We start from the raw sequence: 66,092 nt of genomic DNA on the forward strand, positions 1-66,092 counted from the left end.
TCTTTAATCCATGTTGAATTTGTTTTTGTATATGGTGTGCGATAATGGGTCTACAAATGGATTTCCAGTTTTGCCAGCACCATTTGTTGAAGAGACTATGTAATGTGTTTTGTCCCTTTGTCAAAGATCAGCTGATTGTATGTGGATGGATTTACTTCTGGGCTCTCAATTCTGTTCCATTGATCTGTGTATCTTTTGCTGTACCTGTACCAGGCTGTTTTGACCACTGTGACTGCGTAGTATATTTTGAGATCAGGGAATGAGAGATCTCCAACTTTGTTCTTCTTAAGCAATGCTTTGCTTATCTGAGGTCTCCTTTCATTTAAAGTAAGTGATAATTTTATCCATCTTTTTAAAGAATTATTTTATATATTTGTATGTATGCTCTTAATTCTCTTGAGGAATTCTCCTTTTATTTCTACTTTGTTGTGCATTTAAATCAAGAATGCATGTTGGATTTTATCAAATGCCTTTTCTGCATAAATCTATGTGATCATGCGGTTCATTTCATTTGTTTTATTCAAATGGTGGATTATGTTGATTATTTTTCTAATACTGAACCATCCTTGCATCCCTGGTATGAGTCCCACTTGGGCATGATGTATTATTTTTTGTGATATGTTGCTGAATTCTATTGGCTAGGATTATGTTGAGAATTTTTGCATCTAGGTTCATGAGGGATATTGGCCATTAATTTTTTTCTTAGTGATGTCTTTGCCAGGTTTTGGTATGAGGATTATACTTGCTTCATAAAATGTATTCAGGAGTTTTCCATCTTTTTCTTTGCTCTCAAATAGTTTGAGTACAATTGGTGTCGGCTCTTCTCTGAATGTTTAGTGTAATTCACCAATAAAGCCATCTGGTCTTGGCCTTTTTGTTGTTGTTGGGAGTTTTTAATTACCTGGTCAATTTCTTCTTTTGTCATGTTGTTGTTGTTAAGTGCCATTGAGTCGGTTCCGACCCATAGTGATCCTGTATAGGGTTTCCAAGGAGTGACTGGTGAGCTTGAACCACCGACCTTGTAGTTCAAAAGACTTTGCAGCCTGGCGCATTCACCCACAGCGCCACACAGGACATTTTTGTTATAGGTTTGTTCAAATTTTCTACTTCACTCTGTTACTTTAGGCTGTTCATGTTTTTCAAAAACTTTATCCATTTCTTCTAGATTTTCAGATTTATTGGAGTACAATTCTTCATAGCATTCTGTTATTATCCTTTATATTTCCATTGGTTCTGTTGTGATGTCACCATTTAGTTTTTTGTGCGTGTTATTTGCATCTTCTTTTCTTTTATTAGATTTGTCAATGGTCTGTCAATTTTATTGATCCTTTCAGAAAACGAACTTCTTGTCTTGTTGGTTCTTTCTATTGCTTTTCTGTTTTCTAATTCATTTCGTTCTGCTCCAATCTTACTATTTCTTTTCTTCTGGTGACTGTAAGCTTATTTGCCGGTGTTTTTCTAATTGTTGGAGATGCTGTGCTGATGTGTTGGTTTGGGTTCTTCTTTATTTTGGGATATGCGCATTTATTGCTTTAAATCGCCCTGTAAGCACTGCTTTTGCTTTGTCCTGTGTTATGTTTTTGTTCTCATTTGATTCAAGGAATTTTTAATTTTTGGTTTTTTATTTGTTCTATTACCTAGTAGCTTGTAAACAGGGCATTATTCAATTTCCGTGTATTTGATTTTGTCTCCTTGATCTTCTTATAGCAACAACAATTATTGAATTGTTGTTGATCAGAGGATTACCTGATCCTGTATTTTTGTGGTTCTTGTGGGAGCATTTGGGTCTCTTTGTAGAACTTTACATTTTGTTAAATACTTGATTGAAGTAGAAGATACACTTTTTTTGGATTTTTTCCTGCTGTTCTAGCCTCTTATCAGAAAAGAAATGAGGTAAACAGCACCAGAGTTATTCTCATTGTTGTTGTTAGGTGTCGTGGAGTAAGTTCTAACTCATAGTGACGTTATGCACGATAGACCAGAACACTGCCCAGTCCTGTGCCATCCTCACAATTATTGTTGTGTTGAAGCCCATTGCGGCTGCCATTGTGTCAATACAACTTGTTGAGGGTCTTCGTCCTTTTCGTTGACACTCAACTTTAACATGATGTCCTTCTCCAGGAACGGGTCCCTCCTGTAACATATCCATAGTGTGAAAGACTAAATCTCACCATCCTAGTGAATCCCTGGTGGACCATAGAAAGTGGCAGACACACTGTAAAACAAAATCCTCCATTTTGTATTTAGTCAGATGTCAACATCAAACTCTGCACTCTTCAGTTTATACATTCCATTCCTTCTAATCGTTTTGAAAATTAGAACTGTTTTCCTGCACCTCCCATCTTCTCCTTTCTTCTGGCTTTCCATTCTTACTCAAAGACAACTTGTTCCTTTATGTGGATGATTTTTCTGGATCCCATCCCATATCTCCATAGATTCTTTTCCTTCTCAGAATGTGCTCAAAGAGATCAACATCTTTTCAGTGGAAAGTAAACAAAAATTGCAATAATTCAGACTATTCTTGCAGTTGGCAATCATGAACTGGGTTTTCTACTGAAATACTGTAGATAATTCTGCTCTTTTCACTCCTTACAGCTTCTTGGCTGCTGGCATTTTTTGGCCTCTCTCTTATCGCAGGCTCCTTGCCCATCTGTTTGTAGCTTTCAGATTTCACATCTTGCTTTCTCCATTTCAATTTGATCATGTTAATCTTATTTTCTGCCTCAATGAATTGAATTTGAACCACTCCCATTTTTCTTTTTTTCCCCTGAAACCCAAACACTTCACTCAGGAAGTGGCCTGTGTAGAGTTTTGTTTCAGCTTTTCTTTTCCTTTTTTTTTTGCTTTTGTGGGAGGTTGGGGGGTTGGGGATCCTTGTATTTATGATTATTTTTTGAAACAAAAAATTAGAAAACATAGATCTTAATTCATATGAAAACAACAAGAAGCTAGGTTTACAGATTAATATAAATAATGTGTTTTTGAAAATGAATTATTTCCGATGAAAAATAAATTTCAGTGAGAAATACGACTTAGCTTTTTGTTTGCATTTTTCTTCTTTTGTTTCAACTTTTCTTAAAGTACCATGCCAACTCTTTGCTCAGTGTCTGCCCCTCCCCCTCTTACCTGCTATCTCTGCTAATGCACATTTAGCAGCACACTGATCTCAGCGTCCTTGAGCCTGGCTTGGACAGACCTTTCTACTCTGATTTTTTTTCCCACCTCACATTCAGGCTCCGTTCTCTATCATTATGTCTTAAATTTGTCAATACCTTTTTTTTTTTTTTCTTAAAAGACTCATGTATTTTGATCCATGTCAATGCTCTATCTCTCTTTATGTGGCGAAACCAATTTCATCATTATCACTGATGGTAGGTGTCCCTTTGTGGGTCTTTATCTACTTGCAGTATTGCTTTTAGACTGCATGGATTCAGATCCTAGCTCCAGGACATGACCAAAATTTGGTAGCAGTGATGGGCTTGGGTGTATCAACAATTGTGAGGTTGGCACAGGATGGGGCAGTGTTTCGTTCCGTTGTGCATAGGGTCGCTGTGAGTGGTGTCGACACGATGGCACCTAACAACAACAAAACTCTTGGAGTCTTAGTTGTATAGTATGTAAAATCTTGTTGTTGTTGTTGTTAGAGTGAGTTCTGACCCTATATAGAGTTTTTGAGGAGTGCCTGCTGGATTTGAACCATTGACCTTGTGGCTAGCAATTCAGTGCTTATTGTACAGTGCCACACCAGGACTCCAGTATGTAAAACGGCGATGGTTATTTACTTGCTGTGAAGGTTTGTTGTGATGTTTAAATGAGATGCTACAATATTAATCACTGCAAACAGTGTTGCTTGTAATTGATCCCCCTTGCCACTCTACAATGATTTAGGCAATTCTGTAATAAGGGGTGTGGCACTACAGGATAAGCACTGGACTTCAAGGTCATTTGAATTGCAAGGTCGGCAATTCAAACTCACCAGTCACTCCTTGGAAACCCTATACAGGGTTGCTATGAGTCAGAACCAACTCGACGACACTTAACAACAATAAGTGGAAGCTTTGATTATTAATACTTGGATACTGGCACTGTGGGCTAATGTGTTGAGCTGCAGGGTCGGTTTGAACCACAAGGTTGGTGCATCAAACTCACCAGCTGCAACTTGGAAACACTATAAAGGGTCATTATGAGTCAGAACTGACTTGGTGGCACTTAACAGCAACAACTGCCATTACATTGGGTTCGCCGTGGCTTTGTAGGATAAGCACTGAACTCCAAGCCACAGGTCAGTGGTTGGGGCCCACCAGTGACTCCGAGGGAGAAAGATGAGACTTTCTGCTCCTGCAAATAGTTATGGCCTCGGCAACCTTATCAGACTCATTATGATGTCACTTAACGACAACAATTGCCATTTCACGGAACCCCTGGGTGGTGCAAGGGTTAAGCTCTTGACTCTTTGGCAGTTCAACCCCACCCAGAAGTTCCTCAGAAGAAAGACCTGGAGTTCTGTTTCTGAAAGGTCACAACTTTGAAAACCCTAGGGAACACAGCTCTCCTCTGCAAGCATGGGGCTCACCATGAGTCAGAATTAACTCAATGGCAAGTAATCGCTATCATTTCACCAGACCTTGGAAGACTTGTTTTTCTGGGTGAAGAAATGTTTTCTTGTGTGAAAGGTTTCCTAGTCACAGTCAAACCGGCCCATGAGCCCTACCAGGTCGAGTGGCTCCTCTCTTCTATCTGTGACATTCAGGCCTCCACTCCAGGAAGGAAGACATCAAGTCAGCTCCTGAAAGTCAACAGAATAACTACGGAAACCTCTCCAGATCCCACGATGCCATGATCACATGGCTACTGATGGTGAGAACATCATCTAGACACTCTTTGGATTTGATTCCAAATGGTGGCATTATCCTTCCTTCTTTGTGACCTCGACTGAGTTTTGAACAGATGAGTAAAAGGGAAGGTGGCTCAGTCAGTCTTAGATCCAGTGTTCAATATGTGAGCATGAGAAGACGCACCTTCTGAAACTTTCCCGAAGCCGGACCAGAAGTGTTAGCCTGGAAAGTGGCCATGGAAATGAAAGCCTACCAGCTGCTCCTCGGAAATTCTATACAGGGTCTCTATGAATCGGAACTGACTTAATGGCACTTAACGACAACAACAACAGCCATTTCATTGGGTGCACGGTGGCTCTGTAGGATAAGCACTGAAATCCAAGCCACAAGGTCAGTGGTTGGAGCCCACCAGTCACTCCGAGGAAGAAAGATGAGGCTTTCTCAAATAAAATCTGATAAATTCCGTGAAAACAAAGCCTGAGCCATTTACTTAGGAAGGAAATAGAAAGGGAGAAATGGGATAATTGACTAAAGATGGAATTGTCTGAAAACATATAAGCAACAAGATTTTCCCCACGATCCCTAATTATAGGACTCTTTTGTCACTAAAATTATAGCACGTTCAGAGTATCTTTAACAGCTTTTTTAGTAACATATTAACCATATGTAAAAATTTTGATTTGGCCATAAAGTGCTAGGAGAGCTATGGTTCGCTAGGATTAATGAATAACATTTGTTTATTTAGTTTACTTGAAAAAAAATCGTTCTAAAATCTGTTTATATATCTGTTCTCTCTAGGATGAACTCTATATAAGTTCAGCAGATTGTGGACTGTGCTTTATTTTTCCCCTCCCTTTTTTTTTTTTTCTTTTTTTTTGTCTTCCCTGCTCAGTGCCCAACCCAAGTTCAAAGGCTGATGAGAGAGAAAAACTCATGAGGAGTTTTGAACAAGACTCCAGGGAGACTTGGTCAGTGTATGGGAGCGTGGAGCTTGAGGAAAGATGTCAGGCTCTTTCTGGCTCCTTCTCAGCTTTGTTGCTGTTACTACTGCTCAGTCCACCAATGATCTGGCGGAGGCCTTTATGAACAACTTCAACCAAGAAGCTGAAAACCTATATCATCAAAGTTCACTTGCTTCTTGGGATTATAACACCAATATTACCGACGAGAATGCCCAAAAGATGGTGAGTTCTTACGATGCCATAGAGATATTGGTTGTTTCTTAAAGAGTGGGTTATTGCTCATAAAACTGAAAAGAGCAATCAAACAAATGCTCTTAGCTATGGATTGGATGTTTGCTTCTGTATCTTTGATTCTTGAGTGCCAGGTGACTAAACTTAGATGACTTGGGGGGTTATTTGGAATATTTTAACAAAATAAATCACTGGTCTCAGTCCAGATTCTTGGAAACCAGTGACCATGCTTTATAGAGTTACTACTATAATTCTCATCATAGTCAGGGTTTCAAAACATTTCCTGGGAATGCTATTAGTTATTGAGTTAATAATATTCCCCAAGCTTCCAATACCAACAGGAATATCTAAAATGATATTCAAATGATACATTAACTGAGCAATGAAGCTGGAGGCTTAACAGAAAGGTTAGCTAGTAATTAAGCTAACTGCAGGTTGGGAAGCTGGACTCGTGACTACTGCCCCTCATTGTCACGGAGCTCTGTGGGACTTCCAAAGGTTACAGAATCCGTCCAGAGTATTCCAAGCTGTAATTAAACTAATTTTGACAAACATACCCCACAGCAGTTCCCTTACATGTTAAGTGACAGAGAATGGGGCTACATTTTTGTGGCATTTGGGCAGCAATACTTGCGTTCAAAAGTATTGTTCAGGATTTCTTTCTTTCTTTCTCTCTCTCTCTCTCTCTCTCTCTCTCTCTCTCTCTCTTTCTTTCACCAAATCATGAGTGCATGCTTAAACAAAATGACTACAATTCACTAGACAGATCAGATCAGAGACCTAATATCTCATTTGAAATCTGCCAAGGGGGTGTTTCTGTTTTTCTAAAGCTTAGAGAAACCCAGATTTTGACAGCCTAGAGCTGCTGTGGGTGATGTTTTTTCGTGTCTCGTAGTTTGGTCTTTCCTCTGGTCACCTCTTCACCGTTGCCCTTCCTTACTTTAAATTTGTTCTTTGTTGGAAATGGTAGTAGCTGTCATTAGCTGATAGACTGTTTTGTTAACTGAATTGTCCTGGGTGGTAGTGAAGATAGATGTACTAGTGTCATGCCTAAGAGTGTTGGAGCTAAATTGTCTAGGTTCAAATCCTGACTCCACCACGTAGCGGTATGAACTTGAGATAGTTAATGAATCTCTTTGCACCTTATTTTTTCCATCTGTGAAAAAGAAAACAATACTCATATCTGCCTGTTAGGGTAGCTGCAAAGACTGAATTGATCCCCAAAGCTGAGAGAATAGTGCTTAAGTGACCACAGACCAACAGGAGGCAAGGAGCAGTTCTATGGAGCTCCTAGACACTGAGAATGCATGTTATGGAATGAGACGTAATGATGTGTGCAGAAACCATCTTTGGCTCATTAAGTACTGCCACCTTTGAATTGTACTGGTTGATTAGAGCAAAGGCCAGGAATAAAAGGGCAGAAATCACACAGTACGGCTAAACTGCAGGAAAGCATGGGCCCTTGAAAGGGAAAGTAAAAATATTTCAGTGCAAGAAGCAGATAAGCTGGTCTCGCTTTCCTCAAGCAGTGGTGAAGGGTGAATTAGTACTCTTTGGTGCACCTGTGTGAGTTTACCTGGGGAGGGAGACAATTGGGGAGGTGCAGGTGACTCTTCCTTTTGTTCTCTGATCATGTCTGTTGAGACCACCCCATCTTGATGCACTGGGCATTCTGGGAGGTGATACAAGGGGTCTCAAAATGAACAGGCAGCTGAGATATGGTATCCTGTAAGGGCAACAAGCACACGCTAGTGCTGCCAAGTGTAAATATCTGGTGCTTCGTCCAGGTGTGGACTCTGGAGCCAGACACCCTGTGTTCAAATCCCAACTCTGACTCTTAGAAGTTGCAAGATCTTGGACATGTTTCTTAATATTCTGGAATCTCAGTTTTCACATTGGTAAAATCAAGAAGGTAGTGATCATAATTGTTGCTGGTAGCTGCCATCGAGTTGCCCCTAATTCCTGGTGATACCATGTACAATGGGATAGGACTGTTGTGGATCCATAGGGTTTTCACTGGCTGATTTTTGGAAATAGATTGCTTGCCTTTCTTCTTCTTCTTCTTTTTTAAAATGTTTTATTGTGAATTATGTGATAGTTTACATGGAGGAACATTAGCTTTACATTCATCCTATCACATATCATTTCATTGCCATGGTTGCAATCCCCTCCATGCATCATCAACCAACTAAAGGGTATACCCCACAAGTATGTCCCTAGGTCATTAGCACACAGCTCCTCTCCCTCTCTGGGTCTAGAGTCCTGAGCCTCTCCATCTCTGCCTCCATCTCTGGCATCACTGTTTCTCTGGGTAGGGTCCCGCCCTCCACTCTTCTCCCTTGATGGTCCCAGGGGTCTCTGCTCCTGGACTGCAAAGTCAATAACCCCCCTCTTTTTGCTACAAAACGTCTACCTTTACATTTACAACCCTCACAGTCAGTCCTGATAGCAATTATTCACTAATGCACCACCTGAGTGCTATCCCAATCTCCTTTCATCAGCCCAGCCCAGATAGATTGGGTACAATTCAGTGGAGATTCTACCTTCCTCTGTGCCCTCTTGAAAGCTTGTAAGCCAGTCACTTCTTGCCTTTGTAGACCCCCCTCCCCACTTTGGGTAGGCAATGTCCAAGTTGCCCATCCCTGTCTGCTCTGTGTATGGAGGGGGTGGGAATGATCCTTGCTGTAAAGATTTGTTACCTCTTTTGAGCTACTGCATCCATAGGTGTAGGTCAAGTTCATCAAATTGTATCAGATTACTCTTTTTTCCTCTTCTTTCTTCTTCTAGTTGAGCTCTGATCATCCAGTCATTGAAGCTAGGATAAGTGGGTATTATTTGCAAGTGCGGGTGTTCTTGTGCATATGCCATCTCTTCTTATCAACTGGATGCTTCACTCTCCACTCTAGTCCTCTGTGGCTATGACACTGACTCTGGGCCCAAGAGTCCCCAGGTCTTGCCACACTGCTTGACAAACAGGTCTCCACCCAGGTTCACAGGAGTCTATTGAACGTTGTAGGGCTTAGCTCGCAGCTTCATTGTTGTTTTTCCCTCACTTCCCATTATCGGTGACCAATGTGGTCACCAGTCAGAGCACATGTCTGCTCGTGTATTCCCTTTGGAAGGGGGTTTGCTGTGAGGGGACCCGACCACTTGCCTTGATGGCTCCCAGGTGAACAGCATACTTGTTCTTGTAGTAATCAATCAGACTGCTGTTATTGTTTTCGGGCTTTTCCTGCTGGTCTTTCTTTCATGAAGTATCTTCTGTTGTTCTAGCCGCTCCAGGCTGGTCTGTTTGTCCTTTCAAGTGGAAAGTTCCCACCTCAGAAGATTCTGGATGGGGTTCAGGATTCCACCTATGGTCTTATGTAATCCAGAGGCCTCGCAGGAAGCCTCCTTCACTGGGCACGTTGTAGCCCCATTGTAGGTGTTCCGATCAGTTATACTGCCTTTCTTCTTAATCCATGTTCATCTTGAAGCTCTGCCAAAACCTGTTCAGCCTCATAGAAACATGCAAGTTTCCACTGACAGACAGGTGGTGGCTGTGCATTAGGTACATTGCACAGGATCTCCCACGTGGAAGGAGAGACTTCTTTCATTGAACCACCATAGCCCCGAATGATTACAATGTGATCAGAATCATATTAATATAGTCTATACCCACCTTCAGTATCCTTGTGGGATTGGTTCTGGGACCCCTGCGATTACCACTATATAAAATGGCATAGTGTTTGCTTATAACTTATACACATCCTCCCATATACTTAAAATCATCTCTAGATTACTTTTAAAAAGTAATAAAACATGAATGTTATGTAAATAGCACTTTGAGAGATTGCTTTTTAGGAGTCATTCCTTCCCCAAATATTTTCAATTGTGGTTGGCTGAATTTGTGTTTAGTGGAATTCAGATCCTGAGGATGCACAGCCCGCAGGTGTGGAAAGCTGACTACACAGGTGTTTTACAAAGATATTAAACCTGTCAACTATGGGTGACCCTGCTGCTATTTGAAATGCCCGTGGCATAGCTTCCAGTAGTATTACAACAATATGCCAGCCACCACAACATGACTAAATGATTAATCATGCAGTCAGCTGCAAACATCCATTAGTAATCATAACATGAAATATATGAACTATTTATTTAGGAAAACTGGAAGTTGTCAAAAATGAACTTGAACCCTTAAATATCAATATCCTTGTTGAAAAGGACTGGTATTAGCCATTTTGAATAGACAAGCATATGGTCGACTATGCCAGAATGATGAACTGAAGAAGAATGGCATAGTATTCATTACCTAAAAGAACATTTCAAGATCTATCCTGAAGTACAATGCTGTGAGTGATAGGATAATAGCTATAGATCTATCTAGGAAATATGACCAGGTAATATGACCACTATTCAAATTTATGCACTAATCCCTAATGCCAAAGATGAAGAAATTGAACATCTTTACCAACTTTGCAGTCTGAAATTGACCAAACATGCAATCAAGGTGCACTGATAATTTCTGGTAGTTAGAATGCAAAAGTAGAAAGCAAAAAAAAAAAAAAAGAAGTTGGAAGCAAAGAAGAAGGATTGTTGTTGTTATTAAGTGCTGTCGAGTCAGTTTATAGGATTTCTGAGGAGTAGCTGGTGAGCTTGAACTGACTACCTTGTACAAGTTGGAAAATATGACCTTGGTGAAAGAAATGATATTGGAGATCCCATGATAGAATTTGCAAGACCAATGACTTATTCACAGAAAATTCTTTCTATCAACAACGTAAAACCTACTATTATTCATGTGTACCTTGCAGGATGGAATGCACAGGAATCAAATTGACTCCTCTGTGGAAAGAGATGATGTAGAAGCTCAATATCATCAGTTAGAACAAGGCCAGGGGCTGTCTGTGGAACAAATCATCAATTGCTCATATTCAAGGTCAAATTGAAGCTGAAGAAAATTAAAATCAAGCCCATGAAAGCCAAAGTGCAACTTTAAGTATGTCACATTTGCATTTAGAGATGATCTCAAGAATAGATTTGACATACTGAACACTGATAACAGACCAGAAGAGTTGTGGGATGACAGCAATGATACCACATATAAAGAGATCAAAGTTCATTAAAAAGATGGGAAGGAAAACAAAAAAGACCAGAATGAATGTCAGAAGACACTCTGAAACTTGCTCTTAAACATAAAGTAGCTAAAGCAAATGGAAGAAATAATGGAGTCAAAAACTGAACAGAAGATTTCAATGGGGGCTTGAGAAGACCAAATAACATATTATAATGAAATGTGCAAAGATCTGGAGTTAGAAACCCTAAGGGAAGAACACACTTGATGTCTCTCAAACAGAAAGAACTGAAGAAAAAAAAAAAAAATTCAAGCTTCAAGTTGCAATATTGAAAGAAGTCCTGGTGATGCAGTGGTTAAGTGCTTGGCTGCTAACAGAAAGGTAGCAGTTCTAACTCACCAGCCCTCTGAAGGAAGAAAATGTGACAGTCTTCTACTGTAAAAATTGACAGCCTTGGAAACCCTATGGGATAGTTCTACTCTGAGTCCGAATCAAATCAACAACAGTGAATTTATGAGCAAAATATTGAACACTGCAGGAATCATCAAAGAATATGGGGAAAATACACAGAATCGCCGTACTGAAAAGGAATTGGTCTAAATTTAATCATTTCAAGAGGTAGCGTATGAACAACGATACTGAAGGAAGAAGTCCAAGTTTCACTGAAGAGATTGGTGAAATATAAGGGCCCAGGAATCGACAGACTATCAACTGAGCTGATTCAACTAACTGACACAAGACATTTGGAAGACAACTACCTGGCCAACTGACTAGAAGAAAACTATATTTGTGCCCATTCCAAAGAAAGATGATCCAAGGAATTGGGAAATTATTGAGCAACATCATTAATAACTTTGCTGCAGATAATTCAAAACTGGTTGTGAGCAGTAAGGGGAGCTGTCAGAAAGTCGAGCCAGATTCAGAAGAGAATGTGGAACAAGAGATATCACTGCTGACATCAGATGGATCTTAGCTGAAAGCAGAGAGTATCAGAAAGATGTTTACCTGTGTTTTATTGACTATTCCGAAGCATTCAACTGGGTGGATCATAACAAACTATGGATAGTATCCCAAAGAATGGGAATTCCAGAACACTTAATTGTGCTCATGTTGAACTTGCACATAGGCAAAGAGGCAGTCATTTAAACAGGACAAGGGGACATTGCATGGTTAAAATCAGGAAAGGGGTACATCAGGGTTGTACTCTTTCACCATACTTTTTTTGGGGTCACCCAAGTTAACACGTGTCTACCTACCATCTAGCCAGTGAATTACTCTCCCTTCCCTTTTACCATACGTACTCAATCTGTAAGGTGAGAAGCTGAACTATATGAAAAAGAACACCACACCAATACTGGAGGAAGACTCCTAACAACCTGCAAATGCACATAACACAACCTTGCTTGCTTAAAGTGAAGAGGACTTGAAGCACTTACTGATGAAGATCACAGACCGCAGCCATCAGTATGGATTACACCTTAACATTAAAAGAACAACAACAACAACAACAAAATCCTCACAACGGGACCAATAAACAACATCATAATAAATGGAGAAATTGTTGAAGTTTTCAAGGATTTTATTTTACTTGGATCTACACTCAACACCCATGTCAGAGCAGTCAAGAAATCCAACCACATATAGCATTGGGCAAAAGACCTCTTTAAAGTGTTAAAAAGCAAAGATGATACTTTGAGGACTACGGTGCACCTGAGCCAAGCTTTTTAACACTTTAAAGAGGTCTTTTTCCCAATACAATATGTGGTTGGATTTTTAATTGCCTCATATAAGTGTGAAAACTGGACAATACATAAGGACGACTGGAGAGGAATTGATGCATTTGAACGATGGTGTTGGTGAAGAATATTGAATATACCATGGACTGCCAGAAGAATAAGCAAATCTGTCTTGGAAGAAGTATAGTCAAAATGTTCCCTAGAAGGAGGGATGGTGTGACTTCCTGTCAAGTACTTTGGACATGTCATCAAGAGGTACCAGTGCCTGTATGCAGACAGTATGCTTCATAAAGTAAAGGGTCATCGAAAAAGAGGAAGGCCCTCAGCAAGATGGACTGACAAACATTGGCTGCAACAATGAGCCCAAACACACCAAGGATTGTGAGAATAACACAGGACTGGGCAGTGTTTTGTTTTGCTGTAAATAGGGTCACTATGGGTTGGAACCAACTCAACAAAACCGAATAACATGACTTGTGCATGTTCGTACTCAATCAGGATGACATTATTGAGGACAATCTCATTCCCAAATTGCCCCGTGGTGTAACTTTCAAAGTCAAAATATTGGGCTTGTCAGTCTATGGGCCTGACCTGGAAGGGAAATTCTTATATCAAGTTGTCGGCAAAGACTTTAAAATAATAAACCAGTTGTCATTAAGTAGTAATGAACTCAAGGTGACCCCATGTGTGTCAGAGTAGAACTGTGCTCTTAAGAAGCACCTCTGAGTGGACTCAAACCCCTAACCTTTTGCACCAGTCAGGGAGTCCTCAAGTACAGAGGAAGTTAGGAAATCTGGTACTCTTCTGATTTACCTGAGCTGCCTGTGATGCCTCAGACCAGGTACTTCCCTGATTTCCTTTTTCTTGTAATGTAAGGAAGATGATGGCAAAGCCAAGCTCTCTCAGTAGATGACAACTGTGAATAAATAAGTTGTCTGTTGAGAATTAGGTCTGACTCAACATAAATCATGTACATTGGAAGCCTTGTTCATACTAGTTTTTCTTGTCATGAAAACTTGAGCGACTAACCTCAGTGAAATTGAACTTGAGCACCAAAAATGATATGTTCACTTGCATCTAGATTTGGTGCAATTACTAATTGATCAAAACACATAGGAAGAATGCTGGGCATCCACCAGTACAGTGTGGTGGAGCAGACTCCGACTTGGTGATCCCATGTGTGTCAAAGTAGAACTGTGTTCCATAGGGTTTTCAGTGGATGAATTTTCAGAGAGTCGCCAGGCCTTTCTTCCTTGGTGTCTCTGGGTGGACTTACACCACTAGGCTTTTGGTTAGGAGCCAAGTACATTAACCATGTGTACGGCATAGGGATTACAATTTATGCATTAAGTTAGGGCTTTAAAGAACAGGATATCTTTTGGAATGTTTAAAAAATGAACCCTAAGATTTTACATTTTCTGTTCTTGGAATTACAAAGGATCTCTCACAGGATGGGAATATGGTATCCAGTAGTGGTACAATGGTTAAGCATTCATCTGGTAACCAAAAGATTGATGGTTCAAATCCACTCAGTGACTCTGCAGGAGAAAGACCTGACGATTTGCTTTTGTAAAGATTACAATCAAGAGTACCTTATGGGACAGTTCCACGGGGTCACCCAGCAACAGGTACCCAACAACAACAACAGCTAGGGGATCTGGGAACCTTTGGATTCCTCACTGTTGTCCTGAACAATGTGTGGCTAGTTCCCAAACCCACATCTATTGCTGTAGAAACGTCTGTAGCTTTGTTGCTGCCCTCCACCTTTGCACAGAGCCACTGTGGAGTTCTACCTGTCTTCCCTAGAATGGCTTCTTAGAGCCTTGGAGCTGTATCAACTGCTGTATTCATTTCATCCATAATTCAGGTCCAAAATTATGCATCGCTATCGACCAAGATCTGAATAATCTAATTGGTATGTATAAACTGACTTTAATTCTCCACACAACTGGTAAGCCATCTGTTTCATTTGATCTTAGGAGCCTTAGGGTAAAGGTGTGAAATAAGTTATAAATACTATTTAAAAAGGAAGCTTGGGAGGAAATAGTATGTCCTCGGGGGCCAAAATGAAAGGCAACATAGCGGACTTTTCTTTGTGATCTAATGTAGGCCAATTTTAGGATGGTAATGATAAATAAAATCCTACCTCCAACGTCCTTGTTCAACATCCCCTCATCCAGTGTAATAAAAAAAGTTCTAAGACTGAGAATTTAAGGGAATTCTGAGTTGTTTCCAGAGTAGATTGAGAATAAAATTATTTGTGTAATTTGCTTTCTAAATTCTATCAGAAATACTGCTAGACAGTAAAGCATGCTAGATTGAGTGAAGAAGGATAGGAACGGGGGTGGGTGTTGTGAGTTGTACAGACAACTATGTGCTGGGGAATCCCAACTTTTGCACCTTAGAAGGAAAACCAGATGGTTTCAGGACATTCTACGGGGCAGTAGTTAGAGCAGTAACTTGGGAGGTAAACACAGCTGAGTTGAGTTCCTTGTTCCAGGTACTTACTATATGGCCTAGGGATCATTACTTACCTGCTCTGTGGCCTTCGTGTCCTCATTTGTGAATTGGAGGCAATAACTACTTCACAAGATTGTTATGCAGACTAATTGAGTAGTAGTTACTGAAACTCATGGCCAGCCCATGTGTGTCAGATTAGAACTATGCTCCCTAGAGTTTTCAAGGCTGTGACCTTTTGGAATTGGATGACCAGGCCTGTCTTCCAAGACACCTCTGAGTGGGTTCAAACCACCAACCTTTCAGCTAGTAGTCAAATACTTAACCATTTGAGGAATTGACTCAACAGCAATTGGAAGTAGAGTTCGTGCAATGTTGTGAGGGCTCAGACAGGAGAGCAATCCTTTCCCATTTGCTCCGGCACTATCCTCTTCATCTCTTCTCTGGTCCATTGCTGTTCTTCCCAAACAATATTTCTACCACGTTACATCCCAACTGAGTTTCCTTTGCTGGTAGAAAAATCACCACAAGAGCCAAATGTCAAAATTCTGGGCAACCTTCATTTGGGATCATAATTTGAGATCAGCATCTCTGGACCAAATCATGGCACCTAGGAGCTTCCTGTGAAGGGTCTTATTTCTCATGTTTCCCATCATCATTACCATTAGGTTTCCTCTGAGTTTTATTCTATTCTCCATCACAGCATCCATCCTTGAATTCTTGGCCAAGCTCCCCATGTCACAGCACTAAGACCACGTTATTCTAGGGCCCCACAGGACTCTGGGAGAAGAGCTAGGAAATGGGCCAGAAAGAGAGAGTGACCAAAAGTGGCCTCATCACCCTTAGCTTAAGCCTTGACCTTCAGCCAAGAAGAGGACTAAATCACTCAGGAAATATTAGATGTTCCACCAGATGTTTTTTGGACTCTATCTTAGGTTCTATATATTCAAACAGCACTGCTATGACTTTAATTTTATTTTATTGTTCATATAGAGTGAAGCTGGGGCCAGATGGTCTGCCTTCTATGAAGAACAATCTACACTTGCCAAAAAATTTTCACTACAAGACATTTCAAATTCCACAATCAAGGTTCAGTTGCAGATCCTTCAGCAAAGTGGGTCATCAGCGCTGCCGGCAGACAAGAGCAAACGGGTACGTTTCTTACTAGTTTACCACTGAGCTGCATCCAAGTTTAAGTGCTTGGGAAGCATTAAATGTTCCTATTACTCCTGGCTACTTCCTTTATCTGTAAAGATAGTAATGCTGACTTTCAACAAGAACCCCGTGTCTAGGTGGTGGTGCCGTCAATTCGGTTCCAACTCCTAGCAACTCTGTACAGGGTTTCTGAAGCTGTCAATCTTTACAGGAGCAGAAAATCTCATCTTTCTCTCACGGAGCAACTGATGGAATCGAACTGCTGACTTTTCAGTTAGCAGCCCAATGCGTAATCCACATATGCCACCAGGGGGACCATATAATGGATCTTCCAACCTGGGACATCCTTCCCCGCCCCCCTTTTTTTGTAATTATATAGCTATAATTCATAAAAACAGAGCTAATACAATATTTGCTGATTCAACACTTTTCATGGGTTCAGCTCAGGACACAAATTACACCAATCATGTTGCGCAACCACCACCAGTATCTGTTGCCAAATTATCAGTCACCATAAACAGAAGCTCAATGTTTCCTAAGAAATGATCCCCCTTTCCCTCTCACTCCCACCACCAGTTACCAGTATTAACTCTGATCTCTAAGCATTCGCCTGTTCTAGGTGTTTCATATTCATATTGTTGTTGTTGTTATGTGCCGTGGAGTCTGTTCTGACTCATAGCGACCCTGTACAGGGTTTCCGAGGCTGTAAACCTTTACGGGAGCAAAAAGCCTCATCTTTCTCCCGCGGAGCAGCTGGTAGTTTCGAACTGCTGACCCTGAGGTTAGTAGCCCGATTCGTAACGACTATGCTACCAGAGCTCCTTTCATCTTCATGACAGCATATACTATTTGTCAAGCTGAACCCTTGTGAGAGTACAAGGAGGAGCTGGTCATAATTACAGTAGGATCCTGAGTTAAAATGGGGTTGTCCCAGGTCATCTGGTATGTGTGGGCATCCTATGATGTCCATCTTCCAGAAGACCATGCTGTCTAAAGAATCTACTTAATCTATGTCAGTGGTTCTGGAGATGTTTGACAAATTCTGGCTCTCACAACTAGGTAGTGCAATTGGCATCTAATGGGCCAGGCTGCTGCTAAACATCCAACAGTGCACAGAAAGCCTCCCAATGCAAAGACTGTTGTTGAGTGCTGTTGAGTTGGTTCCGAACCAGAGCGACGCACTAGAGGGTTTCTGAGGCGTGACTGGTGAGCTTGAACCACTGACCTTGTGATTGAAACCAGCATTGCAGTCCAGCACATTAACCCACAGGGCCACACCAGGACTGCAAAGATTATCCGGTCCAAAATGTGGGTTGTGCCAACCTTGAGAAACCTTGTATGTTGTCTATTCCTTGCCCTCTTTCATTCTTGGCTCTCCCCTGTAGCTTCTTTATCCAGTGAGGAACAGCCACAGCTCAGGGATGGGTGGCTCATCTCTTCCAAAGACAGCAGTTCCATGTGGGTCCCTTTAAGTAACCAACTGATTCTCCTACGACTTAATTAAAATGACGTAACCTCCAACGTGGTTCTGCCTTCTCGAGCTAGTTGGCAGTGGGGTAACAGAACAATGGAAGATGTGAAGGCATAAAAAAGAAATGATAATCATTCGGCCAAAAAGGACATCTGATATTATCATTCGCTTATGCGTATTTTCTATTTTCACATTGCTTATTATCTTTAATTTACAGTTGGACACAATCCTAAACACAATGAGCACCATCTACAGTACCGGAAAAGCTTGTAATCCAAGCAATCCACAGGAGTGTCTATTACTTGAACCAGGTAGGCTGTTCATTCTGAGTTACTGTTATTAGTTGCCATGGAGTTGGTTCCCATGCACTATGAAACAAAACATCCCCCAGCCCTGCATTATCCCCATGAGCAGTTTTGGGTCAGACTGATGTGATCCATAGGGTTGTCACTGGCTGATTTGGGGAAGCAGATTGCCAGGTCTTTCTTCCTAGTCTGTTTCAGTCTGGATGCTCTACTGAAGCCTGTTCAGTCTCATAGCAATTCGCAAGCTCCCACTGACAGATGGGTGGCGACGGTACATGAGGTACATTGGCCAAGAATTGAGCCAGTGGAAGGGAATCATTTACCACTGGACAACTACTGTCCCCATTATTGCTTTAAAGTATTGACTATAAAGTTTACTTTTTTTCTCCCAAGTTCTAAGAGCTCTCTCATGGAAAATCCCAAGACGATAGATAACAAAATCTCATGGTAAAATGTGTCCCTTTCAAGTAATTTCATGAAGTTGATCATTATTTCCAGTGATGTATATGATGATAAATCAAAAAGTATTGCCATGAAATCATAGAAACCTTTATTAAAAAACAACAACAACAAATCAATATTTGAAGCTATTGTTTCTCAACATCTGCTCCGTTAGGCACATACACTTCTGAAGGCGGTGTTTCCATCTCTCTAACCCTTCCCCAAAGTATTCTGCGCTCTTCGAGTTACACCACGTCAACCAACAGCTTTGACACCCTTCAGGGACTCAAATCATCTTCCTTTTCAGTGTTCTTTGAGTTTGGGGAACAAAAAGAAGGCTTAAGGAGCAAGATCAGGGTTGTACGGTGAATGGGTCATGTTTTCTAACAAAATTCTCATAGGATAGCATTTGCTACCATTGAGGAGTAAGCAAGTGCACTGGGATGATGGAAAAACATTCCTCACCTCCAATTTCTTGACTTTTTTCTCACCAATGCAGTTTTCCATTTTCATAAAACTCCTTCTGAATAAGCCTCTGTAACAATGCTGTGTCCTTCAAGAGAAACTATCAAAATTACCCCTTAGAAATCCCCAAATCCAGTCGGTATAACCTTCTGAGCTGACCTCTCTGACTTGAATTCATCTGTGAGATCTTCCCAGTCTTCCTTGAAATGCTTAATTCATTTTTAAAATTTGTTGTTTTATGTGGGGTTGTTGTTGTTGTTGTTGTTAAGTGCCTTCGAGTCGGTTCCGACCCATAGCGACCCTGTACAGGGTTTCCGAGGGTGTAAATCCTTACGGGAGTAGAAAGCCTCATCTTTCTCCCGCGGAGCAGCTGGTAGTTTCGAACCGCTGACCTTAAGCTTAGCAGCCCGATTCGTAACCACTACGCTACCAGAGGTAACATTTCCTTAAATGTGTTGCAAATCTTCAATGATTTGAACAGATGTCTACTTTAGTTCTGTTAAAAATTTAACATTAGCCCTAACCACAAAATCATTTTTTTCCATAGCACCAAAAGTACTCCCTTTTTCAAAGGTACCACAATGAGTTTAAGACAAGCATATTACAGAGAGAACTTGTTTGTAGCCATCCACGTAACTAACCACATTTTATTTGGAATCAGTTGGGACATGTATCAACTGGAACCCTAGTAACAATGCTTTTTGACTGGCTCTAGTATTCCACCACTGGACTGTGGACCACAAGGTCGGCAGTTCAAACCCACCAGCTGCTCCTTGGAAACCTTTACAGGATTACTATGAATTGAAACCAACTTGCTGGCACTTAACAACAACAGTAACTTAAAGTGAGACTGCAGAGAGCAAAATTGTAAAGTTTTTTTTTTTTTTTAAATCTCACTGCTTGCTCTCTGCAGTCTCACTTTTAGCTCTTAACAGCTTATATGATAGTTTACAAATAAAAATTCTACAGTATGTGTTTATTTAAATAGTATTGATGGGTGTTTTGCAATAACAGGCTTGGATCGCATAATGGAAAACAGCACTGACTATGACCAGAGGCTCTGGGCGTGGGAAGGCTGGAGGTATGAGGTCGGCAGGCAGCTGAGGCCACTATATGAAGAATATGTGGACTTGAAAAATGAGATGGCAAAAGAGAATGGTAAGTTTGCCGGCTTCCAGAGGTCCTAAGAGGGTCTCTTAGCGGCACAAATGATCCTGGGGTGGCGCTGTAGGATAAGCACTGGACCACCAGGTTGGTTTGAACTGCAAGGTTGGCGGTTTAAACTAACCATCTGCTCCTCGAAAACCCTATACAGGGTGACTATGAGTTGGAACTGACAGCAACAGCACTTGACAGCAACAATACAGGATCACTGTGCGTCATAACCGACTTCATGTCACACAACCACCGCCACCACCATCTGTTTCTGTAAAGATTGCAGTCAAGAAAACCCCATGGAGCAGTCCTCCTCAGTAACAGATGGGTCGCCCTGTGTCAGAATGCAAGCAACAGCAGTGGGTTTTGTTGTTTTTAAGGCCCTAAAGGGACTGCAGAGTCATTTGAACTGCAAGGTCAGTGGTTCAAGCTCACCAGCTGCTCCTTGGAAACCCTATACAAGGTCGCTATGGGTCAGAATCGACTCGATGGCACTTAACAACAACAAAGGGACTCCTGGTTGGTTTGAACCGCAAGGTCGTTGATTCAAGCTCATTCCTCGAAAACCCTATACAGGGTCGCTATGGGTTGGAACTGACTCAACAGCACTTAACAACAACAATAACAACAAAAGCTCTCAATGGGTCACAGGGCTAGTTCTCATGCATGACCAAATCTGCCCTTTGACATTAAGACAACCTTTAAATTCAGATTCATCTACTGAGTAACTCAGGGTACCTGCTCCAAGAAGTCACAGGGAAAGAGGGAAAAGTATCTTGACATTGTACAATTTCAAAATCCCAGGGGAAAAAACTGTTCTACAGAACCTCAAAGGAAACAATTATCCAGAAAAACCTAAGTTCCCTGAGAGTTCCCAGGGAAGTGTCCTCACCTACCTGACCCACAGTTCACTCTCAAAGGTCATTTGGGGGTCTACTTCAGGGTGTTGTCCCAGAAAGAAAAAAGTCAAGTTCATCTAGGCTGCAACCCATTCTTTTCTGCAGTTGTCATGATAATTCAAGAAGACTTGCTGGCGCAACAGTTAAGCACTCGGTCGCAAACCATAAGATTAGCGATTCGAACCCAGTCAGTGGTTCCATGGGAGAAAGACCTAAGGAGCCGCTCCTTCCATAAAAATGACATTCTACTGACTCAACAGACCCCAACAACAACACACCAACAGCTTTTAACTCAAATCATGTGGTCATAAAAATCTTAACATGAGGCGTCATTTCTACATCTCTTGATTTATGCTCTTGCCTGAATATTGAGCTGATGTCACAGCATTATTAGCAACTTCAGGCTGAGTGAAAAAGAACTTTTTTATCTGTCTTTTATAAATTTCTTCCCCAGTCACTAAGCCTCATTCTCAAGCTATTAGCCGGAGACAGTAGTTGGTCAACAATTTAAAAAATAATAATATCCTGCGAATCCTTCCATCTAAGTATTTCTCTCCTCATTTGCCTGATCATTCACTGTTGATGTGCTTATAAAATGAAAGGCTACTAAAATGTGTTTGCCAACTTGATTCGCGGATATCCTAACACAAGCTCACGTTTCTTGGTGGAGAGACACTAAAGAAAGCATGCCAAGATGTGTTGCAAAGGCATGCAATTTGCGTATGGTTTGCATACAATTTGACTGCAAAACCAGACCGGTGGTGGCAAGGTCTAAGATATGCTGAGATCAATGTGAAAACAGAAGACACAGAGCAAAAGTTTTGAAGATGCAAACTGACCTCTGGAAAGAATCAGAGTGAGCAACTGCCCCTTATTACCTGTGTGACGTTGGACAGGTGACTTCACCTTAAGAGCAGCAACAGATTAGAGTGCCTTCGGGTTTTCTTGGCTATGATATTTATGCAGGACTCCTGATGTGGCGCTGTGGGTTAATGCATTGGACGGCAAAGTTGGTTTGACCCACAAGTTCGGCGGTTCAAGCTCACCAGCTGCTCCTTGGAAACCGTATATAGGGTTGCTATGGGTTGGAACCGACTCAATGTCACTTAACAACAACAACAACAACAACAAACTTTATGCAAGCAGATCACCACAGGCCTTTCTTCCCTAGTGCTGCTGATTTTGTTGGAGCTGACAACCTTTTGATTAGTATTTAGCACACAAACAGGGACCTAGCTGGTAGCATAGTGGTTACGAATCAGGCTGCGAGCCATAAGGTCAGCAGTTTGAAACTAAAGGCCATTCCGTGGGAGAAAGATGAGGCATTCTGTTCCCATAAAGATTTACAGCCTTGGAAACCCTGTATGAGTCGAAACTGACTCCACGGCATACAACAACAGCTGTTGTTGTTGGGTGTTGGTGAGTTAAGTTGGGCTCAGAGTAGAGCTCAGTGTAGAACTCAGTGTTACATTGGGTTTTTGACGTTGCTGCTCCGCAGGAGAAAGATGAGGCGATCTGCTCCCGTAAAGATTTATAGCCTCGGAAACCCTGTTCAGGGTCGCTATGGGTCGAAACCAACTCGACGGCACTTAACAACAACAATGACAACAACCTTGATGGGAACCGATCGCCAGGTCTTTCAATTAGCAGCTGTGACACCAATATCTGTGCTATTAAGTGCTGTAGAGTCGGTTTCAACTCATAGCGACCCTATATAGGGTTTTCAAGGCTGTGCATCTTTGCAGGCCCAGAAAACCTCATCTTTCTTCCTCCGAGTGGCTGGTGGGCTCAAATCACCGACCTTCTGGTTTGAAGTCCAGTGCTTATGCTACATAACTACCATGCTCCGTAGGATGTTTAGTAGGGTGGATGTTTAGAAGGGCAATAAAAATGTGATAAAACTTCAGATTTCTTTAACTTCCCACTAAAGCTAGTTTATGTAATACTGTGTTTTCTTTCTTTCTTTATGTTCTCCTCTTTCTCTTTTTGTTTTTTATAGGTTATGAGGACTATGGGGATTATTGGAGAGGAGATTATGAAACAAATGACTATAAGCGCAGCCAGCTGATTGAAGATGTGGAGCATACCTTTGAAAAGGTAAGCTAGGCTCTGTCCACAGAGACAGATGTGGGGCAGTGCCCAGGAAGATGAGGTAATGACTGAAGGACTCCCTGCTTGCTCCCAGAACACTCTTCTGCCATTCCCTGGCCCTATAAAATCATAAACGATTAGATCTTGAAGGGATTTTAGAGAATAATAGGGTGTCTAAAGATTTACACCCTCGGAAACCCTATACAGGGTTGCTATGGGTCGAAACTGACTCGATGGCACATAACAACAACAACAACAACAAGAAGCAGCAAGGTTTGAACTGCCAACCTTGCAGTTAGTAGTCCAGTGCTTATCCTACAATGCCCCACCAGGACTCCAGGTTAGCAGTGGTGGTGGTGGTTTGCTGGTGTGCCATGGAGTCAGTTCCGACTCACAGTGACCCTCTACAGGGTTTCCAAGGCTATAAATCTTTACGGGAGCAGAAAGCCTCACCTTTCTTCTGTGGAAACAGAAGTTTCGAACTTCTGACCTTGAGGTTAGCAGCCCAACTCGTAACCACTATGCTACCAGAACTCCTTGTTAATGAAAGAATTAACTGTTGATATCGATAACAACGTAATGAGCCTCCAAAAATGTTATGCCACGTAAAAGAAGCAAAACAAAAGATCACATCTTGTATTATTCAATTTCTATAAAATTATAGGGACCAAAGTCATGAGACTAGAAATGGGCATGTGATTCATTGCAAAAGGGCACAGAAAAGTTTGGGGGGTGTTGGCAATGGTGATATGATTGAGAAGCTATATATAAATTTATTAAGTCTCCAAATGGTTGCATTTTCTGGAATGTAGATTATACTTGATTTTTTTTTTCATTATTCCTTGTTGTTGTTGTTGTTGTTAAGTGCCGTCGAGTCGGTTCCAACCCATAGCGACCCTGTACAGGGTTTCCGAGGCCGTAAATCTTTACGGGAGCAGAACGCCTCATCTTTCTCCCGTGGAACAGCTGGTAGTTTCAAACTGCTGACCTTAAGGTTCACAGCCCGATTCGTAACCACTACGCTACCAGAGCTCCTTTCATTATTCCTTAGGGGTTTTAAAATTCTATTTTATTTGTTGTTGTTGTTATTGAGGAGATACACAACAAAACAAATACCAATTCAACAGTTCTACATGTACGATTCAGTGACACTGATTAGTGAGTTTCTCTCCATTAACAGGAACTCACTGACCTGTAAGGTTCTGGTCTAATCTTGTGAGTTGCTGTTGTCAATTGGACCCCGTTATACCTCAGTTCTTAAAAAGCAAGTAGGTAACATCTTAAAATGAATTTTCTTTTTCTGCAGCTGCTTTCATTTTGGGTCCTTGTGTTCCTTAAGGTATAAGGCTGAAAAGAAGGAATGTTTTTTAGCTCTCCAGAATATTTCAGGAGTCCTGGTGTGGCATTGTAGGATAAACACTGGACTGCTAACCACACAACAGTCAAACCCAGTAGCTGCTTCTCAGAAACCTTATACAGGGTCACCATGAGTCGGAACCGATTCAACAGCACTTAACAATAACAGAATATTTGAGAGAAGAAAAAAATGTTGCCTTTTTCTTTAGGAAAATGTGTATGGCTTAAAGGAGCTACTGTATCTAACGTTGGGGATTTGGAATCTGCACCCTTGTTCTTAAACATTCTTTCTTGACTTTTCAGATTAAACCATTATATCAGCAGCTGCATGCCTATGTGAGAACAAAGTTGATGAATACCTACCCTCAGCGAATCAGTCAGACTGGCTGTCTTCCTGCCCATTTGCTTGGTAAGAAACCTCAGGAATTCTTTGCGTACTTGTCTCTTATTGTTTGCATCAATAACATTATCTTTTGGATAAGGTCCAAAGTAAAACTTTTGGAAAAATCTATGACTGAAAGGAAGTTAGCAACATCATAGAAACCACATTGAAAGGACTTTATTCAATAGAAAGACCATTTTAAACCCTTCTGGATTGCATTTGGTAATTTTATACATAAAGGACTGTCAGAATCTGAAGGATAGGGGGATTATTTAAAGAATCTGAGTTCGAATGAGAATAGAAATTGGGGGAAAAAATGTTTATGCTACTCAAGTGAGTAGGCTAAACTCCCAAGATGGAATTTGGGATTCCAGTATCTCTTTGTTAGAGGAAAGACATGTGGTAGGCAGAAGGTGGTCAGAAATGAGAGGAAGGCCTTCCAGAACTAAGAAGCAGCCTGCGTGAACACTTGGGAAGTTCATTTGAGACTACACTAATTACTCTTGCTGAAGAGTACTTGTCTGGGGAACCGTTTGTATAGTGAATGGAGTCTTCTTTATCACGAAGCAAGAAGCCTAGCTTAGGGGGAGAATCAGTGTTCAAGATCTTTGAATCCTGCCCCTGAGCCTTTGTAGACCACTCATTCTCCTTCCCCGTCCAGGGACTGGCCATGTTCCGCCTGCCCTCCCACCCAGCAGCTGAGGCCAAATAACATATTAGTGTTCAGAAATGACATACCATGCGTACAATAGAATTCTTCTTGCCGTCAAAGCTAAGGTGCTTGCAGCTAATTCTCCTGTACAGCCAAACATCATGCATAAGCAGGAGAGAATATAGATGAAAGACCTATGGAGTCTTTTTACTATGAAATAATTCGAAATCCTTTCTACAGGTTATAGTCAAGAATTGGGTTTCTTCTTAAACATGTCTGGTGTGATGGGACTCTTGCTTCCTTCTAAGGTCGACTAATCAATTATTGTTGATGTTGTTAAGTGCCATTTCGTTGGTTCCGACTCATAGTCGACCCTATATAGGGTTTCTGAGGAGTGGCTGGTGGATTTGAACTGGCAACCTTGTGCCTCAAACTGACCTTGCGGCCCAACGCATTATCCTGCGGCACCACACCAGGACTCCATCAATCATTAGATGGCACCAATTCTAAGCTAGTTCTACCTTATGTGTAACTGAATCAGTACCCTTCTAAAGTCTTCCATTCATTATTCCTAATTCCATGCTTTCAAGTTACCCAGAGTATGTCGATTCTTCTACAAGATGGCCTTCCAGATATTTGGTGACAACCATCACATAAAACTTGGCATAATGCCTGGCACTGGGCTATGTGTTCAATGCATTTTTAATGACAAAGACTATTATCAAGGAACCCTGGTGAGGTAGTGGGCTGCTAACTGCAAGGCCAGCAGTTCAAATTTACCAGTTGCTCCATGATTGAAAGATGAGGCTTTCTGCTCCTGTAAAGATCTAGAGCCTCAGAACCCCTATACAGGGTCACTATGAGTCAGAACCGATTTGACAACACACAACACACAACCACCGCCATCACTTTTATCAAGATGCATATGCTTTTTTCTTTTTTTCAAGTTAAATATCCCTCTCAGGTTTTAAACCATTCCTCAAAATCCTATTTTCTCCATTTGTTCTCCTGTGGATGAATGTGTATTTCTGCTGTCTTTGTTATATGTTAACAGAAGCTTCTCTCTCTCTCTTTTTAAAATAGGTGATATATGGGGTAGATTTATCCACGCCCTTTTTCAAATGTCATGCCCAAACTAAACAGTTACTCTAGATGGGGTTGGACCAACATAGAGGAAAATAAAATAAAACTGCTTTTGTTTTCGACAAGTCTGTAGTCTAAGGTCTCGTGGGTTTTAGGTGCCACGTCATGCTGTTTATTGGTTGATATTTTGGTCTTTTACATCAGCCAAAGGTCATACATACATCATCTACTTCTTTATTGGGTAAATTTTCCTTGAAAATTTTAGCATTGAACTTCACATTTGTCTTCACTAAATGTTGTCTTTTAAAAGATGAGCTTTTCAACTCACCCAGTTAAGTGTATTACTATGTTAGTTACCATGGAGTTGATTCCAACTCATGATGACTTCATGTGTGTAGAGTCAAACTGCCCCATTAGATTTTCAGAAACAGATCACCAGCTCTATCCTCTGAAGTGTATTTTGGTGGGTTGGAACTATCAAACGTCTGGCTAGTAGCCAAGTACTTAGCCATTTGTGCCACCCAGGGACAAAAGCGAACTCCAGTTACCTGTTAGTAGAAGTTTCTGAACAATAAGCCAATACAATCTCTTGAATCTTATACTGGGCATTGTTGATTATTAGTTTAGTTTGTAATATTTTTTGGATGATGGCTAATATACATCCCTTTATAATCTATAGTTTTTATGTCCTATATATTTAACAGTTCGAAACTACCAGCAGCTCCGCGGGAGAAAGATGAGGCTTTCTACTCCCGTAAGGACTTACACCCTCGGAAACCCTGTACAGGGTCGCTATGGGTCGGAACCAACTCGACGGCACTTAACAACAACAACAACATATATTTAACAAATTGACCTTGGAGTCATAATTTGGGATGGTAGAAACTGGAATGGTTTACTAACATGCTTTGCTCAACCTCATCAACTGCTGTCATTTAAATCTGTTATAGGAGATAGAAGAAGAAATAAATGTTGGACATTTAGAACAAGAGAAGGGAAGAAGAGGTAGTGGAAGGCAATTTCAGAAAGTGGATTAAATTTAGAATAATTTATGGCTCACTTACCAATTCAACCTCATGCATTATGCAAAATTGAGTGTGTATTTCTGCTCTCTTTGTTACATGTTAACGGAAGCTTCTCTCTCTCTCTCTTTTTAAACTAGGTGATATGTGGGGTAGATTTTGGACAAATCTGTACCCTTTGACAGTCCCCTTTGGACACAAACCAAACATAGATGTTACTGAGGAAATGGTGAAACAGGTAGGAAGAAGAGACCTTACAACCAAATCTAAATGTTCAGCTTCATTGTTTTTATCCAGCCTTCGGCTCTTTTGCATCTGGAATCATATGAATAACAACATTTCAAGCTCATTTAAATTTAATTTTCCCAGGTAGCAATCTTTTCATGGAAAACTAAATTCTATTGTCAGTGCCTTGATTAACAGGTATGGTGTTGATTTTTTTTTTTTTTTTTTGGAGAGGTATTCAAAATGGAAATGCCCTGAAATGTCTAGTGAACAGGAAGATGTGGAATTAGCAGCAATAGGGTGGCCTCACTCTTTCCAGATTTAGTCATTGTGAGCTAATCAGTCACTAATCTTTGTGAATAGCAAAAACACAAGGACAACATCAGAAGACTTTTTGCACAGTGTTTTAAAAATCATTATGATGAAAAATATAAGTTTTTAATACTCATCAATTTCAATATCGTCTGACATTATGCCTGTAAAGGACAATAGTAAAAAAACCCAAAGGAAACAACAACAAAAATTCAAGCCTATAGTTTCATGTCCTGTTTCTTATCCTCAGGATTGTTAAGAAGGAAAGCAGGACTTGACTTGTCTTTGAGATCAGAGGGAGTTTCCTGTGTCAGTAAAAGTGATTCATTCTGCCGATAACACAAACTTAATTTATCCAGTATAGATCTCATCTCCTAAGCAGGCTTGGTCAGCTCCTGGGACTCTGACTCCCAACAGAGTCAGGTGGGTGGCAGTTGTCTTTTGCTGCCTCTCTCCAACCTCAGAACATTCTAAAAGTTTTGACTTCCATACATACTGTGAGGCCAAACTCCAACTGTGCATTAGCTGCTGAGCCACATCAGGATCTCTTTGATTCCAAAAACCTGTGCAGCCATGTATATGTCATGTCTACATCATGTCTACCTCATGTTGACCTCATGTCTGTGTCATGTCAATCTCAGTGCTTGTATCTCCCACAAGGGCCTTGCCTGAGTTGAGTTGCCTGTTGACTTGAGTTGAGCAGTCTTTAGCTTTCTTTTCCAAACTCATGCTTATACTTGACTTGTTATACTAAATAGGTCATTGTTGTTTATGATTAGACTTGGAATAGAAAGTACAAACAAAGACCAAAAATATTGTGCATAATCTCATCCAGTCTACTGTCAACATTTTCCATGTATTTTCCCATTAAGATTACACTACATGAGACAGTGAATAAATTCTACTTTTTCACATACTATTAAATTATAAATATTTTTCACATCAATAATAACTCTTGATAAATAACATTTGAATAGCTGCATAATTTTCCACTCTATAAACCAAACCAAATCAGACTTATTGCCATTGGGTAAATTCCAACTTATAGTGACCCTCTAGGACCGAGTAGAACTAGTCCATAGGATTTTGAAGGCTGTAAGTCCTGGTGTAGCGCTGTGCGTTAATGCGCTGGACTGCAAAATCGGTTAGAACAGCAATGTTGGCAGTTCAAGCTCACCAGCCGCTCCTTGGAAATCCTATACAGGGTTGCTATGGGTCGGCACTGACTCAATGGCACTTAACAACAACAACAGAAACAACAATCTTTATGGTGGGAGTCATGGTGTGACACTGTGGGTTAATGAGCTGGACTGCACGAACAGTTTGAACTGCATGGTCGGAGGTTCAAGCTCACCAGTTGCTCCTCAGGGTCACTATGAGTTGGAACCAACTTGACGGCACTTGGCAACGATCTTTATGGTAGCAACTGCCACATCTCTCTCCCATGGAGAAGCTGGTGGGTTCGAGCCTCCTTTTCGTTAGCAGCTGAGTACACATTATTTATTGAATTATTGAACCTTTCTGGTGGCTTTTTCCATTGTTGTTTTTGTTTTTTCTCTATAAAACATTACCACTTAAGAGAGAATTCTTTGACTTAATTTCTGATGATTTCTTAGATTAGGTTCCTAGAGACAGGATTACTGAGACAAAGAATACAAACATGTCCATACATGTTAACAAATTGCTTTATAGGAAATGTATGCCAATATACACATGAGAAAGAAAGCTGTTCTTTTAATGTTGGAATTAAATACTGTTCCTTTTTTCAGGGCTGGGATGCAATAAAGATATTCAGGGAGGCAGAGAGCTTCTTTGCGTCTGTTGGCCTCCCTAATATGACTAAAGGATTCTGGGAAAATTCCATGCTAACTGAGCCAAAGGACGGCCGGAAAGTGGTCTGCCACCCTACAGCCTGGGACTTGGGGAAGGATGACTTCAGGTAGTGCAGCCTTTACGTACACGGTGACTCTAAGCTGTGGAAGAATGGTGGTGGGGTGACGTTCAACTTGGACTCTTCTCTGCTTCTCTTAGCACAGAAGGGATGTGCTAACTCTCGAGTGAAGGCCAAGAGTCTGTGATGACACAACTTGGCTTTCCCAGGAATAGGGAATTATTAGCTGATCCTACCACAAACTGTAGGATAAGCACTGGACTGCTAACCACAAGGTCGGCAGTCCAGACCCACTAGCCTCTCCTCAGAAACCCTATACAGAGTATGCTGTGAGTCAGAACCAACTTGACAGCACTTAAGAGCAATAACCCTGAGCCTTCAGATAACCCTTTTCATTGGAAGTAACAGACATCTGTAGGATGCTGGTGGCCGCATCTGGAAAGGCGCAGGCATCATAATAATGAGGAAGTGGAAAAGAAGAACTGCCCACATCTGGAGTAGAGGGTAGAATCAGACAGGGCTTTATGGGTGCCATTTGAACTGGATTTGGGAGGTGAGAAGGGTTTGAGTAGAGGGAGATGGAAGGAGGGCATGGGGCTGGGAGAACAGCAGGATCCAATGCAAAGAGGTGGGTACTGGAGTCAGCAAGTTAGCTTAGAGTGGCAGGCCTGGGCAGAAGGGGCTGAGGGACTTTGCCAACAGAGCACAGACTTCAGAATTCCGGGTGTGTCATTTAATGCCACTGCAACATTGGGTCAGTATTTAACCTTGGGTTTCAGTTCCCTTCCCTATAAAGAGTAGTAATTCCCAGGTTGCAGGTTTGTGAGTGTCTTTGGTCGGCTTCCCTAGCCTGAGATGGATGCTGTGCAATGCTACTTTGAAGGAGTGCTCGGGAGAAAAGGGGAGTGAAGGAAGCAGGGTTGAGCAGGGGAAGGCAGTTCCTGAGCAAGGCTGTGATCTCAGCTGTGCAAACCCATGGGACACTTGGGAGCGTGATTCCTACTACAGAGTGTGTCCCACTTTCTGGTAAGGGGACTAGCCTTTGGGGCTGTGAACTGACCCAGAAAGTGGGCAAACATCACCTCCTGGTCCAGGCATCTTGTATTTGGCCAAGTCGTAGCACCTATGACTCAGGGTGCTGGGTGATGGGTACATCTGCCTGGTAATTGGGACCTAAGTTGAGCCCCAACAGCATTTACTAGAGTAATGGTTGGCAATGCTTTGATATAAAGGGACAGATAGGTTAAGTTTTGTAGGTCTCTGTTGCAACTCTTCAACTTTGCTGTTTTAGCATGAAAGTAGCCATGCTGTTATTGTTAGCTGACATCGAGTTGGCCCTGACTCATGTGAACCCATGTGACAGAATGGAAATTGCTCCATAGAGTTTTCTTGGTTACAGTCTTGGCGAGAGCAGATTATCAGGTTTTTCTTCCTTGGCTTGTGAACTCATGTAGTTGTTGTTGTTAAGTGCCATCAAGTCAGTTCTGACTCATAGCAACCCTGTATAGGGTTTCTGAGGAGCAGCAGGTGGCTTTGAACTGTCAACCTTGTGGTTCGCATTCCAGTGCTGATCCGACAATACCACAAAAATAAAAACCAGTTGCTTTCATTGAGTCGATGCTGATTCAAGGTGACGTCGTTTGTATCCAGATAAAATGCACTCAATAGGATTTTTCAGTGGCTCATTTTTCCAAAGCCACCAGGTCTTTCTTCTTTGTTAACTGTTTGCATCATTCAAGGACTCGAGCCTGAGTCTGTGATCAGGAAGCCAGGCATCTGCACCGCCAGTCGGGTTCTACTGAGTACCTAGTGCAGTTTCTTGGTGACTAAATCTTAGAAAGATGGTCCATGCTGCTCAAATGCCATATGATTCTACTGTAATGATGGAATAACATTTGATGAGATTGATATTAATCTCACCCATTAATATGCAGGATCAAGATGTGCACAAAAGTGACAATGGATGACTTCCTGACAGCCCATCATGAGATGGGACACATTCAGTATGACATGGCATATGCCAGACAACCCTTCCTGCAAAGAAGTGGAGCGAATGAGGGGTTCCATGAAGCTGTTGGAGAAATCATGTCACTCTCTGCTGCCACACCTAAGCATCTGAAAGCCATTGGCCTCCTGCCACCTGACTTTCAAGAGGACTCTGGTATGAACATCCTTCCACGGCTTGTGCTCGGGGTTCTTTAGTCTGATGTGGGCATTTGTATTATAGGACATCATTTACTTTATGCCGCATAAGCTAGAAGATAGATATGGGGCTCTGGGAATTACTAACAGGCCTAGTGGCCCACTGGTTAAGTGTTCAGCTGCTAACTGACAAGTGGCAGTCTGTTTCCGCACAGATGCCAACCTTGGAAATCCTAGGGGGCAATTCTACTCTCTCCGACAGGGTCGCTGTGAGGTAGAATCTACTTGACAGCAATGGATGGGGAATTACTACTAATAAGAAATGTTAAAGTTTTTATCAGAATATGCCAAGTAAGTAGCGTTGTAGCTTTGAAAAGGCAATAGGAGTGTTAGTTGAATGAATGGATTTGAGTCCCTAAGAAATGGACTTTTGTTGTTTTGTGTTTCAATGGTACTGAAACGGGCCCCCAGAATTGAAGTGGCTGATCCAAGGTCACCCAGCAAATGATAATCAGGGCTCTGATTAGATCCCTCTGGTTTTAGGGAAAACACTTCCCAAACCATTAGAGCTGGCACAGATTCTAAGAACTATTGTACAAAGGCATAAACAAAATCCAAGAGAGAGAAAGTAACAGGCTCAAGTTGGCGATGCAATGTAGTGGCAGGAACCAAAGTGAAGCCCAAGTTTAAAACGTTTCCCATCATGGTGTGCAAAGCACAACGTGGGTATTCTTACAAAACAGGTAGTGAAATAGCAAGATTGGAAGGGACTTAATGCTTTGTGCATCTAGCTGAATGAAGCCTTAATTTCCTGCTGCAACATGCCCTCAGATCCAGACTTTTCTTCAGCATCTCCTGACAAGAAACACATTTAGCCTGAGGCAGCCCAGTTCTCTTTGGGCAATTTGGACTTGATGGCGAATGGCTAATGCTTATGAGATCCAGATTCTTTCGTAAAGATGCCATGGCTTTTGATTCCTCCTTGTAGGGAGGATAATTAGAGCCAAATATCTCCTCTTCTTCCAAGTGTTTCTCTCCCCTCTTGTTTGCTATTTGGGACACAAACATCAGCCCCTCTATCTGGTCAATATGATCGAGGTCATGGTCGTGAGTGCCAGCTTTCTGTGGGATGTTCACTTTTGTGTCCATAGCTGGCTCCAGTCCCTCTGTGATTTCATGAGAGCCTGGGAGAAGGTCAGTGGAAAACCATCAATCATCATGCTTGAAAGCAAAGACTCCACAGAGTCTAGACCATTGGTGGCATCTTCCATGAAGGAAGAAGCAAAAAAGAAGACAGTTAACAATAATTGTGTCTGTCTACGAGTACTTTCTAATTTAAAATTTCCATTCATTCAGCAATTATTTATCATTTAAAAAATATTCCCTGTGAGCAGTCCTTAAGATGGTAGTAACCCAAACCTATTGCCTTGGAGTTGGTTCCGACTCATCGTGAGCCTATAGGACAGACTTCAAGTGCTCCCTGGGATTTCTGAGGCTGTACATTTTTACAGCATAGACAACCTCATCTTTCTCTCCCTGAACAGTTGGTCCCTCTGATCTTGCAGTTAGCAGCCTAGCACTTAACCTACAGAGCCACTAGGACTCCTTTGTTGTTGTTGTTAAGTGCCGTAGAGTCAGTTCTGACCCATAGGGTTTCCTGTATAGGATTTCCAAGGAGTAGCTGGTGAGTCTGAATCACCAACCTTGCAGTTCAAACCAATGGACTCCTCTAGATGGTACTAAAGCCAGCAACATCTGAATCCACTGCCGTCAAGTCAATTCCAACTCTATAGGCAGGATAGGACTGCTCCATAGGGTTTCCGAGGCCGTAAATCTTTATGGGAGCAGACAGCCTCACCTTTCTCCCACGAAGTGGCTGGTGGATTTGAACAAATAGCGTTTCCGTTAGTGTCCAGTATTAACCCACAGCACCACCAGTGCTCTTGTTGTTGTTGTTAAGTGCCATCGAGTCAGTTCTGACTCATAGTGACCCAGTATAGGGTTTCCGAGGAGAGGCTGGTGAGGTTGAACCACCAACCTTGAAGTTCAAACCGACCTTGTGGTCCAGCACATTAACCCGCAGCACCACAACAGGACTCTAGACATGTCTTGAAAAACTCCTGTTTGTTCCTTTGATGTGTGAATGACTAAGAAAAAAAAATTCCTTCCCTTCCTCCCTCCCTCTCTGTCTTCCTTCCTCTTTCAAACATTTATTGAGCACATACTATGTACTTGCAAGGCATTTTTCTAGACCGAAGATACAATGGTGTGCTGAGTAGATTCTGCCCCAGTGTTTGCATTCTAGTGAGTCTCTCATTATTACGCCAGAGATGACTTCTGTTGACCATTTTCTTTACTAATAAAAGATAAATGGAAGAACATGATTTGTTTTCTTGGTAAGAAAGATGCCAGAACATTGAAAGTACATTCTAGCTTTCTTTATTCAGTGGATGATGGTTTCTGAGGATTTCCCTCCTGGCTTCCTGGCTTTTGACCATATCTAACATTTGTTTCTTTAATAAAAATGTATGGCGGGCATCATATAGCAGATACTGAGACATTAATGGCCACTGACTGCCTTCACAGAGCATCCAATGATAAATAACACCACTGGGAATGTTGATAAAATAGCCCCAGTTAGTTCTGATAAAAGTATTTAAGGCAGACTGTGGAAACTAAAGAGAAAAATGAGGATTAGGAGATGCCTATGCATTTTATTTACCGATTCTATCCCAGTGCTTTGGAATCCTGGTATGACGCACTGGGCCACAAGGTTGGTTTGAACCACAAGGTGGCCGGTTCAAACTTACCAGCTACTCCTTGGAAACCCTATAAAAGGTTGCTGTGAGTCAGAACCGACTTGACATCACTTAACAACAAAAACAACAATAATCCCAGTGTTTTACCCTATTTCAGATTCCTTACTTGAGAAAATGAATATATACATATATCTATAATCCACTGTGAAGATTTCTCATGTCATCACTCTTATAGTGAATTTATCTTGAGATTAGGAAAGTTCTATTTGGTACAAAATGTTCAGTTCTCCTCATCTTCATATTTATTCTTTGCCATTTGACTTTCAGAAACAGAATTGAACTTCCTACTCAAACAAGCGCTCACGATTGTTGGAACCCTGCCCTTTACTTACATGCTAGAGAAATGGAGGTGGATGGTCTTTAAAGGTGAAATTCCCAAAGAGCAATGGATGAAAAAGTGGTGGGAGATGAAGTAAGTCAATGTGCAAAATGTGTTCTTACGAGTTTTTCATTTATTTAGAAAAGTATAAAAGCAATTGACTGCCCTTTGGGGCACACAGACATGCAGACAACTGTTGGTATCTATAATCAATGAACTGAGCATTTCCTCTAGCCACCAGACCCATGGCATTGCCTTAGGAACTAACACTGTTCCCATTAGCCCTCAGCCAATGACTGATGGGAGTTGGTAGATAAATACCTCAGTTTCATCATCCTCATCTGGGATAACTCTGAGGTATCTTACTGTTCTTACAGTTCTTCAGTGGATAAAAAAAAAAAAAACAAAAAAAACCTCCAATTACCCACAATGGTAACTTGCTGGATAAGACACCGTTTTAGGGGGGTGGGAGGGCCGGTTTTCTTTTCTCTGCCTCATTTTCTTACTCCTTTGCCAATGTTTACTAGAATCATCTCTCGGGAACTGTCTAAGGGTCTGCTGCTGAGAGAACCCAATAGAAAACAATTAGGTTTGGTGTTTGCCGAGAAAACACATTCATAGTCACAGTAACTGGGATTTCCATGGCTAAATCTGAAAGGCTGGTGACATGTGGTTAAGTATGTGGAAAAGATAAGGACATCCATGCTAAGGCATTGTCACCAAATCGTACTAACGAGGGCATGTGTGCACGAGTACACATGTGAGTGCACACACACACATGCCTTCTCCTCAAAGTTTCCTTGGCTCTGTTCCCCACCCAAGCAGAGTCAGGTGAACACTACTTATTTTTCATCTTCTTAAGTGTGGTCAATATATTCATTTTTTTGGTATTTGTACATTCTGTAAAACTAAAATGTCTGCCAGGACAGATAAAATGGGGTACAGCAACATGAATGCCTTTAAGGTACATTTTTAACCATACACTAGTAATTGGTAAATTATTTTAAATTTTATTTAGAGGCCTTATTCTTTGTTTGGAGTCTTGGTGTGGCATTGCAGGATAAGCACTGGATTGGTTACCCCAAGTTCGGAAATTCAAACCCACCAGCCGTTTTCAGAAATCTTATGCTATGAGTTGGAACCGACACCACAGCACGCAACAACAACTATTTGTTTAAAAGATACATAATTATTTTCCACTGGCATATTCTGGTTGAATTGGGAAAAAAAGAGAGATAACTACATAAAAGGCTTTGTGGTTATTGTTGTTAGGTGCTGTGGAGTCAGTTCTGACTCATAGTGACCCTAAGTACCCCGGAAGAAAACGCTGCTTGGCCATGAGCCATCCTCATGCTCATTGCCTTTGATCACTGTCTCGCGTTGTTTGAGCCTATTGTGGCAGGGCCTGTGTCAATCTCTCTTCCACTGTTTATATTTCACCTGAGAGCCAGTTCCAATGTAAATATCATTAACTGATGAAACAGAAGGGCTTGTACCCAACTCTCCCATTGCTAATGTATCTTGTTTTCTCTTTAAAGGCGAGAGATAGTTGGGGTTGTGGAACCTTTGCCTCATGATGAATCTTATTGTGACCCTGCAGCTCTGTTCCATGTTGCTAATGACTACTCATTCATCCGGTAAATACACAGTTTTCTTCTTATGGTTTAACTCTTAGGGTTTGTGGATCCCTGTTCTAGTGATAGGAATAAAATGAATGACGATGATCATTTCTCTTTCTATCCCATGGCCCACTCCAAGAATCTCAAAATCAATGATCACTTTCAATTCAATTTAATGCAACACAATTTATTGGATTCAATAAAACTGGGGTGAGATCTTCTCACCACCATGGAGGAATTAGTAGCATCACTGGGAAAAATGAAGTGGTTTCTTGATTTGTTCTCTTATTACTGACAGTGTTCAGAAAGCATTGTAATAGAAAGGACATTTTTAACTTGGCGTCCAAATACCAATGTTCCTCATCTGTTGGCGTACTAACCTTGAGTTTCCCCAGCTTCGGTTTCTTTATTTGTAAGATGGGGATACTTTCTCTGTCCTATATGAGGATCGGAGTCCTGGTGTGGTGCTGTGGGCTAATATGTCACACTGCAAGTCATTTGAACTGCAAGGTCAGTGGTTCAAACTCACCAATTGCTCCTTGGAAACCCTGTACAGGGCCGCTATGGGTCAGAATCGACTCGACAGCACTTAACAACAGCAACAATAACAATCTGAGGATCAGTTGATAGTATATGTTATTGTTAGTTGCCATTGAATTGGTTCCAACTCTTAGCGACCCTATGCACAACAGAACAAAACACGCCCAGTCCTGTTCACAATTGTTGTGTTTGAGCCCATGGTTACTGCCAGTAATTCAATCCACTTCATTGAGAGTCTTTCTTTTTTTGGAGGTGGGTGGGTGGGTAATCCTCTACTTTACCAGGAGTCCTCATGTGGCACTGTAGGATAAGCACTGCACTGCTAACTATAAGGTTGGCAGTTCAAACCCACCGGCCATTTCTTGGAAATCCTACACAGGGTTGCTATGAGTCCGAACTGACTCGGTGGCACTTAACTACGATTACTTTACCAAGCACGATGTCCTTTTCCAGAGCTTAGTCTCTCCTGCTAATGTGTCCAAAGTATATGAGATAAACTGTCATATTCATATGAGAAGGCTATAAATCTGCACAATACATTACAAATATAAGTTAACATTTAAGAACCTAATATTGAATTGCTTGTCAGCTGATGTATAAAATACAGGTAAGTTACGGTGTGTTTGTAATAAGGTTCATGTTTGAGTCTTTCTGGACAGAGAGATTTGACTAGTAGCTCTTTGGTGACTTCGGCTGCAGATTTGCATTGTTTGCTCAAATTGATGATTCTACCATGATAACTAAAAATGGATTACTTTTTTGTCTCTTGGACAGATATTACACAAGAACCATTTATCAGTTCCAGTTTCAAGAAGCTCTTTGTCAAGTGGCTAAACATGAAGGTCCCTTGCACAAATGTGACATCTCAAATTCCACAGAAGCAGGGAAGAAGCTGCTGTAAGATAAGAAATGCCCCAAAACATTGAACCTTTCTTAGCACCCACGTCACTAGGCCCCTGCACCCACTTTTAGTCATTCCCACCCTTAGGCTTGAGTTTGATTTTAAAATTTTCTGAAAAGAAAATGTTTGGCTTCAAAATGTCCTCTTGCACATATTCAATGTTTAATTTGTAATCAGGTAGAAACCAAGATCATGCAGTGGTTGCAGCAGCCATCTCCTATCTCCACATCCAAACTACACAGCTCCCTTTGTGGTCATTGGAAAGGCAGAGAGAGTGAGGGGTGAATATATCTGTTAGCACGCTCTAGCTTCATATCTGCTAGAAGAAAACTGGTGTGGCGCTGTAGGATAAGCACTGGACTTCTAACAGAAAGGTCGGCGGTTCAAACCCACCAGCCACTCCTCAGAAACCCCATAGAGGGTCGCTATGAGTCGGAACCGACTCAACAGCAACAGAAAGTAACCATAGATCATAGATGTAAATAGATGCGGATCTGGAATCCTTTAGATGGCCCTGAACATTTCTTTTTTTTCATATAGTGGGATGTTGAGCCTTGGAAAATCAGAACCCTGGACTTTTGCATTGAAAAGTGTTGTAGGAACTGATAAAATGGATGTGAGCCCACTGCTTAACTACTTTGCACCCTTGTATAAGTGGCTGACTGAGCAGAACAGAAACTCTTATGTGGGCTGGAACACCGACTGGACTCCATGTGCGTACATGTTTCGTGTTGCCGCGCTCTCTCAGCTGCTTCTCCTTCATCTACTCTGACCTCAGGCTCATGGGACTGTAACAGTAGATCTTCCATCTACATTGACCCTGCTTTGTTCTAGAGACTTTCCTCTTGGAGTGTTGAATCATCCTGTCTCCACCTGAACCACAGCTTTTATTCTGAGTCATTCCTTTGCTAATTTCCTGCGTTGAATCTGCTGCTTCCTAGATGGTATGTCTTTCTTCTTTCTTGATTCTATCTTGTTTTACTGTCACTCCAAGTGACATTCTGAGCAAGTGACGTAGGAGGATCAACTGTTCTCCAGATTGGCTTTAAACACACCTTGACTTCCGTCCCCCTGTTTGCAGCTTGACATTTTCCTGCCATCTGTCATCCTTGAGTTCCAAGTTTCTCTGAGATTCTCTGACCCTTTGGTGGTCTATACCCGCTCTGTGTACACACTGGACCACGGCTTCCTAGACCCTAAGACAACAGTTACTCTTCATCTATCACTTGTCAGCTTCTAAAACTAAGATTTAGACCTTGCTGGAAATGTCTTGATTAGCACTTAGGTGACATCTAGTGGAGGGAAAGGCAGTGCAGACATGTGGTCAGTCTGTCATCTGTAACTGGTGACCTTTGATTTCTTGTTAATCAGATGCTGACGAAACCATCAAAGTGAGGATAAGCCTAAAATCTGCTCTTGGAGACAAAGCGGTGAGTACACGGCTAGTTCATCCATTACTTTTCAATGTATTGCTCCTAAACGGGGCACAATGAACCCATTTCAGGTGATTGGAAAGGGTAGGGGCCACATGGTTCCCTTCAAAATTAGCAGTCCCAGATTCTGGCTTTCTGCTTGTCTTGTTTTGGTAACATATTCCTTAGAGTCCTGGTTGGTATAGCAGTGTAGGATAAACACTGGATGCTAACCACAAGGTTGGCAGTTCAAACCCACCAGCCTCTCCTTAAAACTCTACATAGAGTCGCAATGAGTCAGTACTGACTAGACAGCACTTAACAACAACATGCCTTGCTTTCTACTTACTCGTTGCCTTGAAGGTGTTATGAAGACCGATAAGAAAGCCTTTATACTGGTCCTTAAAAATCAAGTACCTACCTTCCTAATTCATTCTTGTCACCATTACTTGTATTTGAGGAAGAGGACAGATATATTTTGAGAGACTGTTGGTTTTTAGAAATAATATGGATAGCTTTTTGTTTATTTTATTCATCTACATCCTGACTACGAAGAGTGTGTTCTATAGATCAGCAGCATCCACGTCACCTGGGATACAAAATCCCAGTTTAAGCTTTAACTAACCTGCGCCCTCAACTGTGCCATCAGTATTTTAAGCAGACTCCCTCCCCCAGGTGATTCCTAGACACTGTAAAACTGAGATGCTCTGATTTCTGTTTCACAAACTAGGCTGCACACTGCAGCTACGTGAGAAGTTTTACAAATATGAATGCTTGAATGTCGCCCCCTAAAGATTCTGATTGCGTTAATCTGGGGGTGGTGGTGATATGAAGAGTTAGGCATCAAATGGCACAAAAACTCCCCAGGTGATTCTAATTACAGCAGCATTTGAGGATCACTGACTTAAGAGCAGTATTTTGACGTCACCAAAGAGACTGTTATGTATCTTCATGTGAATTACCTCAATCAGCTACTACTTTCTCCCGCCAGGTGTCTAAGCTTAGCTGGTCTAAGGAAGTAGGCTGTTTGGTTGGGTAAGAGGAGAGAAGGCAGTAGAGGACTGCAGAAAATTGTTGCCTGCATCAGATACATCCCAGAATTGTATTTCTATCCCCTTATCCTGGGAGGTTAAATATTGTCCAGAGCTTAATAGTAGTTGTGTATTTTTCATAGATAAGATATCAAAATATAAATAATACGTTGTTGTTAAGTGCGGTCGAGTCAGTTCTGAAACTCATAGCTACTACCCTTTATAGGGTTTTCATGGTGTGTGGCTGGTGGGTTTGAACCACTGACCTTATGTTTATCCTAGAGTGCCACACCAGGACTCCATAAGTAAAATAATTGAACTTCAAGGTAAACATTGAAGAAATGAATAATGCAAACGGAGCTGCATTTCTTCCCAAACTCTTGACGGTCAAGTTCCTATTGGTTTTGAGTGAACTTGAGTGTCTCTGGTATTATTTCCCTTGCTGTCAGATTTTTATTATTATTAGTTCTCCCTTGACCTGATAACTCTTCATTATAATCAGCAGGTTGGGGTCATTTTAAATTATCTTTTTGTCTTGACATTTGTCCCATGTGCGAGGGGGTTAGTGCATAGTCTCCAGAGAATTTGATATATCTTCTATGGCCTACTCACCCATTGGCTGGCAAGTGGATTCTGACTCATAGTGAGCCCAAGTAATTCACAGTAGAACTAACCCTGTCCCACAGGGCTTCCAATGACTGTGATCTTATGAAAGTCAGGCACCAGGTCCCTATCCCGCACCATTGAGTAGATTCAAACTGCCATCCTTTCAGTTAATAGTCAAGAACAAACCATTTGCTCCACCCAAAGACCTTAGATGAGACCATCTTCATAGTGGGGGCAGAATATCTGCTCAAGTTAGGCTATTTCCTGGTGAAGTACAATTGGAGCTTTGACACTATTTTGAGAACTCAGCCTTTACAATTTTATAAATATATAGTAATAGTAACCAGAAGGCTCCATACAATAAGCCCTGGACTGCAAACCACAGAGTCTACGGTTTGAGCCCACCAGCTGCTCCACAGGAGAAACATGAGGCTTCCTGCTCCCTCAAAGATATAAAGCCACAGAAACTCAATGTAGGGTCACTATGAGTTGGAAGCAAAAGGATAGCACTTAACAACAATAGTAACGGGAATCTGATTAGTAGTAGTATTAATAACTTTATTATAATTATAAAAAGCAATATTTTGCTCCCCAAAGCTGGGTGAAAACAAATTGAAATGAATGTTAGCAATTCTTGAGTGATAAAGGAGAAGCAAATTTGTGCCCTTCATTGATCTCTATTGCCACCTACTGGAGAATAGAGATCACATTTTTTTTCTTTTCTCTTGAACAATGGCAACCACACAAGCCACTTGTTTAGCCTTCAAAAACAAGCATCAACAGATGACCTTGCTGTTTACAAAGTGTTATCTTTCCCTTTGGAACTTAAGCTACCTTCTTCATCTTTTACATTTATAGTATACTCATCGTGAAGCGTATTATCAAAGAAGTCAAAGCGTTGTTGAGTGCCATCAAGTCCATTTTCCACCCATACTGGCCTTATGTGACAGAATAGATGGCCTTATGTGACAGAATAGATGGCCCCACAGAGGTTCGTGGCATGGCACTGTACGATAAACACTGGCGTGCTAACTGCAGTGAAACCCACCAGCTGCTCCTCAGAAACCCTACATGGGGTCAACTATGAGACAGAACTGATTTGATGGCATTTTAATACCGACAACAATTTTTACCCAGTTGACTTCTTAGGGAGTCTTGATGTGGCACCGTAGGATTAGCACTGGATAACAAAGGTTGGTTTGAACTGCAAGGTAGGTGGTTCAAACCCACTAGCCACTCCTTGGAAACGCTATACAAGGTCTGTATGAGCCAGAACCTATTCTATGGCACTTAACAACAACAACAATGATCCTTACAGGGAGCTCTGGAGACACCATAGGGATAAACACTGGACTACTAACCAAAAGGTTGATAGTCCAAATGGACCTTAGAAACCCTATACGGGGTCACTAAGAGTTGGAATCGACTCGATGGCAGTGAGTTTGGGGTTTTTAGTCTTTCTAGGAGCAGATCACCAGATGTCTTCTCCCACAGGACCACTGGTGGGTTCAAACCACTGACCTTTCCATTACCAATCAAATGCTTAACCATTGCACCAGCAGGGCTCCTCTGTTGTTGTTGGTGTTGTTAAGAGTGTTTACTCAGCTAACATCCAAGCCAAACTGAACCCATTCATTCTTACATCCTAGTTTCACTTGGGAACTTGTTGTTGTTGTTGTTAAGTGCCGTCGAGTCGGTTCCGACACATAGCGACCCTGTACAGAGTTTCCGAGGCTGTAAATCTTTATGGGAGCAGAAAGCCTCATCTTTCTCCCACAGAACAGCTGGTAGTTTCAAACTGCTGACCGTGAGATTAGCAGCCCAATTTGTAACCACTACGCTACCAGAGCTCCTTTGGAAACTTGTTAGAGATACTAATTCTGAATCAGAAATTCTAAGGGAAGGGTCCACTTAGTGTTTTAACAAGCCCTCCAGATGATGCAGATTCATGAGCCATTTTGAGGACCACTGAGTTAATGAAAAGTCCTCAGTGGTACAAACAGTTTGCATTTGACTGTTAATCTAAAGGCTGGTGGTTTGAACCAAGCCTACAGAACAGCTCTAGTCTGTAACATATGGGATTGCCATGAGTTGGAATCTATGGTGGTGTGTTTGTTAATATTCCAAGGAGACTTGCTATGCATTAAAAAAAATATAGCAAGTCTCCTTGGAATATTAGAAGAATTCAGACTAACGGTGGTAGACACCATGTTTTTGAGTGTGTCCTATGAGCTCTACTGAGCAGTGTCTTTCTTCTGAATTTGCAGTATGAATGGAATGCCAATGAAATGTACTTGTTCTCCTCGTCTATTGCATATGCCATGAGAGAGTATTTCTTAAAAGTCAAAAACCAGACGATCAGTTTTGGGTGAGTTGATTTTCGGGGTTCTTGTTACTCCAACGAGCACTTCCCTTATTCTGGGGTGTGAGGATGCATTCTTCATGAGAATTTAAGAACAATCTCCTAATAATTTGTAAAAACTTCTTTGATATTCTGGAATCTGGGCCTCTCTATTTTGGGATGATTGTGGCTGGTTTAATTTGTAGATGACATGAACAAATCTCTCACCCACTTATGGCAATGCCTTTATTGTGTACATTCTACATCACATACAGTCTATTCTATGTGTGTGTATGTTTGACAATCCACAAAATGTGCCAGTGAAATATGTTGAGAAATATGTTGAGAAGTACTAGGAAGAGAAATACAACAGGAAAGGGATTAAGGAATACTGGTGGATATGAAGGTGTGTGTACGTTTGTGTCAACTGAAACAAAATGTTCAGAAAAGGCCTCATTATTATTTGAGCAAAGAGTTGAAGGAAAGAGCACCAGCAGTGCGGATAACAGGGAAGTGTTTCAGTCAGACTGAATAGCAGGTACAAAGACCTTGAGGAAGCGACGGTGAAAGAACAGCAAAGAGACCGGAGTGGCTCGGACAAAGTGAGTTAACAGAAGATGGGTCCAGGGCACTATGAGGTGAAGGGGAGGCAGAGATGCCCACAAGGGCTTCCAAGGCCATTCTCAGGACTTGGACTTCTACTCTGAGTGAATGGGTACACATTGAAGAGTTCTGGAAGATATAATCTGCCTTAGGTTTTAATAGGTTCACTCTGACAGATGAGAACATAGTTTTGTCACATGACCTAGTAATCCTACTCATAACCTTTCCATGGGGAAAATAGGACACTGTCTTCTGGGAAGGAGCAGGACAAGGGACTGTAAGTGCATATCTGTGCATGGCCTAAGTCATCACTGTGGCCATGGTATAGAAGTCCTGGGGGGGGGGCGGGGTGAGGGGAGTCAATGATGCCTGCTTGGACATTCTCCATCACTGAAATAAAATATGTGTCAGAACAAACAGTGCCAAGATACATATCACAGTTCATATGGCTGATGTCATGAGCTTTAGGCAATTTGAATGCTTTTTGGACAATGACATCCTTCCAAAGCACCCTCCCCCATCCTGGTTGGGTGCTCATGTCTTTCTCTCTACTTTACCCCAAGTCCCTCTCCTGGGTCCCTCCCTAGCATCTATTTCATGGAAGAGGAAGTCTTCGTTTCTTTACTACAAGGGAAGATGTTGTTCTTGTTTCTCCACAGAGTGGAAGATGTACACGTGACTGATAAGCAGCCAAGAGTCTCCTTCAAGTTCTTCATCACCATGCCGAAAAACCAGTCAGACATCATTCCTAAAACTGAAGTTGAAGAGGCCATAAGGTAACATTTTACTTTCAAACATACTCTACAAGGGCGAATGGGTTAACAAATACTGCCTCCCGGTGACACCACCTACTATGCAAAGTCCTACTATGGATGGACACTTGTCTGTACGACCTGCTGAGGTGGATTCAATTACCCTTTGCCATTATTTGATACCAAGTTACTATGGACATATTCTAACATGGGGGAAATTGTCCCCAAACTTTGTGTTCACTCTGTCTTGACAACACAATAGTCACCAATAGCAAAAGTCAACCATTTGTACATTTACACACTTGCAACCCGTTTATTTCCCAAGGAAACTGCTGCTAAACCTAAGCTAGGATGTAAGATTTGAAAGATATTGTAATAGTCAAAACACCTATCTTTCATGGTAGGGATGTGGCTATCTAGTTTGATTTCATCATGATTTAAGTGCACAGTATTAAGATGTTGTTGTTGTTGTTGTTAAGTGCCATCGAGTCAGTTCTGACTCATAGCAACCTGGTGTAGGGTTTCCAAGGAGCAACTCGTGGGTTTGAACTTCCGACCTTGTAGTTCGCAGTCCAGTGCTGATCCTACAGCACCACACCATTAGTCCAAGCCTTACCTGATCACTTCCAGAGTAATATAAGGGATAAATTGATGGTGTTGTTGTCAAGTGCCATGGAGTTGGTTGTGACTCACAGTGACCCAGTGTAGGGTTCCCAAGGGGTGGCTGGTGGGTTTGAACTGCTGACTTTGTAGTTAGCAGACCTACAGCACTACAAGAGGGCCACAGTAGAACAATGATATAAGGAGTAAATAGCTACACGCAATTTTCTTTTGCCTAAGAAAGTGTATCTTTGCTGTGTTTTGCTTCTGCAAACAGGATGTCCCGTGGCCGTATCAACGATGCTTTCCGCCTGGATGACAACAGCCTGGAGTTTGTGGGGATTCAGCCGACACTGGTCCCCCCTTACGAGCCCCCTGTTGTCATCTGGCTGATTGTTTTCGGAGTTGTGATGGGAGTGGTGGTGATTGGCATTATCGTCCTGATCGCCACCGGGATCCGAGATCGAAGAAAGTAAGTAACCTTTCCTAAGATGGATGTGTGTATCTACTGTAAGACAGAAAGGTTTAGGAGCACTTAATTAGCTCATCTGTAGTGTGTGGTGGGTGGTGTAGACTAGCTACTTGGTTAAACAATTTTGCACCGAAATATTCTAATGCGCCCCCTGGAAATGACTCAATTTCATTTGCCCTCCACCTTCCAACCCAAATGATCCATTTCACACAGCTTATCAGTAACAGATGGGAATGTGACCCCCATTTCCAAAGCCCGTTGTTACATTATAAAGCCGTCCTGCCCCAACCTTTACCATTTGGAAGTTGATAACTTAATAGGGAGCTTTTTTCAAATGAGGAAACAATTGGCTCAATGACTACTGAAGTTCTTAAACTTAATAATACCAGCTAATTGTGATTGAGGATTATATGCCAGGTGGAGTTCCTGGGTGGCACTAATGGTTAAGCACTTGACTACTAACCAAAACCCACTCAGAGGTGCCTCAGATGGCAAGCCTCCTGATCTGCTTCTGAAAGAAAACCCTATGGGATCACTACGAGTCAGAAATGACTCAACCGTGACTGGTCAACTGATACATGACAGACAGATACTATGGGGGTACTTGGAGCCCTGGTGGCACAACGGATTAAGTGTTGTGCTGCTAACCAAAAGGTCTGTGGTTCAAAGTTGCTCCACAGGAGAGAAAGATGAGGCTTCTGTAAATATTAACAATCTAAGGAACCCTATGGGGTAGTTCTAGTATATAACTCGGAATCCACTTCATGGCATTGGATTGATGGGTGGGTACTCTACTAGCATGCCTTCATTGCCTGTACTTAATTGCCATCATTTTCTGATGAAGCAAACTGAAGTATCAAGTTTCCCCTAGCTCTGACTCCAGAGCCCAAATCCCTAACCAGCCTCCTACACTTAACCAGCCATGATGCTGACCGCTCACAGTGCTTTCTTTAGAGAAGGCATCCAATGCCATCCTTGTATCTCAGAAGTTTATAATCTAATAAAAGAAGACTGACATGCAAGTGAAAAACCAGTGCTTAACTTCTGAGCTAGAAACCATGTCTGGGGCTGGTGGGGTCCAAAGGAGACCGTAGGCATTCTAACAATACTGTGTTAAACTGACTTCACTTTATTAAACAGGAAAGCGCAAGCAAGCGGTGAAGAAAATCCTTATGCCACCGTGGACATCAGTAAAGGAGAGAACAATGCAGGATTCCAAAGCACCAATGATATCCAGACCTCATTTTAGCAAGCTAATCTGATTCCTATAAGTAATTCGGCAGTATGTAAATGCTAATTTCAAGGTATAGAAAATAAGAGATTATGAAGATGTTACTAACTATCAAACCTGTAACTTTGTTGAGGCAACATCGTCCAAAGATAGGGCGAGTACAGAGAGGGCACCCTTGTGTCCAGTGATTTCAGTATTTATTTCTGCCTCAGGAGCTATCTTCTCTTGTATTTCCTAAAAGGGATGTTGATATCAGAGAATAATAGAGAAGGTGTGTCTTGGGCCTCCCAGGCTGGTCGGGGGAAGGGCACTATAACTACATTGAATAAAATTTGACTATATTACGCAAACAAGTGTTGGGCTTTGTGTGAAATATGGATGGAGCTCTTGTGAGGACCATGCCAATGACCTGGTAGGGCTTCAGGAATGGAGAAGGACACGTAGTTTTCCATGTGTAAAGAATGACACACTCGCTTTGTGTGAATGTCATCCAAGTACTAGAGTGACTTTTCACAATGACATCTAGACTGGATCCTGCTTTCTTCAGTGTAACATGTCTAAAGGAGACACGAGATTCCAGAAAGGAGTTGGTAGATCACACCTTCTCACTTCCAAGCTGCTTGGCCAACTTTTCCCTCCTGACAACACAAAGTTAGCACTAGGGGCCTCCATGACTCCTGCTGAAAACTCACGTCTATTGTTCTAGGATGATTAGTTCCAACTGAACACCACGCTCTGAAGTGGGCAGCAGATCTCGTCAATCTTTTGTACTCGCGCATGGTGTCTGAGTAGTGCTCTGAGACTGAAACAGACAACAAATTTGCCTGTCCTCATGTGTACTCACGTGGTGGACTTCTGTGTGCTTCTCACTTCCATGAACAGAGTCATCATCTGACAGCCAGAACCCTTAACCTCTCAAAGGTCTTAGGAGGTTACCCAACTTCTCAAATGGCTTATATATATATTTATAATTATATAAGATAATTGTAGCATTAATCCAACAAAGAGCCCTGTTAAGACCTGAGTCAGTTTTTGAGAAAGCTAGACGTTTGTGGTTTTGTCCCTAATGCCCCGAGGTTCATATAACAAGACTAGATGCTTCCATGCTCTAAGAACTCCATATGTTATTGTTGTTGTTGTTAAGTGCCATCGAGTTGGTTCAGACTCATAATAAGCCTTCATAGGATTTTCCAGGAGTGACTGGTGAGTTTGAACCTCCAACCCAGTGGTTCAAACTGACCTTGCAGTCCAGTGCTTATCTTACAGTGCCACACTAGGACTCTAAGAAGAGTTCGTTTAAACCTCCAAACACCTTCTGAGGTACACAGTATCTTTAGCCACATTTTCCAGATGGGAATATCAAGGCAAAGAGTTTAACTTGTTCAAGGTTATGTCGTTGGGACACGGTAAAGCTATTTGAAGCCAAATAGTTGGGTGTCGGGATCCCAGGGTGGTACAAATGGTTAATGCTCTTGGCTATTAACTGAAAGGTTAGAGGTTTAAGTCCATCCAGAGGTACCTCACAAGGAAGGCCTGGCGGTCTACTTCTGAAAATAAAATCGTTAAAAACCCTGTGGTGCACAGTTAGACTGCTTTTTTGACTGCTTTGGTGCTACAAGGCAGAATTGAATAGTTGCTCATCTATTCAATTTGCTTTATAAAGGTGCTTATCTTGCAGTAGAATATTTTCGTCAAAACATGACTGGCAGTTTGTGGGTTTGACCAGTATGGGGGAAAAAATTTAATGATTGAGGTGTTTCTGTTTAAAAGTTGACTAAATAGTTGAAGAATCAGTCAATCCGCATATGACAGGACCTCAACAAGCTTGTGGGAAAATAGAATTCAAAAAGAATGGAATTTTCCCACAAACTTTGTAAGCCCCCTTGTATTGTCATTTATATTTAGTAATGAGTCTATATAGTTTTCTTTATTCTAAAATAACATGAATTTTAAGTCTTATAAACATAAATACTTCCAAGCTTACATATAGACACAGAATTTTTTAAATTTGCATTCTGGGTTAGTTGCTTTCGCAACAATGAGACAATTTTGTTATTCAAATTGCAAAAACCTAGTGGCCCGTACCCATTGCTGCTGGGTCCATTCCAGCTCATAAAATTCCTGCAGAAGAAGAAGAACTGCTCCTTAGGGTTTCCAAAGGTGTAAATCTTTACAGAAGCAGACTGCTACATCGTTCTCCCTTGGAGCAGCTGGTGGGCTTGAACCACCAAACTTGGTTAGCAATCAATAACTTAACCACTGCACCACCAGGGCTTCTTATCTAATGGACAAATGGCTCAATTATTCCCCATGATTTGAAGACCTATGTGTGTTTGATATTCTCCCGTCACAGATTACTAGATTATAGGTTCTTCCATGGAGAGTAATCTGAAATCACAAAAATGAAAGCAGCCAGGTTTAACTGCAGTGGCTTTTCATGGTAAGGAGCCCAGGTAGCACAAATGGCTTGCACTCAGCTGCTAACCAGAAGGTTGGGGGATGGAGCCCACCATCAATGAAAATCCTGCGGAGACCAGTTCGACTCTGTATCTCAACGGCAATGGGTTTTATTTTGTTTCTCATTGTAGTGGTATCTTCTAGATAATTTTCTCTCCCCTTCTTTGGAGCTATGGACAAGACAAATGAGTGTTTCAAAAGAGTTCAATAATCCATGAGCCAGTAGCAGAAAATCCTCTACAAGTCCCCTCTACAAGAGCCATGGAATGCTTAAATAGTACTTCTATACCTTTTGTATCAAGATGGAAGAATGAAATGGGACTCTCACTTATCAAATTAGTCAGAAACCATACAGCCTACAATTCAAAGATTTCAAAAGATTAAAAAAGCAACAATCTAACAAATTCTAGAGCTAAGAGGCCATGGTGATACTAAGTCATAATTGTTCATGGTTAAGGCTTAAGAAAGGCGCTCTTGTAGTGTAGTGGTTATGAGTCGGGCTGCCAGCCTCAAGGTCAGCAGTTCAAAACTATCAGCTGTTAGGTGGGAGAAAGATGAGGCTTTCTGCTCCCATAAAGATGTACAGCCTCGGAAACCCTGTACAGGGCCACTGTGAGTCGGAACCAACTCCACGATACATAACAACAACAAGGTTTAAGACTTAACATCTTTTAAAATTTTGCTCCGTGTGAAACATATTTAATATATGGAATCCTGGCATGGCTCTGTAGGGTAAGCACTCAATCGCAAGGTCAGTTTGAACCACAAGGTCATGAGTTCAAATTCACCAGCTCCTCAGAAACTGTATACTGGGTTGCTATGAGTCAGAACTGACTCGATGGCACTTAACAACAACAACAACAACAACAGCTTTAGCTTTGGGGAGCGCAGTGGGTCTGTAGGATAAACACTGGACTGCGAACTGCAAGGTCAGTGGTTTGAGCCCAGCAGCCACTCCGTGGAAGAAAGATGAGATTTTCTTCTGCACAGATTTACAGCCTCGGAAACACTATACACAGTTGCTATGAGTCAGAACCAACTTCACGGTACTTAACAGCAACTTTAGGTTTATATTTATATAAGAAGTCATTTTTCTAATCTGTATATCAGATGAAAATGGTGCCATTTGGTTTGAATTACAGGCCAAATAATGATGTCTCAGTATGGCACTATAGAATAAACACTGGAGTCCTGGTGTGGCACTATGGGATACGCATGGAGTCTTGGTGTGGTGCCATAGGATAAGCATGGGACTGCTAACCGCAAGGTTAGCAGTTCAAACCCACCAGCTGCTCCTTGGAAACCCTATCCAGGGTCACTATGAGTTGGAACTTATTTGATGGCGCTTAGCAACAAAAATGATGCCCCATAGAGGCAGTGGTGATTCAGTGGTAGAGTTCTTTCCTTTCATGCAGGAGGCCGAGGTGCTGGCCAGTCCACCTGGCCAATCCACCTCACGTGCAGCACTGCCTGCCCCTTTGTTAGTGGAAGTTTACATGTTGCTATGATGCTGAACAAGTTTCAGTGGAGCTTGTAGACTAAGATAGATGAAGAAGAAAGGTCTGGCAATCTTCTTCCCAGTGCTCTGATTATGGGGATGTTGCAGGACCAGGTAGTATTTCATTTCATTGTCCATGGAATCATCATGAGTCAAGGATCAACTTAATAGCCGCTAACAACAATTAAAAAAAAAAAAAAAAAAAGAATGGTCCACCACCTCATGAGGTCCCTTAGTGCAGTTCAGACCACCAGCAGCAGCAGTCTCTGGAGGTCTGTTAGAGACACAAATTTCAGGGCTGCCCTCAGATCCAGTGTCTCTGGGGTGGACTGTCGGAATCTCTGTTTTAATAAACTGTCTACTTGATTTTCCTACATGCTACCCTTTGAGACCATTGAAACATGAAGGCAAATGTCCACATTTTGGTACATGCTAACAACATATTTAATTATGATGGTGACAATAGAAAGAAAAAAACAAATATTCCAACAAATAATTTCGCAACTTTGTTCAGTGTTTACACATGGTTCACACCCTCTCCACATGGCAACCAGAAAATATGCTTCTGCTATAGGATGGGAAGTATTCTGCTAAGAACAGCATAAACAAAATGACTCATTTGACTTAAAAGTCAAGGAAATCTTTGGTTTCCTACCTTGTTAATGTCTACATAATATAATAGACAACTAGCACACAGAACACCAGTAAGAAGAACTAGCTAAATTACATTGTGCCTTGCTACTTTTCCTTCAAAGAAGAATGAAAATATTGGCCAACATGTATATCCATTCTCATCAACTCCCCGAAATTCTTCTTCAAGGTTTGTCTTTCTCCCGAAGTGGCTCAATGGCAGATAAGAGTTGTTGAAATGTGGGGCGCTTTTCCGGGAGCTTGAATAAAAGACAAAACCTAAAGTGTTAGTTTATGAAGGTTATAATTTTAAAAATAAATGACATAAAATATTTATACCACAGCTCCTAAACCCAGCAACTTTACAAATGTGGAAACACTATAGACATTTCTACAAAGATGTGGACCAAGGCAAGGATGCTGGTATTATCTACCACTCTTTTCATTATATGTGTTAAAGGTATTAGCCAATGCCATCAGACGGAGATACCAATAAGAGCCCCAAGAATTGGAAAAGAACAAGGATTTGTATTGGCATAGGGTATGACTGTAGACTTGGAAAAAGCAAGAGGCCCAGTGATAGCATTAACCCAAGCAACAAAGACACCACCTAACAAAATAAACCACCTAACAAAAAGTACCACCCCCCCCCAATGAAGAAAACTTCAAAACATGGCTGAAAATACAAATAAAGTCTTGAACACATTGAAAAACATCCCTTTGGTTTGTTGTTGTTGTTGTTGTTAAGTGCCATTGAGTCTATTCCAATCCATAGCAACCCTGTATAGGGTTTCCAAGGAGCTGGTGAGCTTGAACCACTGACCTTGCAGTTCAAACGGCTTTGCAGTCTGGTGCATTAACCCACAGCACCACACCAGAACAGGACAAATCAACATCATAAATATATGTCCATTTCCCCAAGACAAAATATGAACAAACTATGAACAAGTTTGTTTGAAGTTGTACAATTGAGTCCCTAGTTCATAGATTTAAAAGATATCTGCAAAAATAGCTAGAAAAACTACATAGAAAGATGAACAATGAGGGGGTCCTAGCTTCCCTAACATTAAAACATACTATAAAGTCTCTATATTTCAAATCCACCACGCGTCTGTCAGTTTGTTGTACTATGGTGGTTTGCATGCTGCTATGATTCTGGAAACTATGCTACCAGTATTTCAAATACTAGAAAGGCCACCCATGATGGACAGTTTCATCAGAGATTCCACACTAAGACAGATTAGGAAGAAAGACTTGGAAATGTACTTCCAAAAATTAGTCAGTGAACCCTATAGGTTGGAACAGAATATTGTCTGAGTGGATTCAAATATGCCAATGACTATGAAGACAGCAAAGGACGGGGCAAGGTTTCGTTCTGTCGTGAGTTGGAGCTCACTGTGGTAGTAACTATGTAGTAGCAATGATAGTAACTAAAATAGTGTGGTGGTAGCATAGAAATCAATGGATCAAAGAAGAGAAGAGAGAATCCAAAATAAACCCAAATACATACGGACAGTTAGTGCTGTATTATGACTGTATCTTAACATGGCCAGTAAGAAAATGATGTTTTTGGACCCATACCTTATCCTACATACCAAAACAAACACAACTCCTCCCCACCCCACCCCACATCGGTGTCAAGTGGATTCCAACTTATAGCGCCCCTCTCCCCCCGTAAGACAGAGTAGAACTTCCCCATAAGATTTCCAAGACTGTAATCTTTACGGAAGCAGACCGCCACCATACACTAAATCATAAGACAAGTGACAGACTGACGATATTTGCAATTGATATCACACATGAGGTATTAATCCCCTGAATTTATAAAGGGGTTTTTAACCAAAGGAGGAAAAAGACAAGCATCTGGTAGAACACAGGGAAAAAGCCCAACAGAATGGAGGTTTGAACCCAACCATCAGCTCCCCGGCAATCTGCTCCGGTAAAGATTTCCCGCTGCCATGGAGTCAATTCCGATTCATAGGATAGAGTAGACTGAATCTTTGACTGAACAGGCAGCCTTATCTTTCTCCTGTGGAGAAACTGGTGGGTTTGAATCGCTGACCCCTGTGGCTGCAGCCCAAGCTAACCCACTGCACCACCATGGCTAAGATTACAACCTAAGAAACCCAAGAGGCAGTACTAATTTGTCACATGAGGTCACTATGAAGTGACTGAATGGCACCAAACAACTTAAGGCAACCTGAGAAAACAATCTTATATGATTTAGATAAGAATTTTTCCACGGCTGCACTTGAAACTTCAATATAAAAGGTCTCTAAGTTATGTGCCTCACTTTATTCCCAGCGCCAAGCAAAGTACCTGGGACAGAGGTTCTCCATGTTGTTGTTGTTAAGTGCCATTGAGTCAGTTCTGGCTCATGGTGACCCTGTATAGGTTTCCAAGAGCAGTTGGTGGGTTTATACTACTGCCCTTGCAGTCACTAGTCCAGTGCTTATACTACAGAGCCACACCAGGGCTCTAGATACTCCATAAATCTATAATAACAACAACCAATGCTTATAGAACTGTTCTACAAACTTTACACATGAACTCCCTTAGTCCACACGATACTCCTATGAGGTAGGCACTATTTTATGGGGAGTCCTGGTGTGGCCCTGTGGATGAATGCACTGGACTGCAAGGTCAGTTTGAACCACAAGTTTGGTGGTTCAAGCTCACCAGCCATTCCTCAGAGACCCTATACAGGGTTACTATGAGTCAGAAGCGATTCGACAAGCGCTTAACAACAGCAGAGATGTTAGGAGGCTTGTATAAGGTCATACAGATCGTAAATGATCAAGGCACTCTTCAGTTCAGACATTCTGGTTCCAGGGTCCATAAGCCAATTTGCTTTTTTAAAGTGCATAAATGAATGAGTGCAGCAATAGCCCCCTTTCTCAATTAGGCAATACTGTATAAAGCTCTGGACTCTCCAGACTGATGGACTTTAAAAGCCCCTTTGTATTACATCGCTGCTCAAAAGTCTTCAATGGTTCCCGATTGTCTACACAACAACAACAAAACAAATAACCCTGACTTGTAGTCCTGTCCTCCTCATTCAGTTTACATAATCTGGACGAGACCTATTCTTCTCAATTTATTGCAAACCCTTCCAGCAATAGTTTCCAGAAAGCACACCGTGCTCATTCCCGCCTCTGGACCTTTGAAGATGCTGTTCTCACCTAGACATCCTTTGATGCTGTCTCCATGCACATCCCTGTGGGTTTCCACAGAGACTTCCAGATCTCAATGCATTCAGGTTACCTGTCCTCTGAGTACTTCCCGCATGGGTGTAGGTGTTTTCAGTCCTCGTGAGTGTTTGTGTGTGTGCGTGTGCACAGACTTTGAGTTCAGTGAGGACAGAGAAGGAATCTCATACCTCTTTAATTTCTTCCATCCGTATTATGAGTATAGTAGTTTTTGTTGTTGTTTTGTTTTGCTTCCCAGGCCCTGTGACTCATTCCCTCAAGGAGTATGGTTATGACCAAGAAGTTTTCATAATTTGGCCCTTTATCTCTGGTAGCGTAGTGGTTACGAATCGGGCTGCGAACCGGAAGGTCAGCAGTTCGAAACTACCAGCTGCTCCGCGGGAGAAAGATGAGGCGATCTGCTCCCGTAAAGATTTACAGCCTCGGAAACCCTGTTCAGGGTCGCTATGGGTCGAAACCGACTCGACGGCACTTAACAACAACATGCTATGTTGTATTTGTGGATATATTTGTGGCACATGTAAATACACATGTAAAAATATTCTGTCAAGCCTACATATAAATATTCATGGACATAGCCCCGTTCTCCTTCCCACACCTGTCCAGCATCCACTCATAGTTTTATAAATGAATCTCCTGGGATTTCAGCTCCCCATTTCCCTCACAGAAACCCTTACCCTCTGCCTACACCGAAGTTTTATGCAGTGTTTGGAAGGAATGGGGGCAGAGGAGAAGACAGCACATCTCTTTCATGTGTTCTTTATAGGCTCATTGTTACACATCTTCTACTTGAGGGCAGGCCCCATACTATTGTGCTTAAGAATAGCATTGACTCCAGACTAGTCAGCCTATGTCTGAATCTCAGCACTGCCTTCGATTAGCTATGTGACCTTTGGCAAATCACTTAATCTCTTTGAGCCTCTGTTTATTCATCAGTAAATTGTAGTGATGATGTTAATAGTCCCTACCTCATAGGTTCATTATTTCCTGATGAAAAATGTGTTAGGATTTATCAGATTCTAAGACCTGGGCAAGGAGTCCTGGTGGCCCAGCGATTAAGCACTTGACTGCTAATAGAAAGGTCAGTAGTTGGAACCTCCCCAGTGCCTCTGAGGGAGAACGGTCTGGTAGTCTTCTTCCTTAAAGATCACAGCCTAGGAAACCTTATGGGGCAGTTTTACCCTGCTACATGGGGTCATTATGAGTTGCACTCGACTCAGTGGCATGCAGCAACAAGACCAGGGCAACAATGAGATGCTTGTCAAAATGTCCCATGTTTCTTGTTTTAGATTACAGATACTTGAAGGCAGGTGCCTCAGGGCCATTTCCTCCTGCTCTATGACAGGAACTTCCCATACAACAAAGCTGTGTTCTGCTAGTGGCCCCTGTGTGACCCCACCGCCCTCGCCCTGATGGCGTACTTGCCTCATGCCAGCAGCTGTACATGATCTGGTAGACAGTGTCGGATGCCAGTTGGGGCCTGTAGAGCCGGTAGCCCTGGGAGACCTTCACAACCACCTGGGAGTTGTCATACAAGTCATAAGGCTGCTTCCCCAGGCTGAACACCTCCCACATCAGGACCCCTGCACCGTGCCGAGACAAGAAAGAAAGCCAACGTTAGAAGGTACGGGCTTAAGGAATGCATTTTCCACAGCGGTAAGGAAGGTGACAGGTCAGAGAGAGGGCTTCATGGGAGATGAGTCTTCAGTAAAAAGGGCAGGACATGCAGGTGGGTCTGTGTCATCACTTTTGGAGCCCCAAGGTCTCTGTCCCATTTCCTGTGCCTTAGAAGTCTGTCTGTGCTGAGTTTGAAAAAGCAAAGGCAGCCATAGAGACAGTGACTTGATCTGCCTCAGGGAGATGGCTCGGGTCTCCTTCAATTTCATAGTAAGAGCTACATGTCCTACATTCAATGCTTAATGCTGATAGATGGAAGTCCCGCCCTTTCCTCCTCTCTCCATTGGTGGTTGCAGACAACAATTTTACTGCATGATGAAATGACCACTCACTGGGGATTTAAAGATAAAACCATTGGCAACATTCATCTATCATCCCTTTTATCACATGGTAATTCATAAACTTTTGTTGGTTAGGTGTCCTTTGGAGAAACAGATAAAAGCCCTCCCTCAGGACAGTGAACAGCCACAAAGAATATTTTATTTCAGTGGCAGGATGTTCACAGTCCCCCAAAGTTGATTCAGACATCTCAGTTGAAGTCCAGGTGAAGAAGCAGAATTCTGGCTATAGTGATCCACAGAGACATTTGGGGCTAATCAGATGTGTCCCTCAAAGCCTAGTTCTGCCACTTATATGCTGGGCAAGTTTCTTAACCCCTCTCAGCCTCATTCACCACTCATCTATCCATTTGTTGTACTGTGGTGACTTGTGTGTTGTTGTGATGCTGAAAACTATGCCACCAGTATTTTAAATACCAGCAGGGTCACTGATGATGCACAGGTTTTAACTGACCTTCCAGACTAAGACAGACTAGGAAGATGGAAAGGTGGACTATTTCTGAACGTTTAACCACTGAAAACCTTATGAATAGCAGAGGAACATTTTCACATATAGTGCCAGAAGATGAGCTCCTCAGGTTTGAAAGCACATAAGAAGAAATGAGGAAGTAAAAGAACTGAACAGAAAAGTTCTAAGGACAGCTCAAGAAGAAAAAATCAAATATTATATTGAAACATACAAAGATATGGAGTTAGAAAACCAAAAGAGAAGAATGTGCTCAGCATTTCTCAATCTGAATGAACTAAAGGAAAAATTCCGTCCTCCAGTTGCAATATTGAAGGATTCTGTAGGTAAAATATTGAATGATGCAGGAAATATGTAAAGAAGCTAGAACAAATACACAGTCACTCTATCAAAAAGAATAGGCTGATTCTCAAGAGGCAACATATGGTCAAGAGTTGATGGTATTGAAGGGAGAAGTCCAAGATGCACTGAAGGCATTAGTGAAAACCAAGGTTCCAGTAATTTATGGAATATTGAATATTGAAGTATTGAAATGTTTCCTCAAGCTGATGCAGTACAGGAGGGGCTCACTCACTTACTCATCTTTGCCAAGAAATCTGGAAGACAGTTATCTGGCCAAATGGTTGGAAGAGATCCATATAGTCATCAAATAATATCATTAGCATCACATGCAAGTAAAATTTTGTTGATGATAGTTCAAAAGGGAGCTACCAGAAATTCAAGCCAGAATGAGGAGAGGACATGGAATGAGGAATATCATTATTGATATCAGATGGATCTCGGCTAAAAGCAGAAAATACCAGAAAGATGTTTACTAGTGTTTTATTGGATACTGTAAACATGGATTGTTGTTGTTGTTAAGTGCCGTGGAGTCGGTCCCGACTCATAGTGAGCCTGCACAGGGTTTCCGAGGCTGTAAATCTTTAAGGGAGCAGAATGCCTCATCTTTCTCCCACAGAACTGCTGGTAGTTTCGAACTGCTGACCTTGAGGTTGGCAGCCCGACTCGTAACTACTATGCTATAGGAGACCTTTTTCTGCCAAAATTTATAACATCATTAGTGGACCATACAAAATTATTAACTTAAAAGTTAGTCGGCTATATTTGACCAAACATTTAATTTACTCACCCCTGGTTGGTTTAAACTGCAAGATTGATGGTTCAAACTCACCAGCTGCTCCTTGGAAACCCTATACAGAGTCACTTTGGGTTAATACTGACTCAATAGCACCTAACAACAACAACAATGTGATGGCTGGAACTTCAGTTGCCTTGGCAGGGTTAAGCCAAATGATTTTGCAGGCCTTATGTGGCCCTTGGTCTTTATGTTCCCACCCCTGATGTAAAGGCATTCAATAGTGTGGATCATAACAAAATATGGATAACATTGCAAAGAATGGGTATTCCAGAGCATAAGGAATCTGTACATAGACAAAGAGGCAGTCATTAAAACAGAACAAGGGGATACTGAATGGTTTAAAATCAGGGAAGGTGTGAGCTAGGGTTGTATCCTTTCACCATACTTATTCAATATGTATGTTGAACAAATAATCTGAGTAACTGGATTATATGGAGGAGGCCGTGGCATCTAAAATTAAGGATGACTCATTAACAACCTATAATATGCAGATGACACAACCTTGTTTCTGGAAGTTAAGAAGATCTGAAATACTTACTGATGACGATCAAAGAATACAGTGTTCTCAGTACAGATTGCACCTTAATGCAAGAAAACAAAAATCCGCACAACGGGACCAATAAATAACATTATGATAAATGGAGAAGTTTATCAAAGGCTTCATTTTGCTTGGATTAACCATCAACACTCATGGAAGCAGCAGTTAAGAAATCAACTGATGTGTTGCACTAGGTAAATCTGCTGCACAAGACCACTTTAAAGTGTTGAAGAGCAAACATGTCAGTTTGAGGACTAAGGTGTGCCTGACCCAAGCCATGGTATTTTCAGTCACCTCATATGCATGTGGAAGACCAGAGAAGAATCAATGCATTTGAATTTTGGTGTTGGAGAAGAATATTGAAAGTACCATTGACTGTCAGACCAACAAACAAATCTGTCTTAGAAGCAGTACAGCCAAAATGCTCCTTAGATGTTGTTAGGAGGGACCAGCCCCTGGAGAAGTACATCATGCTTGGTTAAATCAGCAAAAAGAAAACCCCCAACAAGATGGATTGACACAATGGCAGTAACAATGGACTCACACATAACAATTGTGGGAATGGCATGGGACTGGGAAGTGCTTTGTTCTGTTGTGCATTGGGTCGCTATGAGTCAGAACCAACTGGACAGCACCTAACAACAGCAACAACTTAGCCTCAGGTTCCCTATCCAAAGAAACACTAGGAATATTTGCATCGCATGGAGTTGCTATGGGGTTTAAAGAGTATAAAACACAGGCTGTTGTTTTTATGTGCTGTCAGGTCGGTTCTGACCCTAAAGGCCATAGCACCCCTATAGGACAGAGTAGAAGTACCCATGATCTTTTCAGGAAGAGATTGCCAAGTCTTTTCTCTCTTGGAGAAGTTCGTGGATTCAAACCACCAACCCTTTGTGCATAACCATTGTGCTACCAAGGCTCCTTATAAATCACATGGAGCACTCAAGAGGGAGCCAGGACATTTTACGTGCTTGCTAAATAGTGGCCAATTGCACTGCTGTCCTGGGCCAGGACAGAGAATGTCAACAGTCAGCCAGTCTCAAAATTTTGGCAAACTGAAAATCCATAAAAAGGAAGCAAATTATTTAAGAACCATGACTGGGCTACAAACTTTAAATTTTCTTTGACTTCTAGGGCTATAGATTTTACGTAAATTGTTTACAATAAAGCAATTCTTATGGATTGTGTGTGTGTGCATTTAACAAACATTCTCTTTGGAAGGCACACACCTGTTTCAAGGATGTTATAAGGTTGCTAGGGGGGTGCTAATGGTTTGTATTTGGGTAGACCCCAGAATGTTGGTGGTTCAAACCCACTCAGCAGCGCCTCGGAAGAAATGAAGCTGGTGATCTGCTTCTATAGTAAAGGTTAGATTCAAGAAAATCCTATGGAGCAATTCTACTCTGTAACATATGGGGTTTCCTAAGTCACAAATCAACAGCAAAAACATAACAACAAGGAGCATTGCTCAAAATACCTGTGAGGCTCCTCTTTGGGAGTTGCTTTCTGAAGCCCAGGTTCATTCTGCATATCCTCATTAGAAAGACAGTTTTAAAGGATGGATTGAATTTTTAAAAACAACCAGAAAACATTAGGAGCCGTGTTCTCGTGCCTAAGGTGAGTGATCTAGTTGTGTACTGTGATATTCCTGCCTATGAAGTAAGGATACTGATGCTTTTTTTTTTTAATTACATATTGATAGAAGGAGATTGGAACTAGTTTTGACAACCAGGTACAAAAACTAATCAGCACAAAATGACGTCAAGTATTTATCAAAATACCATCTTGGGTTTTTTCTTTTCTTGTTCTGTGCACATTGGGAATTCTTTTTTTTTTTTTTTTTAACATGAATAACATTACTTTTACAAAAGGAATTATATTTTTTTAAATTGTATTTTTTAAAGATAGTGTCATATATAAAAATCAATGACAAAAATGCTCCTTTTCTCACGTGGTCTTTATAGGTGTCAATCAACAGTCAAATGATGCTATGGACTAAGACAGGCAAGAAATAAATTTCAGTCAGATGTAATATATTTCATACCTTTCTGATACTTTAGATTATTTATAATGGGACACTGTGACAATGATTTAAAACAGGGTTGGCATTCCTCACAGGGAAAAAAGTATCAAAATCTAGAGTCAAAATTTTAAAATGGTTTCTGCTTGCTAACTAACTTTAATACATTTTAATGCAGATATTTTATTAAAACAGGAGTCAGCAAGCTTTTCTTGCAAAGGGTTACATACAGCAGTATGTATTTTGGACTTTGGGGGCCAGACAACTTCTGTGGCAACTTCACATCTCTGCTGTTGTGACATAAAAACAGCCATGGACAATTGGTAAATAAATGAGTGTCATTGTATGCCAATAAAATTTTGTTTACAAAAACAGCCACCAGATTTGGTCTTCGGGCCATGGTTTGCTGGCTATTGACCAGATATACATTTTAATAAGGGGAGTCATTGAAACCAGGCATGGACCAACAAAAGCACCAACTCATGTTTGGTGTTTCTACCAGAGATGCCAAAAGACTTGGTCAATTCAAGAGGGAATGGTGGTCATGGCTGTCCTTATGCAGAAAAGTCAGTGGCTTCATTTTAAACTCTTCCACATTTTGAATTTCATGCTGGCTCTGCTTTAGTTTCCAATGATTCCTTTTAAGATCTTTAACAGAAAAGCTTGACTCCCTTAAATTTTCTGAGAAGGGGTTAGCAGGATGGACATTACTCAGTGAAGAGTAGCCATCCTCACACCCAGCCTATGAAGGGAACTTGCATGTTTCAGATCATCTGTGTGATTTTGTAAGTTCTTAAGGACCTTTTAAAAATGGATGTTGCTACTCTTGTGGCTTCCTGTTGTGGAAACCAGTTTGTGAAACAGCTCTGTGTGGCCACACACTTACCAAATGCCCAGACATCAGACTTGCTGCTGTATTTAAAGTAGTGAAACACTTCTGGGGCCGACCACTTGACCGGAAACTTTGTTCCTACTGAACTGACATACTGGTCATCAAGAACATACCTGTGGAGGAAACATAGACACAGGTCTTAAATCACATGGCAGAGCAAATGGCAGCAGCACTGGCTGATGGAAGTCATGGAGCCATCGGCGCCTCTGCCAAATAGTTCCTTTTAAGGTGTGAGCTTAGCTAGAGGCTGCTGGTGGCGTGAAAGTGTTTTTAAAATAATATTTAACTTTGAAAAGAGCAAATCTGGAATGCAAAGAAATTGGTGGCTATAGAAGAACACGAAGATGTTCTTTTTTTCTCCTTCTTTTTATAAATAAAGAGTCTTTGGGTGATGCAAATGGTTAATGCTAAAACTCTTTACGGGAGCAGAAAGCCTCATCTTTCTCCCACCAAGCTGCTAGTGGATTTGAACTGCCAATCTTGTAGTTAGCAGTCCAGTGCTTCTCCCACAGCACCACCAGGACCCCTTCTCTGTAAGATCACACCCATTAAAACCGCTTTGGAGCTCACTTCTATTCTGACACACAATGGAGTTTCTAAGAGTTGAAGTCCACTCAACAACAACTGGTTAATTTAAACAAAATTGGGTTTCTGTTGGTTTGAGATCTTTTATTTTTTTGTTTAATGGCGTATCGTGAGCATTTTCCCATGTGGTTAAATTTTCTTCCCCAGCATTATGTTTAATGACTTAATAGCATTCATTCTTATAAAGCAACCATTTGTTTAACCATGTAAGCTACTTCTAATCTTCTGCTGTTATAATGACAAATAATAAATCGGGGCTTCAAACCAGTTAAAAGCATTTCACTAATTGCCCTGGTAAACAAGGACCAAGTACTCATTACATATCAACCAAATCTGTTACCCCTTGTACTTGACCTGAATAGGAAACAAACAAGGAGTTTTTGTGGCACTGTAGGATAAGCACTGGACTGCTAGCCACGAGATTGGCAGTTCAAATCTCTCAGCTGTTCCATGGGAGAAAGATAAAGCTGTCTGTTCCCATAAAGACCTACAATCTCAGAAACCTTGTATTGGGCTGCTATGCATTGGAATCTGCTTGACAGCAGCAGGTTTTGTTTCAGGTGTGCCCCGCTAAATAGTGCTGCTTTGAATGTGTATTGCTCTCCATCGTCCGGCTAATAATGCAAATCCTGCATCAGGCTCCTGAAACTTTCAGGAGGAAGGACTACGGCAGGATTTTTGGAGAGCAACATTATTAGCAGGACTCTGGAGAACAACACACATTCAAAGCAGCCCGGTTGACCTCCATCTTTGGGTCACCATCTTTGAGCAGGACACAGCTGTTTGTCTCCTACTCAAGTTGGAAACACACAATGGGCAACAGACTTGGTTGCTATGCAACATGTACAGGGCCCTTGTTTATGATGGCCATTACTGAATTGTTTTAAACTGGCTCACATCCCTGGAACAAATGCATCCCATGGAAATATTATTGTTGTTGTTAAGTGCTGTTGAGTCTGTTCTGACTCACAGAGACCCTGTATAGGGTTTGAACCTCTTGGTTCAAACCAACCTGGCAGTCCAGTGCCTATCCTACAGTGCCATATTAAGACCATAAAAACATATATATATTCAAGGCTATTCAGGCATCCTTGTCTGTTGTTGTTGTTGTTTAGTGCTGTCGAGTCGGTTCTGACTCATAGCAACTCTGTATAGGGTCTCTGATGATGCAAATCTTTGCAGGAGCAGAAAGCCTCATCTTTCTCCTGCAGAGAAGTTAAGTTGGCTTATCCTCCAGAGTCACCACGTTCCTATCCTTGTTCGTAATAGTGATAAAATAGAAGCAATTTAATATTTATATGTTGAAGAGTACGTAGACATATTATTATTATTTGTTGTTGTTGTTAAGTGCTGTCGAGTCGACTCCAACCACAGTGACGCCGTATAGGGTTTCTGAGGCTTTTAAATTATTATGGGAGCAGAAATCCTCATCTTTCTCCTGCAGAGTGGCTGGTGGGCTGGAACCATGGACCTTGTGGTTTGCAGTCCAGTGCTTATCCTATGGAGCCACCACACTGCCCAAATATGTTGTCAAGTACCGTCGAGTCAGTTCCGACTCACGGTAACTCTGTATAGGGTTTCTGAGAAGCACCTGATGGATTTGAACAGCCGACCTTGCGGTTCAAACCGACTTTGCAGTCCAACGCTTATCCTACAACGCCACACCAGGACTCCAAACATCAATAAAATAGGATACAATATCGCCATTAAAAAAGGACAGCTTTATATGTAGCCAAGAGCCCAGGATGGAGCTGTAGGATAAGTTAACCACAAGGTTGGCAGTTCAAACCCACCAGTTGTCCTAGGAAACCCTATACACAGTTGCTATGAGTTGGAACCAACTCAACAGCATACAACAATAGCCACATATGTACCTAAATAGAAACAGATCCATAGTAAACAGTGTTATGCAAAAGCAAGCATACAGAATGTGAGGTTGTTTTTTTCATTTTTGTGGAAGCAAACAGTAAATGTACATATTTATGTATGTGATTGGGTATAATTAGGAATGCAGCCTGAAAGAAGACCCACCAATGTTACTCCCACTGTGGGATACTGCACTGGACCACAAGGTCGGTTTGAACTGAAAGGTCAGTGGTTCAAATTCACCAGCTACTCCTTGGAAACCTCATACAGGGTCGCTGTGAGTTGGAATTGACTTGATGGCACTTAACAACAATTTCCAGTGCTGGATGGAGATGAGGGCAGGACGGATTTTACTTCTTTTACTTTATACACTGATACTTGTCTCTCTTACAATAAGCACTTATTATTGCACTTATTATTTATATAGTAAATAGGATGGAAGAATCATTTATTTGCACCCCCTACATCTTAGTGAATGTCCTGGTATGGGGCTGTGAGCTAATGTGCTGGACTGCAAAGTCAGTTTGAACCGCAAGGTTGGCAGTACAAGCTCACCAGCCACTCCTTGGAAACCATATATGTTGTTGTTGTTGTTATGTGCCGTGGAGTCGGTTTGGACTCACAGCGACCCTGTACAGGGTATGGGTCAGAACCAACTCGATAGCACTTAACAACAACAACACACCCTAATGGCACCGTGGTGGTTAAGCTCTTGGTTGCTAATCAAAAGATCAGCACCTTGAACCCACCAGCAGCTCCAAGAGAGAACGTCATGGCAATCTGCTTGTGTAAAGATTGAAGCCTCGGAAACCCTATGGGGTAGCTGTACTCTGTCCTATGGGGTCCCTCTGACACAGGCTGTACTCAATGGCAATGGACTTGGTTGTTGGACACACGAACAAAAGGAGCTCTCCCCATCCAGACAAGCAGTGACACCTAAGATGGAGGCAAACATGAGGACAGGGAGAGAGGGAGCAGCTGAGGACTCCAGATTCATGGAAGGAGAAGGACTGAGTGCTGGTGGCCAGGAGGCAGGCTTACAGAATGTGCCCTTTGGTTGTTTAAATGATTATATATTCCTGAGTGTTTTTGAGTATATCCCCCTCATAATCATTGCAATGAAATGATGAGTGTAAAACTGATGCTCTCCCATGTAAACTACCACTCAATACACAATAAAATCTTAAAAAAAAAAAAAAAAGAATTA

General features: G+C 41.6%; 2 protein-coding genes across 2 annotated transcripts in view; one reads left to right on the plus strand and one right to left on the minus strand.

Moving 5' to 3' along the window:
- The first annotated feature begins 5,836 nt into the window (after positions 1-5,836).
- ACE2 (angiotensin I converting enzyme 2) lies at positions 5,837-47,589 on the plus strand. Its single transcript, XM_006835610.1, has 18 exons — positions 5,837-6,019; positions 16,272-16,430; positions 18,122-18,215; positions 20,130-20,273; positions 23,169-23,266; positions 24,920-25,025; positions 27,896-27,993; positions 30,062-30,231; positions 32,118-32,344; positions 35,412-35,556; positions 37,002-37,100; positions 38,397-38,519; positions 39,064-39,236; positions 39,895-39,953; positions 43,840-43,940; positions 45,176-45,292; positions 46,146-46,340; positions 47,481-47,589. Exons 1-18 carry the CDS (start codon positions 5,837-5,839, stop codon positions 47,587-47,589), a joined length of 2,400 nt encoding a protein of 799 aa, XP_006835673.1.
- Positions 47,590-52,341: 4,752 nt separating this feature from the next.
- Positions 52,342-66,092, minus strand: part of BMX (BMX non-receptor tyrosine kinase) — a 70,665-nt gene continuing 56,914 nt past the window's right edge. The window contains exons 16-18 of the mRNA XM_006835611.1: positions 62,429-62,547; positions 56,791-56,948; positions 52,342-52,416 (exon numbers count right to left, since the gene is read on the minus strand). Of these exons, the coding sequence (XP_006835674.1) occupies positions 52,342-52,416; positions 56,791-56,948; positions 62,429-62,547 (352 nt within the window). The remainder of the gene's footprint in view (positions 52,417-56,790; positions 56,949-62,428; positions 62,548-66,092) is intronic.

Source organism: Chrysochloris asiatica, unplaced genomic scaffold (assembly GCF_000296735.1).
Source record: "Chrysochloris asiatica unplaced genomic scaffold, ChrAsi1.0 scaffold00018, whole genome shotgun sequence".
NCBI lineage: Eukaryota > Metazoa > Chordata > Mammalia > Afrosoricida > Chrysochloridae > Chrysochloris > Chrysochloris asiatica.

Coding starts and splice junctions, on each gene's coding strand:
- ACE2 (XM_006835610.1), top strand. CDS start 5,837: ATGTCAGGCTCTTTCTGGCTCCTTCTCAGCTTTGTTGCTGTTACTACT. Junction 16,431..18,121: donor CGGCAGACAAGAGCAAACGG/GTACGTTTCTTA, acceptor TTTAATTTACAG/TTGGACACAATCCTAAACAC. Junction 39,237..39,894: donor GAACACCGACTGGACTCCAT/GTGCGTACATGT, acceptor CTTGTTAATCAG/ATGCTGACGAAACCATCAAA.